This window comes from Amborella trichopoda, chromosome 6 (assembly GCF_054954075.1).
Source record: "Amborella trichopoda isolate Santa Cruz 75 chromosome 6, AtrichopodaSantaCruz75HAP2 v2.0, whole genome shotgun sequence".
Lineage (NCBI taxonomy): Eukaryota > Viridiplantae > Streptophyta > Magnoliopsida > Amborellales > Amborellaceae > Amborella > Amborella trichopoda.
This window is the reverse complement of record NC_142341.1, coordinates 27,150,255-27,222,343: the sequence shown is the minus strand read 5'-3', so window position 1 is coordinate 27,222,343 and position 72,089 is coordinate 27,150,255. Positions and strand designations below refer to the sequence as shown.

General features: G+C 41.7%; 2 protein-coding genes and 1 long non-coding RNA gene across 3 annotated transcripts; all 3 read right to left on the bottom strand.

Moving 5' to 3' along the window:
- Positions 1–35,809: 35,809 nt before the first annotated feature.
- LOC148781683 (uncharacterized) lies at positions 35,810–37,908 on the bottom strand. Its single transcript, XR_016057681.1, has 2 exons — positions 37,592–37,908; positions 35,810–36,138 (listed from the first exon to the last, which is right to left on the bottom strand). It is a non-coding gene; the product is annotated as an uncharacterized LOC148781683 (long non-coding RNA).
- A 13,548-nt stretch (positions 37,909–51,456) lies between these two features.
- Positions 51,457–52,807, bottom strand: RGP5 (Alpha-1,4-glucan-protein synthase family protein). Its single transcript, XM_006850230.4, has one exon. The coding sequence runs from the start codon at positions 52,805–52,807 to the stop codon at positions 51,734–51,736; it is 1,074 nt and encodes a 357-aa protein (XP_006850293.1). The 3' UTR covers positions 51,457–51,733.
- Positions 51,457–62,146, bottom strand: LOC18440079 (UDP-arabinopyranose mutase). Its single transcript, XM_011627244.3, has 3 exons — positions 62,002–62,146; positions 53,286–53,418; positions 51,457–53,071 (listed from the first exon to the last, which is right to left on the bottom strand). The coding sequence occupies exons 1-3, from the start codon at positions 62,110–62,112 to the stop codon at positions 53,049–53,051; spliced, it is 267 nt and encodes an 88-aa protein (XP_011625546.1). The 5' UTR covers positions 62,113–62,146; the 3' UTR covers positions 51,457–53,048.
- Between the last annotated feature and the right edge of the window lie 9,943 nt (positions 62,147–72,089).

Here is a 72,089-nt window from a genome sequence, read left to right as displayed (position 1 = left end):
CCTACCCTTGCTCTCGAGCAAGGTTCTGAGAGAGCGATCTCAAATCCCTGGTTCACCAGAAACGCGAGATACATGCCTCCATATCATCCAGATCCGGAGGGCAAGATTGAGGCACCTAACCACTAGTGTCTTTCTCAACTGCCTCCAGTGCATCCTTCTTATGTTGGTTCCTTTGAGTTTTCTGTCAAGAACCTCGAAGTCTGGACATTTCAAGATTGTACCTGCAGGAGACATAGAAGAGGAAGAGGAAGAAGAAAAAGAGGAAGAAGAAGAGGGGTTAGTAAGTGAGGGGCCTTTAAGGTCATTCCCTTCACTCGACCGATCTAGGCAGCTTTTTACGTCATCATCAGAATTGGACATGTGCAGGGAGTCTTTTAGGTCTTTCCCTTGCTTAGACCATTGGGGGGTGCTTTTAATGTCATCACCCTTATTGGACGTGCCCTTAGTAGGAGATGACCCAAGGATGACCTCATGGTGAGGAGAGGGACAAAGAATGATCGCACTGAGGATGAAATCTTGTAAGGTTGGCAAGCGAGGAAGAGGCCTGAGAAATTCTTGCTCGACCGGGGGCTGAGGAACCATGTTCTTTCGACGAGCAGCTCTTGGGGCCCATCTCCACTTTGGTACCTTTGGAGATGCTTGGTCTGTTTCGCTAGGTTTGTGAACACAATTGCCTCTCATTTTATAGACTTAAGTCTACTTCGTCTGTGATAAACTCTCCATGGTTGGGAAGTTGAGGTTTCAGCAAGATCTAAATCATCATTACCCAGGTCTTGTGTCGGGAGGCCCTCTCGCACCGGTGCACCAGTGACTTGGGGATCTTTCTCTTAACGTTACAAGCTGCACTCGCTCAAGTCATGGCCCCATATCTGATGGTACAGGAACCAATGGTTCTCAGTTCCCTGAGCAAGGAGTCAGGACTGCCTTGTCGACTTTAGTATGACGAGACCTTCTTGAAGCATCATGACAAATAAGCACAAAGGAGATCGGCTTCCTCATGGACTGTCACTATGTGGGAAGCTTCTGCTGCCCCGAATGCTTTCTTAAGCTCTTTGAGTTTTATATGACCCTTCTAGATCAAAGCCTCGATGATGTCTTTAAGTGTGTAGCATTCCTCTTTGGGGTGGTTGATCCTTCGATGGTAAGCACAATATCTTGTGTCTGTGTCAAGTCCAGCTTGATCAGGAAATTTGGCCTTAGACAGCTCGATCATGTTTTGCTCTAGTAATAATCGGAGTAGTGCATGAACCCATTCTTTTTCAAAAGGGTAAACCTTATTCTTATGCTTGGCTCAATAATCATCTCGATTAAGGTTCGCAGGTGGGAGTACCCTGTTATACGATTCTTGCTGCTTGCCTACCTAAGGTGCTGTCTTTATTGTGTTTACCCCTTTGGAGAGGTCCAAAGTCTGAGAAGTAGCTTTCTTTGAATCACTAAAGGTGACAGCTGCACTGTTCACCCCGTTTTGTGGATTGCTCCGGGCGTTGGTTCAAGAGTTGTCATTGCCCCAGTTATTCCCCGAGCTTGAAGATTGTTGTCATGACCCACTATGGTGACGTTACAAGCTCTCTATGTGCACAAACTTAGAGATGAGCTCTGATATGGAGGTCGGACTTGAGGCCTTGACATGTAAGGCGATCTCAAGTTGCATGTTTCGCACACAGGTTTGGACTGCTTCCTTCTCTGGCATGGGATTAGGATGGCAAGCAGCCAAATCCCTCCACCTTGCTATGAATTGATCGATGGGGTCATCTGGTTCCTGGGTCAAGGTGATAAGCTTTATGGTTTGGACTTCTCTCTCGACCTCATAGAAGCATTGGTGGAACAACTTCTCCATTTCCTCCCAAGTATGTACTGAATTTGGGGGAAGCTGGGCATACCACTGAAAGGCCTGGCCATCAAGGGTTTCAAGGAACTGACAAAGGAGGAGTCTCCCATCCGTCGTTGTCTCGCAATATGCCGCTTGGAAGTGTGCGATATGTTGGTGCGGGGATGTCGTTCCATCGAACAGGGGAAACTTCCCTTTCTTACAGTATGAGGGAAACGACACCTGATCAATGTAAGAGGAGTATGAATTTTGGTATAACATTACACCCTGTATTCCCGGGATCTGCATATTCTTTAAGTTGTGGGTTGTCATAGCATCGATGTCTTCCTGTGAGAGAGGGTGAGGGACAAAATTGTCCTGTGAGGCAGAAGGAGGAGGCGGCCTTAGAGCCACATCATCCAAATGGTGGGAATTGGCCTCATGGTTAGTCGCGTGTCGTGCAGTTTCCATGCGATCAATCTTCTCCATCATTGCTTGCACCATCTGTTCAAACCTATCCATTCGTGCTTCCTGTGAGTCTCTAGGTTCATTTACAACTATGACACTGACCATTTCTCCAGGGAGGTCTGACTTAGGTGCAGTTGAGGGCTTCCTAGCTTGGCAGGTTACATGCGGCAGATCAGTCAGCAAGGGCTCAGGATGCTCCGACTGGACTCGAATCTTGTATGCCGAGCATATATGGACCGGTTCTCGACAGTCTTGAGACTGTGGTTGCTGAGTGGCTAAGTCATCTTCCACGACACTGACCACGGTGCAGGTTTCTTGCACCTATTCTTCAAGCCTTGTAGTCTGAAGATGGTAGAAGGGATTCTGATGTAGAGAGTCATCAGAACTGGGTTCCCCGACTGTATTGGTTGCTTCCCTAAGCAGGATTTGCTGACCCTTGTTGCGCTTGGCCTTGAGGCTTTGATGGACCTCATGTCAGAACTACGATCGGGACTGCAGCAAGTCGGCCCTTCTTGCACAATAGACAGCCATCTCCATTAGGTGAAGCAAAGGGTGTGAGCCAGGAATTGGGGTTAAACTTGGCTGGGGAGGACGAAGGACTTGATCTCCCATGAGGTCTCTGCCCTGAGCTCTCTTATGGGCTCTAAAGGCATGACCGAGTTGACGAGGTTGGCTCAAGATGGTACTCTTGGGGAAAGTCTTCGCGTACTAAGGCTTGAGGTGCTTGGTAGTTTGGGAAGGCGGTGTGTGTGCACCCCTTGAAGAATGATTATGGGTGACTTGGGGGTCAGCGTGGGCTCAAACAAGTTGTCCGGCCTAAGGAGACCGAGGACCACGAATAGGAGTCTGTAAGGAAACAGGTGGAAGCCTACCCCTTACAAGGTGCGCTAGTGTGTGTTGAGTGGGAGAACGAGAGGGTCGTTTCCCATGTACTCAAGTTAGCACAGCGACGGCTTTGCCCCGAGTGGTGGGATGCACATGAAAAACGTGTACAAGATCTGACCGAAGAAGGCCTGATGTTGAAAACTAACTCAAGGTAACATAAAGGTTGCCTCGAGGTGTGGCTCGAGTGGATGACCCACAAGCCTTAGCGTGTGTGTGAGAGGTGAAGGCCCCATGGTCTCCTCCTCTATGTGTTGAGCCTCTAAGCATAGAGACCTGAGGTGGTGAAGAAATGTGGGGGGTAGCCTTGCGGCGACCCACAGGAGCAGTGACGACTTCCTTGCTTTTTCTAGAAAGGGACTGAGCAGCCTTTCGGCATACCTTGGAATTACAACAGGCAAGTGACTTGCCCGTGATAGGGTGCGTGCTGTGAATGGTAGCAGATGTGCTACCAATGGAAGGTGCTTTGGTGGAGGTTCTACCAGGGCAAGGAAATGAGGAGTTAGGGACCTTGAAGTCCTTTCTCACACCTATCCAGGTTAAGACCTGGGAGCTAAACACTGGGTCTTTTCTCAAGAGGAAACTTGGTGACGAAGTTCGAAGAACTTGTTCCTGGGGTAAGCTTGCGAATGAGGGGATGAGAAAATCCTCGATCTGGATGAATGGGTTAAGGAATCTATAAGCTATGTAAATGTAATGCAAAAAACAAAAGGAGAGACTAGCCAAACAAGGACGATCTGACAAAGGGGTTTCCCAGTGGAGTCGCCAAGCTAGTTAGGTGCCTCGATCACGCCCTTTGGGTTGAGATGAACTGGCGGCATGTGTCTCGAGTTTCAGGAGAACTCAGGACTTGAGATAGCTCTCTTGAAAACCTTGTTAGGAAACAAGGGTAGGTATATCAAACGATGAGAGAGGAATTTAAGGTGGGTTCAGGACTTACTCCGGCTGGCTTGTGTGGGCGCCCTCTTAGATCACGAAGAAAGCCCCCCAGTCCTTCAACTAGTTTGAAATCGCCTCCCTTGTCATGTACTATTATGTCTCTGCAATCACACACACGTGGTTAATATTACAAGACAAGTGGGCTAAGGGACCCCACCTTGTCTTTGGGTGAATGTACACAAGCGTGCACATCCAAGAGAAGAAAGGGAGAAAAAGAAGAAAGAGATTGGGGTGAGAGGAAGAAAAGGAAGAGATAGAATAGAAGAAAGGGGTAAGAAGAATTTGACCAAGCGGCTAAACTGACACAGTGGCTAGACCAGTAGGTGATTAACCTGGCATGGCAGCAAGACATGCACGGTAACTCAGACCGACACCATGGCATTACTACTAGACAACAAAATTAATACTGACCAACCTGCCAAGATGGCTAATCTGTCATGGCAGTAAGACGGGCACGATAACTCAAATCAGCACAACGACATTACTCTTAGACGATAGGACTACCATGATAGTGCCAATCTTAACCTCCCTTGGTCAAACGAGAGAGTAAGAAGAAAGAAGAGAGAAAAGAAGATGAAGAAGAGAAGAGTAGAGTAGAAGAAAGGAGAAGAGACAAGTAGATGAGAAAAAGATGAAGAATAAAGAAGAAGAGAGAGAGGAAAGAGAGAGAGAGAGTGGCAGGAAAAAGAAAGAAAATAAGATAGGAAGAAGTGATAGAAAGAAAGAAGAGAGAGAAAGAATAAGGAAGAAGGAAGGAGAGGAAGATAGAGAGAGAAGCAAAACATGGATGTCGATGAGCTTCCACTGTCCATAATAGGAGAGAGAGAAAAGAAAGAAACATGGAAGGTGATGAGCTTCTGCCAACCGTGAAAATGGAGAGAGGAGAGAAAAGATGCATGGACAGTGATGGGCTTCTGCTGTCCATGATGAAGGAGAGAGGAGAGAAGGCACATGGACGGTGATGAGCTTCTGCCATCCATGAGGAAGGAGAGAGGAGAGAGAAGAGCATGGACGGTAATGGGCTTTTGCCATCCATGACATGAGAGAGGTAAGAGAGAGAACATGAACGGCGATGGCTTACGCCGTCCATGACATGAAAGAGATATAACAGAGAGAACATGGATGGTGATGGCTTCCACCGTCCATAACATGAAAGAGAGACAACAGAGAACATGGACGGCGATGGCTTTTGCCGTCCATGACATGAAAGAGAGACAAGAGAGAGAACATGGATGGTGATGGCTTCCGCCATTCATGATATGAATGAGAGAAGGAAAAGGAAAATATGAACGGCGATGAGCTTTCATTATCGATCAGGATTGCTCTGGCACCTATTTTGCTGAAAGATGACTACTTTCTCGTTGGGTTCGGCATGCCGATCTATTTGATACCAACTTCAAATAACGGATCGCATTTTTAAGCTACGATCACGTGACTTGAAATTGGAATGGATCTTGAAAATTTTGGATCGAAAGTGTGGTCGTTCCTTGATAGTTTTCTTTGATTTCTTCGTTGTATTACACTGAGCATGTCGTCACGATCGCGTTGTAACAAACGCAGCTCGATTTCATGCCCGAACGAAGATTTCAGAACTTTTAGGTTTTAACGGGAATCTAGAATTCTGACGGCCGAAATTTGCAGCAACTTTGATGCCTTCGTGTGAAAAATCTGACCGTTCATCACAAACGGGGTTTGGACTAGAGATAGCTCTAGACCTTATGGACGTGATGGAACTAGTCTCGTGCCGATCTTATGCGTGAGCGCCATGATATGGCCACTCAAGTGGGTCATAGTGCTGCTGAATTTTCTACAACTTTTGCCACATATCGCCAAGTTCTCTTTAGCCTTTCTCCCTACTCAGGTATCGTCACGTAGCGTACCACATTTGGAAACACTCGTCTTGACAAGATGAACACGTTCCAAAAGGTTTGAGCATGATCTGACTCAAAATGAGTGAGATACGGGTCATTAAAATTGCTGCTCATGATTGTGAAAATAGTCACCATTAATGGTGACTTAGTGCAGGGAGGCCGCATGGGAATAGTGTGCGGTCCGCCCCTTTTTAATGTTTCACTCATAACTTTGTCCTAACACGTCTGATTAGTCGAAACTTGACCCATAGGGGTTTTCAACCGTGCCGGATCCAATGGCATTGATCCCATAGCTGTTTGGCACATCGAAAATAGAGTTTTAGTTACAGGGTCCGTTTCAGGGTGTTGAAGGTCGATTTTTTCAAAATTGTTTCTTTGTCTGTACTACCTTAGACATGTCGAAATGTGATGAAACTTGAAAGATAGCCTTTTAAAGTCCTTAGGAAGATTTTCACTCGTTCTGGGGCAATTTTGAGACTATTGAAAATTTCACTGTATGTCAGGCTTTATTGACCTTTTATTCCGCATCGCAGACTTAAGGTGCTAAAAAATGCGTTCAAACAATGCCATTTGCATTGCCAATTGGATCATAGCCCCAAATCCTCAACCATGACCATTTAGGACCATAGAACTTGGGCACCATTGACATTGGCGCCAGGATCCTATTGCCCCGGACCATCATTCCTTGTTGTTAGCGTAAATTTTATCTCTTTCCTTCTTTTTCATGCCTCCTCGACACCTTTGATTATGAAGGCCACTTCCCTCAACCTATCTTGCACCCCAAGTAGGGTAATACCTGACTCTAAGCATGCTTGAGTCTGGTTGGGCCTCGATCTCATCTAGTCAAAGACCGTGGACCCGGATATGGGCTCTAGCCCGAGATCGCTCTCTCAGAAACCACAGTGCGTGTAGTGCGCATGTGGGTAGGTACCAACTAGTGAGAGAGAATATAGGGTGTGAGGTGGGACCTACCTCACAGTGGGTTCATGACATGCTCAGGCATGCATTGACGCCCTCTTAGATCACGAAGGAAAGCCCCTTAGCTTGAGGTTGGTTCGGCTATGGCTCCCTTGTTGCGCGCTGCGCCTTATGAACAAACATGCGGAAGATGGCCAAACAAGTGCACCGAAAGACCCTAACTACTGTTTTGGAATTTCATGAATTGTTGAGTAGGGGCAAAAACATCATTTTTCACCTTATTTTTAGATTTTTTTTAAGTCAAAATAATTGTAATTATCATCAATTAGGCTAGATTTTGGGCATCCACCCATGTTCGGGCCCAATTTTATAAATATGTGCTAAACTTAATTGTAAAAGGCTTCCTCTCATTTTCTACATCGATCAATAAAATTTGAGAATTTGCTTTGAGAGTGTGGATGTGTCTTCGAGAGTGAAGAAAAAGGTCGATACCTTTCGGTATGGTAATTTTCTCTCTCTTCCTCTCATCTCTCTCTTTCTCTCTCCTCCTCTCATGTTTCTTTCTCTCTCCTCCTCTCGTCTCTCTTTCTCTCTCCTCCTCTTTCTGTCTCTTCTCTCAAGATGAATGGCAGTGGGTAGTCTCCGTGTGTGTCTTTCATCTTCTTCTTTCTTCTTCTTTCTTCTTTTCCTTTGTTCTCTTTCTTTACTCATCCTCATTTTTTCCTAATCCTTCTTCTCTTTCTTAATCTCTCACTTCTTTCTTTCTTCATGTTCTCTCTCTTCTCGATGCATGCACAATAATGCTTATCGTCGGGTATGATGATGATCTCCTCAGGAACACACACATTGAGCCAGGCCTTAACCCGAGTGGTGAGCCGGCCACAATCTGAGTTTCTTCCTATGTCATGGACAGTGGAAGCCCACCGCTGTCCATGATTTCTCTCTCCTCCTTCCTATGTCATGGACGGCAGAAGCTCATCGCCGTTTATGTTTTTTTTCTTCTCTTCTCTCCTTCATCATGGACGGCAGAAGCTCATCACTGTCCATGCATCTTCTCTCTTTTCCCTCCTTCGTCATAGACAACGGAAGCTCATCGTTGTCCATGTTTCTTTTTATTTCTCTTTCTTCTATCATGGACAATGGAAACCCATTGCCGTCCATGTTTCTTCTCTCTTCTCTTTCCTCTGACATGGATGGTAGAAGCCCATCGCTATCCATGTTTCTTCTCTCTTCCCTTTCGTTTGTCATGGATGGCAGAAGCCCATCGCCGTCCCTGTTTCTTCTCTCTTTTCTTTCCTCTGTCATGGACGGTGGAAGCCCATCGCCGTCCATGTTTGTTCCTCTTCTCTCTCTCCTATCATAGATGGCAAAAGCCCATTGCCTCTATGTTTCTTCCTCTTCTCACTCTCCTGTCATGGATGACAGAAGTCCATCACTGTCTACGTTTCTTCTTTTTCTCTCTCTTATCATGGATGACGGAAGCCCATCGCTGTCCATGTTTCTTCCTCTTCTCTCGCTTTTATCATGGACGGCGGAAGCCCATCGTCATCCATATTTCTTCCTTTTCTCTCTCCCTTATCATGGACGGTGGAAGCCCATCGCCGTACATGTTTCTTCCTCTTCTCATCTTCTGTCATGGATGACGGAAGCCCATCGTCATCCATATTTCTTTCTCTTCTCTCTCTCCTATCATGGACGGCAGAAGTCCATCACGATCCATGTTTCCTCCGTCTTTCTCTCTCTTCCTTCTCCCTTCTTTCTATGTGTTTCTCTCTTCCTTTTCCTTTCTTTCTCTTTCTTTGTCTTCCTTCTCCCTTCTTTCTCTTTCTTTCTCACTCTTCCTTTTGCCTTTTCTCTCTTCTTTTCCCCCTCTCTCTTCTTTCTTTTTGTCTCTTCATCCCCTCTCTTCTTTCTTGTGATCTCTTTTGTTCGTGTTACACAATCTCTTTCGTGAAGGAAGGATTTTGGTTGGTTTTATGAACTCGTCGATGGTTTCTTTTCTGATCTGTGGTGTCTCTATTCTTACTGTGAGCCTAGGGAAGGTCTTATTCAGTGTTCTTGCCACAGGTTTAGTTTCCTTTTTGGTCTTTGCTCTGTGATATTCTTCGGGCTTTCGAGAGATCAACAGAATATGGATTCCAAGAACCGGGGATTTCATTTTCTTCTGTGACCTTGTATTTCGTGCCTTTTCCCGTTTTGTTTTGCTTGCCGCTCGTCGTTTCTGACCTGAACTTCTTTTTGAAGGGTCCTTTTGGTCTTAGTTCCCACGCAGTCAAGTTCTTCGTGAGGTGCAATATGTCCTTCTTAAGATTCTGGCGTCCATGAATTCAATGCGTCTGTCTCCCTTTGCAGGGCAGACTTGGTTTCACGTTCGCGCGTTAGGAGGATGGTGTCATTGAGGATTCGCTTGCATCTGAGGCTTCGGCTACTCTTTTGCTGCGGGGAAGGGGTTGCGAGCTCGTCGAGGAATGATCGAAAATCTCCATGGCCGTCGACTGGTTTGGTGAAGCCGTACGGCGAAAGCGTACCTCTGCCTTACTTCGTGATGGTTCGGGCTTAGCGCTACTGGGTTGACCCGTTTGAGCCATGGCCCACTTCTTTCTGGAAGATGACAATAGCGACTGTTTGGCTTAGCTACCCAGTTCCTATGTTCAAGGTGGTGGCATAAGTCTTTGTCTTTTGGACACTCAGGTGCTTTTCCCTTGGTCGTTCTCATTCGAGGCTTATTCTCGGCTACTACCCCTGTGCTAACGTGTGTTTGCAAGTCGTCTTGACTAGATCGTAGCCGACTCTCTCCTTTATTTGCTTAAGGAACTAAGGTACGTCAAAAATGACGTTTAACAACTTGCTTTGATGGATGTTCCACCTCGATAGGAGCCAGAAGTGCAACATTCGAAACAAGAAGTGATTTTTAATGCCGAAGTTCATCGTTGGAATCCTTACTAAGACGTTTGAGAGGCCCTAAGTTCTTGTCTTCCAAGGAGACCTATGACTTGGATAGACAGTTAAGGGGCCCTTGGCAGGTGCATGAGTCGCTTCACCGAAGCTCGAGGTTATTTGGAGGGGCAGGGTACCTCTTGCAATTCCCATCTTATTGAGTCCAGTTGGGGGCTTTTGTGTGGCCTATTCTGAAAAGTCTGGTCCGGTCGATAGGGAGGGTTTCCAAGGTGGTATATTTTTGTGAGACTTCACCCTGAGTGTTTGACAGGAGGTGTCAATCCGGCTTGGCGATCATGTGTCATTTGGGGGCATCTTGGACCAGTTGGCATGAATTTCCTTTTTGGCTCTTTTATTTTTATTTTAAATTTTTTGAAATGACGTTAAGGTCGGGGATTTTGGAGGAGTGTTTTTGGATTTCTGGTGCTAGGGCCAAACATTTTTTAGGAGTGGCGCTAAGGTCGAAGATTTTTGGAGTGGCACTCGGGCTGAAGTTTTGTGAGGCGGTGCTGGGCAAGAGATTTTTAGAGTGGAGATGGGGCCAAAAGTTTGTGAGGTGGTGCTCGGCCGAAGATTTTTGGAGTGGCACTAGGGCCGAAAGTTTGTGAGGCGGTGCTGGGCCGGAGATTTTTGGAGTGGCATTGAGGCTGAAAGTTTGAGAGGCGGCACTGGGCCAAAGATTTTTGCAGTGGCGCTGGGGCCGAAAGTTTGTGAGGCGGCACTGGGCCAAAGACTTTTGCGATGGCGATGGGGCCGAAAGTTTGTGACGTAGTGCTGGGCCGGAGATTTTTGGAGTGGTGCTCGGGCCAAACGTTTATGAGGCGACTCTGGGCCGAAGAGTTTTTGGAGTGGCGCTGAGGCCAAGAGTTTGTGAGGCAGCGCTGGGCCGGAGACTTTTGGAGTGGAGTTGGGGCTAGAGTTTTTTTTTTTTTTTTTTTTTTGAGGCGTGGCCCTAAGGCCGAAATTTTGTGAGGCGGCGCTGGGCTGAAGGTTTTTTTTTTTTTTTTTGAGGAGTGGTGCTAGAGCTGAAAGTTTGTGAGGTGGCGCTGGGCCAGAGATTTGTGGAGTGGCACTGGGGTCGAAAGTTTGTGAGGTCGTGCTGCGTCAGAAAAATTTTTGAGTGATGTGACTGGTGAATAGTAGGAGCCCTTTCTTGACGACATGCTGCTTTTGACTTGCTTGTTTGCTTCAAGCCCCCTTTTCTATTTTTTCACTTGGAGTAAGAGTGGCGTCATGATAGATGTTTTAACCAACTTCTTTTGTTGAGGTGTTTTTACCCGTGACTTCAAGGTCACATCCACCTTTGATATCCTTCCATTTTTACTCATATCGTCCTTTCATGTTTTCGTCATGCCCGGTTTGTTTTCAAAATTATTTTTACTCATGGCTTAGTGGCCATGCCCATCTGTCATTTTTTTTTTACTCATCATGGCAGTAGAGGCCATGGGAGGAGGGCGAGGATGGAAGGCTTTAGTCTAGTTGCTTGCTTTTGAGGACATACTGCTCGATGGCGACACATGGTCGATGGGGATGATGGGATATGGAAGGATGTGACAGACCTTCCTTTGGTGAGGTAACATTTAGTAGGCGAAGCGGCATGAGCTCTGCCTCGTGATCTGGTGATAATGGTACCTGGAAGGCATGGTGACGAAGACGCTAACCATTCAGGGATTGAAGATTCGTTTGACGACATGTGTTGTTGTAGTTGTACGAGGCGTCTACTGGGAAATGACAGGCTTTTAATGGTGAGCCCACAATCTCTCTATAAAAGGGGGCGTTCAGACAGAGAGGCAACACGGGGAGGTTTGCTTTGCCTGTTTGGATTTGAGCTTGTTTTAATAGCGCTCGATTGGTGGCCCAACCTTTGATCGTGGGCTTGAGCCCTCTAGTGGTTTACGTGCTCTTGGGAGCAGAGAAGGATGTTTATGACTGTGTACCCGATGTTAGGTGTTGTCGAACTTAGATCCAGTCTCACTCATCCAGGGATGGGCCATGAATGTTTTGACTTGGCCGTCCCTTTGGTGGTGAAGATCGACCAAATGAGGAATTCGATCATATTCATTGCGTGGTGCTCGGATAAGCCACCTGTTGTAATGAGAGGGGTATCCTGTTCTGACTTTCTTTTGATGGCGGCCCTTTTTCACCTTCACTTTGTCGCGAGAAGGAACAAGGAGTCTTCTTTGGTTTTTCTAAGACCTTTCTTAGAGAGAACGAGGTTGCTCCTTGGAGATGGCTGCCAGCTTACAAAGGGGCAGCCTCATCGCTCGCACGAGGGAGGTCCTTCTATCTAGGTATTCCAAGTTGTCTTTAGAGTGCAAGTTCCTACCCTTGTGGAGTGATGTTTATTTAATGATATTTTTTAACACTTGTATCCCCTTTGTGAATAAAGAGAAAAGCAATATACGACCTAGGGCCACAGGTACCAAAGTGCCTGTGGACTATGGAAGCCATAGGATAATAAACCCTGATCCATAAGTAAAATTTCCAACAGTCTCAGAATGGGCCAATAAGGTTCAATAATGTTGATAAAAGTCTCTTAATAATACCTACCAAGTTTCATCGCAATCCGACAAGTCTAAGGCAGTGCAGACGCATAACTAGTTTCGAGAAAATCAGCCTCTTTTGGCCTGAAATGGACTTTATAGCTACAGCTCTATCATCGTAGTGTCAAAATACTATGGGACCACCTCCATTTGATCCGAAACTTTTGAAAACCCCTAGGGACCAAGTTTCGGCTTGATTAGACGTTCATGTACCAAGTTATGGCCAAATTTCTCGAAATGGGTAGCTCGCGCGTTATTACCTTACACCCTCAGTGAATCAGTTTCCATTAATGGAAACTGTTTTCATGCGTTTCGGGCTCAACTTTGAAATGTCGTACCACTCTCATCCCAATCCGAATTAAGCTCAAATTTTACAGCCGTCTTCGTCTCGACGACGAAAGCATTTTGATATGTGGCACGACCCATGTCGTGGCTCATGCCGGGAGAAAAACATGAGAGAAGACCATGATTCAAGGCAAGGTTGCAGGTTTTCTAGCAAGAGTGCACCTCGATCAAGCATCGACATCATGACGCTCATACGTCGAATCGACCCGAAATCAGACCCATTACGAGCACAAGGTTCGAGGCTTCATCAAAGCCGAACCTCGCACGTGATGGACGATTAGATTCGACGCACAATGAGTAGGAAGTTCCTGTACTTTCTGACCAATGGAAACCAAATTCCATCAAAAATATCAAAAATAGAAAATGGTTGTTTGGGCACCAAATCAAGCCACGTTCGTCACAAAACGCTCATGACAACTTGCTCATCGATATTCAGTGAAGAAATCATTGAAGAAAATCGATAAATGCGTGTAGTCTTTAAAAAAAGATCTCACATTCCTCGTGATTTTTTCACTTCGTGATTGTGGCCCAAAGACCCGATTCGTGGCTCGAAAGTGGTATCAAAACGACCGTCTTCCAGAGCCGATCAAGAAATGAATCATCTTTCAGCTAAACGGAGATCAAAAAGGCCTCGAACCAACCTAGGAAGATTGCAAGAGTTCTTGGGCACAACAGGGACTCAATTGGAATTTCGTGGATTGTAGGTGCAGGGGTAAAATCGTCATTTTGCCCTATTTTCTTAAAATTTCTTTAATTCACTTAATTGTTAATTTTTAGCATTTAGGTCAAATTTTGAGTTTACACCCACCTTTAGGCCTCACTTCTATATAAACAAACACACACATCAAGTAAAAGGACCCAAGTTTCATCAATAAAAATTCTACTTCTTGCTTGAGATTTTAGTCACGTCTTAGAGGGAGAGAGAGTAGAGAGAATAATTTTGGTGGTACCCTCGGACGTAAGATAAACTTTCTTTCTCTTCCTTCTCTCTCTTCTTTCATTCTCCTATTTCTCTCTTCTTTCTCTCTTCTCTCTCTCTCTCTTATTTCTCTCTTCTGTCTCTCTCTTTTCTCTTTCTTTCTTCTTTCCTTTTCTTTCTTTCTTCTTTCCTTTTATTTCTTCTCTCTTTCCTTTTCTCTTCTTTTTCTTTCATTTTCTTTATTTCTTCTTTCTTTTCCTTTCTCTTCTCTTTCTTTTTCTCTCTATTTCTTTCTCGTCTCATGTTCCTCTCAGTCTACTGCACGCGGCAGTGCATACTGCCAAGCATGATGATCTCTTCACTCCCAGTTTGTTGTTCACGGCAGTGCAAATGCCGAGCATGTTTTTCTTCTCTCTCTCAGTCTGTTGCACGCGGTAGTGCCTACTGTCGAGTATGACGATATCTTCTCTCCCCGTTCGTTGCGCACAACAATGCAAATGCTGGGCGTGATTTTCTTCTCTCTCAGTCTGTTTCTCATGGCAGTGCATACTGCCGAGCTTGACGTTAGCGTCCCTCTCTATTTGTTGTGCATGGCAGTGCAAAAGCTGAGTGTGACACTCTCTTTCTTGTCTGTTACATGCTGCAGTGCGTAATACTAAGCGTGAAGGCCCTTTTCTTTCTCAGTCTGTCAGTTCGTTACGCACTGCAGTGCATACTGCCGAGCGTGATGTTCATTCACTCTCTGTCCTTTGTGCGCGTAGTGCATACTACCAAGCGTGATGTTCACTTCTTCCTCTGTCTGTTGCACACAGCAGTGCATACTGTCGAGCGTGATTTTCTCTCTCTAAGTGTTGCGCATGGCAGTGAACACTGTCAAGCTTGATCTTTCTTCCTTCCCACTTTTTGCCCTGCACAAAACCACACACTGAGGGACACGATTTCCTTTCTCTCTCATCTCCTTTTGCACGTTTGACCAGAGGGCTAGTTGAGCCATGCACTACCGTGCCAGTCCTGACGTCAAGCAGTTTAGCCGTTATGTCAGACTAGTTATTGTGCCTGTCTAGCAGCCATGTTAGCCGAGTCACCATGCCAGGACAGTCACCATGCCAATCTTGTCGTTGAGTAGTTTAGTCATTGTGCCGGTCTAGTTACCGTACCCATCTAACGACAGCGCAAGACCAGCCATTGTGTCAGATTAGTCGCCACGCCCGTCTTGTCCTCGAGTAGTTTAGCCATTGTGTCGGTCCAGTTATCTGCCCCTCTAGCTGCCACACCAGACCAGTCGTCGTGCTAGTCTTGTCACTACGCCCGTCTAGCCGATGGGTCAAACGACTTCATTAAAAGGTTCAATGAGAGCCAAGTTGACCTTCATCATTTCTCTCATTCTTCTTATCTCCATAAAATCTCTCTTCTTTGCCCTTGAAGAGTTGGTTGAAATCCAAACCAACCTGCGTCCCACTTTTCTCTGAAGGACTAGTTGAAAGACATGATAGCCTTCGAACCCTTCTTCATTTTCTCTATCATTCCTCTATCTCACCCCTTTCTTTCCTTACTATAGGATCTTATCGAAAGTCCCTCGTCAAGAAGACGTCATAAGGCTGTCAAATTGACATGGACTCTCTTATGATATTTCTTTCACTTCTCCTCGAGTACACATGCACGGATGTGTTCACCCTATGACAAGGTGGGGTCCTCAGACACACTTTTATGTACTCTAATGTGTGTGTTTTTTACTGGTAAGAAGAAAATAGGTCAAGGGAGGCAATTCCGAACAGGCCACAGGTCAGGGGGGCATTCTTCGTGATCTAAGAGGGCACCCACGTGAGTTAGCTCGAGCACGTAATGGACCCATGCGAGGTGAGTCCTACTTTGAGACCCTAATTCCTCTCTCATCGGTTAGTATTGGTTCTCGAGAGAGCAATCTCATGTTCTAGGTCCATTTCAGACCCGAAACCATGCCACCAGGTCAACCCGACCCCGAGAGCAAGAACGAGGCACCTAATCAGCTTGGCGACCCCACTGGGGACACGCTAGCCCATCGTTGGATCGTTCTTATTTGGCCTTTCTTTTATTCTGTTTTCCTGCTTGTTAACACAAACATGTATTCTAGGTTATTTTACCCGTTCATCCGAGTTGGGGATTTTATGATCCCCACACTCATGAATTTTTTTCAAGAACAGGTTCCTCGAACCTCATTCCCAACGTTCCTCTTGAGCAAGGACCCAATATCATGCTCCCAAGTTCTTGCCTGGATTTGTGTGAGAAGGGACTCAAAGTTCCTCACTCCCCATCTTCTAGCATTGGTGGACCCTCCATCAAAGCACCTTGCATGGGTGGTAGACTAGCCACCGCACACCGCATGCACCCTGCAACCGGCAAGTCACTTGCCAATTCCACTGCTCGGGGCAGCCAAAAGGCAGTCCCTTCCCTTCTTGTGCATAGCAACCCAGCTGTCGATGCTTCTATGGGTCGCCAAAAGGCCACCCCCCATGTTCTACCACATCGAACCCCTATAACAAGAGGCTCGACACACAAAGGAGGAGGCCCTAAGGCCACCACCTCTCACACACACATTAAAGCTCGGGGTCCATCAACTCAAGCAACACTTCGGGGCAACCCTCACTGTCCAGGTTCGAGTATTCTCAGACCAGACCCCTGTATACCTTATGCATACATATCGCACTACTCGGGGCAGTCCTCTGATTGCGCTTAGCCGAGTACAAGAGAAATGACCCCCTCGTCGTCCCTCTCTGCACATGCTTACACACTCAGTGAGGGGTGGCCACAAGGCCAATCCCTCACAAACACACGCTTGCGGTACTCAGTCTCCTAAGGCTGAACCCACTGCTCGAGCCTGGGTTGACCCTCAGGTTGCCTGAAACCCTTCTTCAAAGGACGCCCATGCGCTGCCACCATAGACTGAATCGAGCTCCCAACCAAGAGGTCACTGGCAGCTGTCTCTTCCCTCGTTCATCTCTTCTCCACCAGTCGAACCACTCAGGACTTGATACCCTTTCCAAAGAGTACCCTCCTGCAGTACCCTATTCCGACAGACCCGACCATTGGAGCTCATAAGAGAGCACGGGGCAAGACTATCCTGGGAGATGAGGTCTTCCATCCCCCGTCTCTCCCCAATCCAATACAGAAGCCAGAACTGGCCCCTATCTCTGGCCCACATCCTTTACCACACCTAATGGAGACGGCCTTGTCATGCTCAATGATAGAACACCATTCCCAATCTCAGTTCTGAAAGGGCATACGAATAGCGCCAAGGCTTGCTGACCTCATAGAAGAAAATCCCTTCCACCTCCTACTACCTGAAGCAGAACCTGAGGAAGAAGGATCAGAACCATGTATGGTTATCAACGTCATAGAAGATGACCAAACCGTGCAGCCCCCACGTTCCTAACACCATCGCGAACCGATTTTGACCTGATCAGTGTATAAGGCTTGAGCTCAGTTGGGACATGTCAAACCCCTGCTGATCGACTTACCACAGCCAGTTTGGAAGGCACGCAAGATGCTGACCATGCAAAAGATTGATCTCCCTGAGGAGAGGGTCAGTATAATGGTCATCAACGACCCTAATGATGACCAGGAGGATCGAATGAACTGGTTTGAAGACATGATGCATAGAATGATGGACAAGATAGAGCTCGTGGAAGGTACTCAACCCCCTAGGAACTCATCCCACTAGGGTACCAATTCTCCTCATCCAGCCGAGATGGTCCTGAGGTAACCACCTCCTTCACACGACCATTCCTCCCACTGTCAGATCTCTCAAGATGACATTGACGCTATGGTCACCCACAGTTTGCAAGGAAGGCAGATTCGGACATGCAAGGCCCAACCCTCTATCAGAAGCCCAATCCTTCCTATATTGAACAGCTCTAGTTTCCCCTTAATTACCAAAAGGGAAAACTCCCACTTTTCAATGACACGAGCTCCCCTCATTAGCACATCACCCACTTCTATTCAGGATGTCAAGAAACGGCAGTTGATGGGAGGCTTCTTCTCTGTCAGCTTGTCGAGACTCTTGACAGACTGACATTCAAGTGGTATAATCATCTCCCCCCAAACTCAGTCTAGACCTGGGAAGAAATGGAGCCCTTGTTCTACAAGCGCTTCTATGAGGTCGAAAGGGACGCTCAGGCTATCCAGCTTCTCACAATGACCCAGGACCCAGATGAACCCTTTGATCAGTTCATTGCAAGGTGGAGAAATCTAGTTGCACACCAAGCTAATTCCATGCCTGAAATCGATGCAGTCCAAAGCTGCGTACGCAATATGCAGTCAGAGATTTCGTTACATGTTGAGGCTTCGAATCCAACTTCCATATCGGATCTGAACTCTAAATCAGTCTGTATAAAGAGCCTCTTCAAGCACCATGGTGGGCCCCAGGTGTAGTAGTCGCATGGGGGAAACAACCGTAACTCGAGGAATGCTAGATTTAATGCCCGGGGTAATCAGCAGAAAGGGATGGTCAGTGCTACCGTCACTGTATCGGACCCCAAGAAAGCCTCCCCTCAAACTCTGGACTTCTCCAAAGGGGTGAACCCAACAAATGCTCAAGCTACATCTCAAGCGGGTCTGCAGCAACCCCAGACTTACAATAGGGTGCCTCCACCTCTGAACCTCTCTGGGAAAGTTTACTGGGCAGCGAAGAGGACCAAAGTTTATAGGTTCAATAAGGAGTGGGTCCCATCCCTACTCTGGATGCTGCTAGAACAACAGATGATCGTCTTACTAGAGTCAAAGAAGCCAGAAGAAGCTGGTCTCGTCACCAACATCAACTACTACGATTACCACAGGATATTGGGATACCCTATCCAAGACTGCTTTACCCACAAAGATCATATTGAAGCTTTGATCCAAAAGGGGCAGATAGAACTTGAGAGTCTCAAGAAGGCATTCGACATGGCTGAAGCAGCTCACGTGATGATAGTACAAGAAGAAGGCGAACAAGAATATCATCTGGAGAACCTGCCACCAGATCTTCTCCAAGCGTTGCACTGCATGATGCACCAAATTGGGGTCTCACACCAAAGCAACCCAGATACCTCCTTCGAGGGGCCAGAAAACTGTGGTGCTCGTATCACCAGATACGAGGTCATAGTCTAGATGAGTGCTTCACCTTTCAAGCCATAATGAAGGAGAAAGTATAAGAGAGGCACTTCACTGCCGCTATCCCAGATGATCATGCCAGACTGCTATCACCAGAGGTCATTCAAACATAGACCTCCTCTGGGAATGCACAGCTTGAGCCTTTTGATTCAGACAAACCTTCAACTTCCCAACCATGGCAAGTCTATCGAGGACGAAATAGAAACATGTCCACAAGAAAGGAAGCGGTTCACCAAGCGAAGCCAGCTCCCAAGCTGTGTGAGCCCGATCAGCCTATCCCTCTGCATGAAAAAGGTAAAAGGAGACAAGCACCAAGGGCCGTTTATCAAAAGAAGAAAACCCCTCAGCCCCAGACCATGACAGAGTTTCTTAAGCCCCTTCCTCCATTACCAATTATGTGGAATTTCTTCCCCAAGTCAAGCGCTCACTGATTAAGACTCGCAGTCTAGTCGAGCACAAATTTGTGAGCCTTCCTCTCCTTAGGTTCCCAAAACATCTATTAAGGGTGGTGATGACATTAAAAGCACCCCCCAATGGTCCAAGCAGGGTGAAGACCTAAAATATCCCCTGCACACGTCCAATTCCGGCGATGACGCTAAAAGCTACTCGGATCAGTCCCATATGAGTGATGACCTTAAAATCTCTCTCCCTCCTCCTGTTCCTAACTTTTCTAACTCCTCATCCTCTTCTGCTAACACATCTTCTGCAAGTACAACACGTGAATGCCTAGATTTTGAAGCTCTTGATGAATGGCTAAAAAGTTTTAACACTAGCAGATGACATCGGAGGCAGTTGAAAAAGATATTGGCCCAAGCAGCTGGCTTCTTGACAGATGTTGATGCTTTAGCATCCAGAGCCAATGCAAAGCCTCCTCCCACCATCGAGAAGCTTCCTAAGCAACGTAAGAATCCCAAGCCCAAGAGACCCCAATTGCCTCCTAAGCCCGAGTTCGAGCAGCGACTAAAAGAGTCGAGAGGACAGAGCTCCCATTCTCACAAAGCCTCCCACACGGTGCAGATCTTTGGAGCAGCAACCAACGCTAACCTAAGCGGTCTAAGGTCAGGCAAGAAGTTGCAGTTGCTCGTCCAAAAGCCTCGACAACCCAGACTCCTGAAGTATTCTGGTCCACCACTTCTCCCATTCCCTTATATTCAAATCAATCTACCACCACTGGTTTTGTACACCAATCCACTTCCAAGCCCTCAATCTCCATCTAGCCAGTCCATACATGGCTTGGTTCCACCATTTGGCCAGTTGGCACCAAATCTGGTGGCACAACCGTCACCATCCCAAATCTCACAACCTCTTCAAACCAACACCCGGTTGCACATCAAGGTCAACCGGTAGCCCAAAACAATCCTCCACTACCTAAACTTGCCTCTCAAACTTCCATACCACCCAGACCTGTGGCGGGTCGAGAAGATAAAAAATTGACGTTGACAAAGACAAGCATGATGTGGCGGTTGTCTCTGTGATCGTTGAGACACAGAACCCTCCCATCACATTTTTTGAGCCCTGCTCTTCCCAGTTGACCCAGGTGCCTCACAATTCTCCTTGTACACTCCCTCTCCTTGAAACTGACCTCTCCTCGATCAAGCAAGAAGCTGATGTGGTTATTATGTATCATATCATCAAATCCTAATTCAAGGAGGGGATGTCAAGAGCATGGGTACCCGCATTTAAGGTTAAATAAGAACCCTCAGGATCACTAACTGAGGAGGAGGTAGAAATCCAAGAAGCCCCCGAAGAATGGGAGGAAGGTGGGCAAGCCACGACCGATGATCTCGAGGAGATAAAACTGGGAGATGAAGCTGATCACAGGCCAACTTTCATTTCGGCCAACATGTCACCGAAAGAGAAATAAAGTTATGCTGCTTTCCTGCATGCAAACCAAGATGTCTTTGCCTGACATTACCACGAGATGCCATGTCTCGATGTGCAACGACTTGGCATCGATCCATCTTTCAAGCCCATAAAACAGAAGTCAAGAAGATTTTAGCCCGACTTCGAATGCAGATCAATGCCGAAGTAAATAAACTCAAGGAAGCAGGCTTTATTCGGGAAGTCAAATACCTGAAATGGCTCACTAATGTTGTTCTAGTGAAAAAGAAGAATGGGCAAATCAGGGTTTGCATTGACTTCCGTGACTTGAACGTTGCTTGTCCAAAAGATGACTTTCCGTTGCCATTCACAGAAATTCTTATCAACTCTACAGCCCATTGCCAAATCTTCTCTTTCATGGATGGATACACAAGGTATAATGAGATAAGGATGGCGCAAGAGGACGAGGAGGCCACTGCCTTCCTGACTCCTAAAGAGGTCTTCTGTTACACGATGATGCCATTTGGATTAAAAAATGCTGGAGCCACGTATTAGCCAGTAATGACCCTTATTTTTAAAGATATGTTGCACAAGGAAGTGAAATGTTATGTCGATGACTTGGTGGTAAAATCTAAGAGCAAGGAAGTTCACATGCGTGACCTTGAACGAGTGTTCGAGCGGTTTTTCCAACACCAACTCAAGATGAACCCCTTGCAGTGCGCCTTCGGTGTACGTTTAGGAAAATTCTTGATTTTCGTTGTCAGGTATCGAGGGTTAGAAATCGAACCTGTCAAGATCAAGGCAATCAGAGAAATGCCACTACCAGCAACACTTCGAGAGCTCCAATCTCTACAAGGCTAGCTTGCCTATATTCAAAGATTCATCTCCAATCACTCGGGTCGTACTAAGCCTCTTACACACCTGTTGAAGAAAGATTCTCCTTTCATATGGGATGGGGGATGTCAGGCAGCTCTGAAAGACATCAAAGAATATTTGCTAAGCCCTCCGATACTCTCTATGCCAGTGTTGGGGAGGCCTCTCATTTTGTATATGACCGCTCTCGACGAGTCGCTTGGTGCACTCTTAGCACAAAACAATGAGGTGGGGAAAGAAACTGCTTTGTACTACCTCAGTCGCAGCATGCAAGGAGCTGAGAAGAACTACCCACCAATCGAGAAGATGTGCCTGGATTTGATCTTCGCGGTCAAGAAGTTCGCCATTATTTGCTTGGCCATGAAGTCCAACTCATCTCAAGAGTTGATCGCATCAAGTTCTTCATGATGCGCCCCTGCCTGTCAAGGCGTTTGGCAAAATGGTCATTGTTACTGATGGAATTCAACATCACGTATGTACCACATAAAGCAATCAAAGGCCAAGCCTTAGCTGATTTCCTAGCCGCATACCCCCTACCAGTAGAATCCCCCGTGTCAAGTGATCTCCCTGAAGAAAAGGTGTTTTGTGTCGAGCAACCTTATGATTGGAAGATGTATTTTGATGGGGCCTTCCAATCTGAACAAGGTGGTGCTGGCGTGGTGTTTTTGAATCCTCAAGATGGCATTATCCCCTTATCCTTCTCTCTCACAGAGACAGACTCGCGCAATGAGACCGAATATCAAGTGCTCATAATTGGGCTTGAGATTGCCCTAGACATGAACTTGGAGGGGCTTGCCATTTTTTGTGATTCTGAGTTAGCAATACGACAACTTAAAGGAATATACGATGTGAGAAAGAATAGCCTCAAGCCCTATCATGACACTGCTAAAATTTGATGGCAAATCTCGAAGATCTTTCCACCATCTAAGTCTCACCAAAGGAACCCATTCCCATATGGGTAGCAGAATGGAGACACATCCAGCAGGTCAAAGAATTAGATGGGGACGATGAGAGGATTCTCTTCCCAGAATGTCCTCCTTATCTGTTCAGGGCACTCCTTGCTGCTAAGGATGCTCTCGAAGTGGCAGATCGGGCTAAGAAACAAGAGGAAGAAACCTTTGATCTGATATGCACCGAGATTGAGCAGGTTGAGGATTGGAGGGAACCCATAATCCACTTCATTAAACATGATCGGCAATTGGACGATCGTATTGAGTGCAACAACGTATGAAGAATGTCCACTAAATACACTCTTCTTGAAAGCGACGCTCTCTTCCGATGTTCCTTTGATGGAATCCTTCTCATATGTGTCGGCTCAAAGGGGACAGAACGCGAACTATAAGAAGTGCATGATGGGATCTGCGGACTCCACCAGTTAGGACCCAAACTCTACGAGCAGATACGTAAGCTGGGGTACTACTGGCCATCAATGGTCGCAGACTCGATGGCATACGCTAAGAGATGCCCAGTGTGTCAAATGTACTCGAATCTCATTCACCAGCCACCGAAACCTCTGCATCCTATGGTAATGTTATGGCATTTCTCACATTGGGGCATGGATCAGCATTGGGCCACACCTTCATCTTGGCCGCCACGGATTACTTCTCCAAATGGGCCGAGGCAATTCCCCTCAAGCCCCTGGACAGCAGTTGCCAACTTTGTACGACATCACATCATTTACCGATTCGGTGTGCCAGACCGTATCACATCAGAAAATGGCCCTTAATTCAGAAGCTAGCATATAGATAGCTTGGTTAACCAATTTTGTTGCTGGTGGAAGTACTCCACTATATAACTCCCTCAGGCAAATGGATTGACCAAAGCTTTCAACAAGACTCTTTGCAGTGTTCTGAGGAAGTCAGTGTCAAGCACAAAGAAAAATTGGCACGAGAAGGTTCCCGAGTCCTTGTGGGCTTATCATACCACCACCCAAAGTGCTACTGACTCTACTCCCTATTCATTGGTCTATGGGATTGAAGCGATGCTACCCCTCGTGATTCAACTTCCTTCGCTGCGTATTGTCGTATATCAGAAGATGACCGAAGATGAACAAGTTAAGCTTCACTACCAAGAGCTAGACTCTCTAGATGAGAAGAGACTCGGGGCCCAACAGAGCCTCGAACTCCATCGAGGGAGGATGAAGAGGGTTTTTGACAAGTCAGTCAAAGTCCATTCATTCACTCATGGTGATTTAATCCTAGTAGTAAAATGACCAATCGTTATGCATGAGAGACGCAAGGGGAAGTTCAAGCCACTTTCGTGATCAAGAAAGCCTCGCCGAATAGAGGTTATGTACTGGCTAATCCTGACGGGAAGGAAGCAATGCCTCCTATCAACGGACGCTACCTGAAGAAGTACTACCCGTGACTTATAAAACACACCATCTCTACGGTCTAGGAGGCGTGACCTTAAAAATGCCTCCTTGAAAAAGGAGGGCATAGTAGAAACCAAAAAGGGCACCATGCCCAAAAATGTCCAAAAGAAATGAGGGGCATGGTAGTGTCATCCGCTATCATGAGTAAAAAACGTCAAAAGACAGACATGGTGAAAACTTGAAAGGGCATCATGGGTAAAAAAGTCAACAGAAGCAAGAATACAAAAAAAAAAGAAAGAGAGGAGACCAGGTCTATGATGGAAAGAAACTGGCCTATGATGAAGAGCATTCCCTGATCACAGTATATAGCCCTCCACAGGACAATCGAGAGTTCACAATTATGCTTGAGGACTTGACTTCCAACATACTTTATGATCCAGATTGGACCTCCCTTGACCGACCTGGCTCCCATAAAAAGGCTAACCTTGGGCAGGTTTTTTTTTCTTTAGACCTCTGCATTCTGCAAGGCCTTTAAGCCGTCGAACGTGTTTCTTAAACATGCACCACCATGCACATAGCCCCCTAGCACATGCATCATTGCACATGCAACCCGCCTTGTGTACCCATCACTGTGCGCCGACACTACCTTTCACATCTTCACTGTCGTGTGTGCTCACTATTGTGCGCGTGCTTCCTGTCGTGTGTACACCATCGAGCGTGCACGTATGATGCCTCAAATTTTGTGCACGATGCCTCCTTGATGGGCTACCCTTTGCTTTTCGTGCACTACAATTGCATGCACAACAACTCACTGCATGGGTATACAAGGCCCTTCAATTGCCCCGTGACCCCTTGACTGCCCGATGACCCTTCGGCTCCCCTATGAGCTACCTAGTCAGAAAACCACCAACGTATGTCTACCCACCAGAAAACCACTAGCAGTACCAGAAGGACCTCTGCAACTCACCAGAAACCCCCAGGCTTCCCATGAGACTCACGCTGTTGCCGAAAAATCCTTGCGATTCCCATGAAAACCGCCAAAGTTGATGCAAACTTCCCGCCTTCACTGCACTCAATGTCAGCGGCCACCGGAAAACCCTGCTGCTTGCCGAGAAAACACTTGAGCCCTCTAATTCTCTCCCTGCCACTGCTGCCGACAGGCCCTGGCACGAAAAAAGGCCCTGCCGCCCTTTTCTCCCTTCCCGGCAAACACTCTTCTCACTACTCTACCTTCCCTTTCCCCTTTCCGGTGCATTTCTCTCACCGAAAAACGCTCACTGCTGGACCTTCTTCCTTTTTCTTATGTGTTCCTATCGCCAAAAAATATCCATTGCCGAGTCCTTTTTTCTCTACTCACCGGAGTTCACTCTCTCTCGATGCCAAAACCTTCGGTTGTTTTTCATCAAGGTAAAAAGGTATAAAGAGGTTTAAACCCCTTTTATACCCAGGGGTTCCCAAAACTGCCCCTCGCAAAGAAAAAATGACACCCAAGTCTGAAAGTCCAAATGATGATGGGATAGACTGGGTCGGGCTTGATCTGAGCATGAACCCAAACTAAGACGTATTGCCAAGTGCACTCTCTACTGTCGTGTGCCTCTCACTGCTGTGCATGTTTGCACACAGTGCACTCTCCTCTGTCACGCTCCTCTTGTTGCCATGCGCGTTTTGATGTCGAGCACTTCTCACTGTCGTGCACATTCACATGTCGCGCACTCTCCACTATTGCACGCTTCTCACTGCCATGCGCATACGCATGCCATGCACTCTCCACTGTTGTGCGCTTCTCATTGCCGTGCACATTTGCATGCCACGCACTCTCCATTGCTGTGTGCTTCTCACTGCTGTGCACTTTTTGATGCCGCGCACTTTTCACCGCCACACCCCTCTTATTGCTAAGTGCACCTCTTGCTATCGAGCACTATCGCTGCCATGCGTACTTCATTGTAGTATGCACCTGAACGATCTCTGCTAATGCAGCCGCCAAGCAGACCGTCTATGTCCTGCCGTGCGCAACCTTCTGTCGCTGCACCCATGCCTCACTTTCATGTATGCATTCCCTAACCGGCCAGTTCCTGTGAGCACCAACAGGTTCGGCCCTCATTACCTTTCCATCACCAGCAGAGAACCACCTTTGGTTCTTAATTCCCCAGTGAGTCCATTTTCGCCTACCATCCCTCACTGGGCCACTTTCACCACCTAAACCCACTGCCCATAAATAGACTCGGCCATTTTATCCTTAGTGAGTCTGACCACCATCCACAAGCCCACTCCCCATGGATCCTCATCCACTTCACATCTCCCAGTGAGTCCACCCCTCATTGGCGACCCACATACATGGCAACTCATACACTGTCCAGCTGTATGACCTTAAACTATAGTTCACATCCTGGCCGCATGACGCTAAACTACTTTGTCCAACGGTCCAGTTGTATGACCATAAACTATAGTGCACGTCCTTCTCGCATGACGCTAAAGTGCTTTCTGCAATGGTCCAGCTGTATGACTTTAAAGTATAGTACACGTTCTGACCACATGATGCTAAACTTCTTTGTGCAACCATCCAACTGCACAACCTTAAACTATAGTGCACGTTCTGGCTGCATGACGCTAAAATGCTTTGTGCAACGGTCCAATTGTATTACCCTAAACTATAGTGCACTCCTGGCCGCATGACATTAAAATGCTTTGCAGAATGGTCAAGTTTCATGACCCTAAACTGCAGCACACATCCTGGCCACATGATGATAAACTGCTTTGCACAATGGTCTAGTTGCATGACCTTAAACTATAACATTCATTCTGAGCTCATGACACTAAATGGCTTTGCCCAGGTCCTGGTGGCATGACCTTAATATTCCTTCACACACGTATGCCCCCGCATTGCACACATACCTTTTTCATGACGGCCTCTACACACCATCTTCATTTACCCATGCTCACGAAATGCTGATCCATTCCATCATCCATACTCACCATCAGTTAGTGGGTCACCCATTATCCACCTTCCATTCAAACACCATCCATCATCCATAGATAGTCTTGTGCCATCTTCACCAAATGAGTCAATCCACCACCATACTCATTCCATGGCCTCCACAGACCATCATTCACTACCACAAAGGTCCAGCTATATGACCTTAAACTATAGTACACGTTTTGACCACATGATGTCAAACTGCTTTGCCCTAGTCCTAGAGGCAGGACCTTAAACACGCCCCCACAAAAAAACAGGCACGGTGTAAACCTGAAAAGGCATGAGTAAAAATGACGGATGGGCATGGTCACGAAGCTATGAGTAAAAGCGTTCCGTAAATAAAAACCAAGCATGGTGAAAACCCGAAATGGGCACGGTGAGCAAAAAATAAGAAACAAAAGGCAGACATGGCCACCAGGCCATGGGAAAAAGAGCCTAATAGAAAGGAAGTTGGTGAAACCGTCTTTACAACACCACTTCCCCCAGTCCAAGTGAAAACCCACAAAGGGCACTCGGACCAATAAAAGCAGGTTGATGCAGCATTCATCTTCACAGGCAGCTTCAGTTAGCATTTCAAGAAAAAAATTCTCGAAAGCAGAAACCCTGTTATCGGGACCCAAAAACAGGATCATTCACGAGGTAAAAAATTGTCAAACCAGGTCAATACCTGCCCACAGCAACCAGGGTAGAGCCTTTTCAACGCCACCTCGACAAAACCCCTCCCTGACCGAACTAGACAATCAGGCAAGCTAACAAAAAACCCCAGACTAGACTCGACAAGATTGGACCCCAGAGGTACCCTACTTGTCGAAGCAAACATGACATAGCAGCAAACAATGCCACCAAGATGTCCAATAGGGTGTAGCCTTTAAAATCATCCCTCACATGCAAGAAACTGTCATACCAGGTGCCCTACAGACCTGGTGTGGCTGCCAACAATAATGCCGCCAAGATGTCCAACAGGGTGTAGACTTTAAAATCATCCCTCACAGGTAAGAACTGTCATATCAGATATCCTACAAACCTGGTTTGGCTGCCAACAATGCCACCAAGATGTCCAATAGGGTGTAGACTTTAAAATCATCCCTCATAAGCAAAAAACTGTCATACCAGACATCCTGCAAAACCTGGTGTGGCTTCCAACAATGCCACCAAAACATCCAACAGGGGTAGACGTTAAAATCATCCCTCAATGTCTCTTCTCCCCCTAAAAAGCCTCTATGTCTTAGCACCTTGGTCACCCCTACGAGAAGCAGCTTCGCACAACTACCCCTTCGGCGGACATGTTGATCCAGTGATCAAGAATTTTCTTTTTTTTTTAAGGCCGAAGGACCAATTTTGATTCTGAATGTTACCCTTCTCACTTCTCTCGAAGGATAGCATTCGACGGGGCAAGTTGTTTAGTGGTATTTTTTAATATTTGTATCCCCATTGTGAATAAAGAGAAAAGCAATATGTGACCTAGAGCCACAGGTACCAAAGTTCCTGTGGACTTTGGAAGTCGTAGGATAATAAGCCCTGATCTAAAAGTGAAATTTCCAACAGTCTCATAATGACCCAAGACAGTCCAAGAATGTTGATAAAGATCTCCTAAAAACACCTGTCAAGTTTCGTCATAATCCAACAAGTTTAAGACAGTGCAGACGCAGAAATAGATTCGAGAAAATCAGCCTCTATCACCCTGAAATGGACCTTATAACTACAACCCTATCATCGGAGTGTCAGAAGATCGTGGGACCACCACCATTGGATCTGGAACTTTCGAAAACCCCTAGGGAGCAAGTTCTGACTTGATCAGACGTTTCTGAACTAAGTTGTGACCAAATTTCCTAAAATGGGTAGGTCACACGCTATTACCGTGCACCCTCAATGAACCAGTTTCCATTAACGGAAACTGTGTTCATGGGTTTTGGGGCCAAATTTGAAAGGTTGTATCTCGTTCATCCCAAGCTGGATCAAGCTCAAATTTTACATGTGTGTTCGTCTCGTCGACCCGAGCATTTTGATATGTGGCACAACCCATGTCGCGACTCGAGCCTGGAGAAAAACAAGAGAGAAGATCACAATTCAAGGCAAGGTTGCAGGTTTTCTAGCAAGAGCCCACCTCGATCGAGCGGCCACATCATGATGGTCGCATGTTGGATCGACCCGAAATCAGACCCATTACGAGCACAAGGTTCGAGGCTTCATCATAGGCGAACCTTGCACGTGATGGATGGTTAGATTCGACGCACGATGAGTACAAAGTTACTGCACATTCCAGCCACCGAAAACCAAATTCCGGCCCAAAGATCAAAAATGGAAAATGGTCGTTCGGGCACCAAATCAAGCCACGTTCATTGTCAAATGCTCACAACGACTTGCTCGTAGATATTCAGTGAAGAAATCATCGAAGAACATCGAGAAATACGCATAGTCTTTAAACAAACATTGCACGTTCCTCGTGATTTTTGCACTTCATGATCGTGGCCCAAAGACCCGATCCGTGGCTCGAAAGTGGTATCAAAACGACCATGTTCCCAAGCCGATCAAGAAAGATTCATCTTTCAGCCGAACAGAGACTTGAAAGACTCCGAACCAACTCGAGAACATCGCAAGAGTTCTTGGGCACAATAGGGACTCAATTGGAATTTCATGGATTGTTGGTGCATGGGCAAAATCATCATTTCCCTATTTCCTTATAATTTCTTTAATTTACTTAATTGTTAAGTTTTAACAATTAGGTCAACTTTTAAGTGTACACCCACCTTTGGGCCCCACTACTATATAAACAAGTACACAGCTCATGTAAAAAGACTTAAGTTTCATCAATAAAAAATATACTTTTTGCTTGAGATTTTGGTCAAGTCTTAGAGGGAGAGAGAGAAGAGAGAAGAATTTTGGTGGTACCGTCAGGCGTAAGGTAAATTTTCCTCTCTTCCTTCTCTCTCTTCTTTCTTTCTCCTCTTTCTCTCTTCTTCCTCACTCTTCTTTCTATCTTTTCTTTCTCTCTCTAATCTCTCCTCTCTCTTCTTTCTCTCTCTTTCTTCTTTCCTTTTCTCTCTTTCTTCTTTCCTTTTCTTTCTTCTCTCTTTCCTTTTCTCTCCTTCTTCTTTCCTTTTCTTTCTTTCTTCTTTCTTTTCCTTTCTCTTCTCTTTCTTTTTCTCTCTATTTCTTTCTCATCTCATGTTCCTCTCAGTCTGCTGCATGTGGGCAGGCCGAGCGTGAAGATCTCTTCTCTCCCTGTTCATTGCGCACGACAATGAAAATGCCAGGCGTGTTTTTTTTCTCTCTCTCAGTTTGTTGCGCGCCGCAGTGCATACTACCAAGCATGACGATCTCTTCTCTCCCTGTTCACTGCACACGGAAAATGTCGGGCGTGATTTTCTTCTCTCTCAGTCTGTCATGCACGGCAGAGCATACTGTCAAGCGTGATGTTCTCTTCCCTCTCTATTCATTGCGCATGGCAGTTCAAATGCCGAGCGCTGTAAAGAACCAATTTTAAATATGGAAAATTCTATGGTTTCCCGGGCCCTTAGGACCACATTGTCCCAATAAACCCAAATCCATAGTCCACACATTCTACCCTATGACCCAGAACCTTGCAGATACCCTATTTTGACCCAAAATCATGCCAACGCCCTGTTTTACCAAAACAATCATTAAAAACGGTAGAAAATCCTTTTTTTGAGAGCTTCATGAAAGGCTGAGGAACACGCCTAAAATTTTCCTTGGGGTTCCGATTTCTTTCCCTTTTTGAAGATTTTTTCCATATTTGTTTGGGCGACACTAGGCGTGTCACCCAGGAGACACCATTGGTGTCGCCTAGATCCGGATCCCCAAAAAGGGTATTTTTGGCTGGAGGATCCGTTGGTTATGGAAAGATACCCTTCCCAATAGATCCTTGCCCTTTATAAACCCTTTTTCGTGGCCATTCAAAAAGAGAACTTCGTGCTTCAAGAGAGAAACAGATTGAAACCTTAATCTGAAAACCCTAACCCTAAGCCTGGAAATCCTTAGATCTCTAGGGTACAACAACCCTAATCGTGAGAAAACCTGACCATTTTCAGTCATCTTTAGGGCACAACATTTTCAATCAGAGATTGTCTAGTCAACATCTGAATCAGAGAGGGAAAGAGGACACTAGTTTTGATATGGGTGAGCGCTAGAAGGCTCGAGAGTCCCAAACCATCCGGCTTGATTTGGTATTGTTCTCTTACCCTTTCCTTCTTCTTCTTCTTAATGTTTTATTTAATTTTGATATGTTTATTGTTTTGAACGCGTGTTTTAATATTTTGGATCATGATGGCTCTACCACAGATCTGAGAGTGGATATGCTCGTTTCTTAGCAGATCTGGCCTCAGATCTGAATTTGATTTGTCCTATTTTGTCTATCACTATTTTTATCAGTTTAAAGTGTCAAGATCCGAGAGATCTTTGTTGGAAGATTTGTTCGATTTTCATCGTAAACAGTTTGGCGCCCACTGTGGGGCATTTCGAGCTTGATCCAAGCACCAAAACACGAGTTTTAGGTCAATGATTTCAGTCACAAAAAGTCCCAAAAATCGACTGTGACCCAGGGTTTCGGTGCTGCGAAACCCTGTTTGTTTTGGGCGACACCAGCAATGTCGCCCGGGCGACACCACCAGTGCCACCCAGGTCCAGGGCGACACACCCCCTGTCGCCAAAATATAGAAGTCTCGGAAATTTCTGAGACTTTTCAGTTTTGTTCCAAAGACTCTCTTGTGGTTGCTCAAAATATTTCATATCAAAATAAACTTTTTAAAAATACAAAAACAATATTTTCCTTAATATAGGTATGTTCTATTTGCACTTTTCTGTTTTACTTTATTTTAATTTATTTCATCTAAAATATTATTTTCCCTGTTTCTGTAATTTTACTATAACCTTATTTCATCAAAATTCATAAACTAAAAATTGAAAAAAAATTAAAAATATTTTGTTTTGGGGCGACACACCCATATCACCCAGTTTCAAAGGTCCCAAAAAAATTATGGGAACCCACATGCCTCTTCCAGAGACTATTGGCTTCTAGTTCACCAATTTTTGGCTTAAAATAAATTTTTTAAAAATAAAAAATAGATTTTTTTTTCTCCAAATAAGTCTATTCTATTCTTGGCTTTTTTTTTTATTTTAGTTTGTTAATTTTGATTGAAATCATGTTTTCCCTGCTTTCACCATGCTTAGTTTAACTATGTCTCATCAAAGTTAAAACGATAAAAAAATAAAAATAAATAAAAATAAAATACATTGAGGGTTGCTTGCACCCTCCCTGAACCGTGTCCCATTCGAGTCACCCTTGACTCGGCCGCACTCAACTTAGCATGGACTGTGCCTAGTCTCACTGTTTTGATTATACTTTCTTACGGGTTTCTTGCCCATTTATTTATACTACGCTTCGAGCAAGCTTCACCTCAAAGCGTGCATCGCTAGGCACGATTACTGCCTAGCGCTCGCTTTATTTCTTCATTACAATGTGTGCTTGACAATTATTTTAGATTGTGTGCTTCTTTACACACTCTAGCACACACCGGACTGGGAATGCCTGGGAAACCAAAAAAAAATTATTTTGAAAACCCCCAAAATTCGCGTTAACGATGTGAGGGGAACCTAGCTTTGAGAGTCGAGGCGGTTGGGATTCACGTAACTTTAACTGTGAGCCCCCCTCCGTAATCCCGTGCCTCAAAGCAACTCCGTGTATAGTAGGACCTGGTGCAAATCCTATAATAGGAGGCCATGATGTATGTGAGGACCTATATCTGCCTAGCCAGATTTCAATAGTTAGGAACCCACTCTCAAGCCAAGCCTACCTATAACCTAAGTCAAAAGTTTTTGTGTGTTGTGCTTGCTTATTTATGTTGGTTAATCTTAGATCTCAGTCCGAACGTGCTTTTGGTCCGAGCTGAACCCTCTTGGTCTAAGTCCAGGCTTATACCCAGCTTAGCCTAGGTCCGAACCAGGTTTTTCCAGATCCGAACTTAGGCCCTGTCTCGGTCCGAGCCAAAGGCTCATTCCCAGCTCATCTTTGATCTAGTCTAGGTCCATACCTGGTCTGATCAGCAAAACTCTCTAGGTCCAAGTTCAGGCTTATACCCAGCTTAGCCCAGGTCTGAACCAGGTTTTGCCTTGGTTCGAACTTAGGCCCCTCTCAGTCCAAGCCGAAGGCTCGTTCTTAGTTCATCTTTAATTCAGTCCGGATCCATACCTGGTCTAATCATCATAACTCTCTGGGTCCAAGCCCAGTCTTGTACCTAGCTTAGCTCAGGTCCGATTCAGGTTCAAACCCAGGTCCGAACCTAGGGCCCCCCTTTTGGTCCCAGCCAAGGGCTCGTGCCTAAACCAGCCTTTATTCAGTCTGGGTCCACACCCAGTCTGATCTTCAATATTCTCTTCGTACAAGCCCAGGCTTGAACCCAGCTCTGTCCAGGTCTGAACTAAGCTCACACCCAAGTCTGAACCAAAACCCACTCTTGGTCCAAGCCGAGACTCTTACCCATCTAGTTTAGATATCAGTCTAGGTTCTAACATAGGTCTAAGCATAAAGTTGCCTCTTGTGCTAAGCTAAGCTTACCCTAGTTCAGGGTTTGAACCAACACTCATTGAGTCTAGATTCTAATCTAGTCTTAGCCTAGGTCTCAGTTAAGGTTTCGCCCCTAGGGTCAGGCTAGGTCTGCCCTAAGTCGTCGAGTCTAGCTCTTACCTAAGTCTAGATTCTAGAACCCCACCGAAAGCAATCACCATGTCTGTCACTCAAGATGACTATGATGATTGCTCCACGGCCGACTGTAAGCCTAACCTGCCCAAACCTAGAAGCCAGTATGCCGCGATCCCTTGGGATTATCGACAAAACTCAGGTCAATCTATTATCCAACACCCAGGTCTTTAATTAGGGGCAGCATCCCAAAGGTAATCCTAATCCTGAAATCGGTGTTGCCTACAAAGTTGGCTCCGCTCGAAAAACTTTGAATAGTCAGGGGGTCGGACCGGGCGTCATCCTACAAGGGCTTTTAAGCATCCAAAGTAGAAGCCGAGGGAGGGAAGAAGTTCAGGCCGTATCAAACCCCAATTCTCACAACTCGAACCGAGATAACCCCGAGGCACAATGATCTCAAACCAAGACCCACCTAGGTCTAAGGGATCTAACGCAGCCTCTAGCCACCATAGTACATCTCATGATGTCCTGAACACTGTACGAAGTAGAGGTGTCAATCTAGACCGACCCTTAAGTGAGATGGAAGTCCAAGTTGCCCTTAAAAGTCTTGTTGACCTAGGTTACACCTTCATGCCCCAGTTAAGGGTCAATCCCAAAGGGTATAGGCCAACCCCTAGCACAACCAAGTCATCTGATTCTTCAATCGGTCCCTCTAGTTCATCCGGTCCAACAAACCGTACAATTTTCGCAACCGGTGGCAATACCTATGGGCCCCTCAGGCACAAATGTTTCAAACTGCCCCAGTGACTGCGGCTCATCAATCTCAGGCCCATGCAGACCAACATGTACCCCAAGTCTCGATTCACCAGTCTACGCTTGGGAATCCACCTACCGGTGGGCCTACTGTCATGCCAAATACCCAACACAAAGGCTTCATAAAAGCAATGCAAGATATGCTTACAAGAATGGGAATGCATGAAATTTTACCCCGAAGGCCTATGTTCATGAGACCCTTGGAGGCATTGAAGACCTTCCCCTGGGATTTATCATCCTAGAATTTAGAAACAAGTTCAATGGGAAGAGCAATCCAGATACTCACGTCAACGCGTAGCTCCTTTTCGTTCGAGCTTTATGAGATAGACCTAACCAGCTGAAGGCCATATTTTCGATAACATTAACCAACTAGGCCTTGAACTGACATCAGAGAACAATGTCCACTCAATCACATGTCACTCCAAATGAAATGTTCAACCTATTCATCTCTCACTACTGCGGGTCAACACTTAAGGAGTTACCGTTCGGAGACGTAATAATTTTAAGGAGGGCACTTGGAATGAGTGAGATACAGGCCCCGAAAGTCACTGCCTGTGATTGTAAAAACATCTACTTTTAATGGTGTTTTGGTGTTGGGTGGCCACACTGGAATAATGTGTGACCTACCCTCTTTTGGTATTTTGCCCATAACTTTGTCTTTAAGTGCCTGATTAAGCTGAAACTTGACCCATACGGGTTTTCGACCGTGCCAGATATAATGGCGATGATCCCACAGCTGTTTGACACACCAAAAATATAATTCTAGTTACGGGGTCCATTTCAAGGTGCTAGAGGCCAATTTTTTTGAAATTGTTTCTTTGTGTTCACTGCCTTAGACATGTCTGATCACGATGAAACTTGGCAGGTGGCCTTTTGGAGTGTTGATGAAGATCTTGACTAGTTCTAAGGTCACTCTAAGACTGTCGAAATTTCCACTATTTTGTAGGTTTTATTGACTTGCTTCCTCTTTATTCCGCATCAGGGACCATGTTGCTAGAAAATGTGTTCAAACAGTGACAACTTTGTACTTATAATTTTGGAGTTGTACATAATAACTATTGTCGTAGCGATTTTGTTGAGAAGTTATTATAAGATTGAATGTGGATGTGAGAAGTTATTGTAAGCTTGAATGTGGATGCAGTATTGATGTTGTACATCAAATGTAACATCAAGGAGCTATGTTGAGGACTATCTATAATACTGTTTTGGCATATCAACAACTTCATCATGAAATTCATTCATGATTCACCTCTTATGGGCTCCATTTACATACCATTTTTTGTGAAAGTCAAATGTGCAAAAACCCTCCAAATTCTTGTTCCCAATTCACGTTAAAAGGAAACAACTTGTTCCAAACTCATATGATATAGTTCTCTGTGATTGTGTTTGTGTGTGAGAAAAAGAGAGAGAGAGAGAGTATATAGTTCTCTATGATTGTGTTTATGTGAGAGAGAGAAAGAGAGAGCGGGAGAGAAAATTTACAACAAAATTAGTTAATTTTTCCATCAAGTCATTCTAGATAATCCCATTTTCACATCAAATTCATAAACATGGACATTCACCTGGCATGTAACTTGAGAGAGAGAAAGAGAGAGGTTCAAACCATAACTTACCCATCAAATAAGAAAACCTTTATTCATGTCCAAGTTGTTTCCTTTCGGAAAAAAAAATTCCATGTATGACATTGATACCAAAAACAAAATGATTGTCTCATATCTTTTGAATGACATAGGACTACATAGACATAAGAAAGAAAACTGCTCCTATCTTCCCCTTCCTTCTATTCAACCAAAGTCTGTGAATTACTTGCTACTCTCTTTTTTGGTAGAAGTTCTTCATCCATCAATTATGCTACAAATGTGGGTTGAGAATCCAATTCTATGCCAACTTCATCGTTTGCTTGCTCCTAGCAGACACCACATCTTAACAATGTATGATCTTATCAAAGAAAAGAAAATACAAAACTATCATTAGCAAATATTAGAGGGAGAGCAAGCAACAAATGCTTGTGCAACTATAAAACCCAAGTAATAAAAAGTATAACATTGGCGATTTTTATGATACTTTTTTTACATTGATTTTGTGCATCAAGATCAAGGGAAAAAATGTATATCAAGCTACAACAAGTAATGTTCAGTGTATATGCACTAAATTGGAATAAATCCTCTGCTCTGTCTAATGCATGTGTTCTAAATCAATTTACATTCAATTGTTTCATCGTGTATTCTCCCATTATTTCAAAGACGTAAAACCCTTATAATGTAGTTTACGTATGGACATCAATCTCTTCTAAATTTATTTTGCAGCCCCATGGACTTTATAAGATATGGAAATTGCAGCTACCTATCCACTATATACATAGAAAATCTTAAATAAAAACATAATATACAAGACTACTTTGACAATAGGAATGCAATATATGACAATCACAAGGATATTTTTAACAATTTTTTTGATAATGTAGGGCCTTTCCACCACTAATCAACATAAAAACCCATTCAGTGACAATCTTGAGGTGGCTACTCATTTGTACCTCTATTAGGAATTTTATTTGCAAATGTGTTGGATCTCAACAAGGTTTACAAAACAAGTCAATATAATAGCTATAATGAACCAAATACTAAATTGACTGATTCTAATTGAACCTATATTTTTTTGGGATATTTTTTAAAGGGAAAAGTTTATATAAGGTAGCAACCTTAAAATATAGAACTATGGATGCACTTTAAAAATCCATTGGTTATTGTTTGAATGTTGAAAACCCGTCTAATCAATTATCTCGACATTGAGATGTATGACTATGAAAAAAAAATGGATTCTAAGTCCTAGAAATGGTGCATCTTACAACACATTATCTAGACCGTCTATTTTCAAGATTTTCATATGTTAATAGATCTACTTGATTTTAATCATTTTTGGAGTTCAAAATTTTATAATTAGATTTGAAAATAGATTTTGAGATAATCTTAAAAATATTTTACATCAAAATTATATGTTATGATAAAATTTGATGGTACGCCTTGAATGGATTGTTTAAGATTGCAACCTTATAGAAACCACACGCTTTTTAAAATTATATATGAACTGAGATAATTTCATTTTATATCAGTCACTTGGGCTTTTAGTATTGGAGTTGCTTAAACAAACACAAATATAGTGAAAAATCAAAATGAAGATAGAATACCACACCAAAAAATCAATAAGGAAAAAACCCCAAGATTAAAGTAAAAAAAAAAAAAAGTCATCAAGTCCATGTTTTAGTGGGCCTGTAAATTCATATTTAAGACGAACAATAGGCCCTAGAGAGAGGGAAGAGAGAGAAATAGAGAAAGGGATTATTAGCATGCTAATTCTTCACCAAAAGTGAATATATATCGTAAGTAATCCATACCTTATTCAAAATCAAGATCTTGAGAGTAGCTTTGAACTTGAATCTAATATTGGGTTCTCAAAGAGGCAATCCTCCATTCAGTCTTCAACCAAAAAATTGGTGTTTCCCTAATAGAGGTCTTGAGGGAGAGGGAGGGCAAGGCGTGAGAGAATGGTAAGGTGAGAGAGAATAGAGTACTTTCCGGTATTTTATAGGCAATAGAGATAGTATGGGAGAGGGCAAGGCATAACGGTTAGAGACGCACAGAACGGTTAGAGACGCACAGAGGATGGGGAAGGTAAAGAGGGAGGGAGGGAGAGAGAGAAAGAGGAGAAACGTGTAAGAGAGAGGGGATGGGCCAAAATTCAAAATTCCTTCATTTTATTATTTGCTTTTTAAATTTTTGAAAATGCCCTTTTATATAGGCTTTGAGTTCTTTTAATACGAGGGTAATGGGGGGTAAAAAAGAAGTTCATAAGAGACTCTAACTTGAACACTTGAACCTATGTTTTTTAGTGGGTTGTTAACTCTAGAAAATCCATATATATATATATATAGAGAGAGAAGAAAGAGATGCCTCTCCTTTGGCCTTAATACCTTGTGTGGTATAGCATGATCTTAATGCCCAGTATGGAGCATGCAGTGATCCATTTTTCAATGACAAGGTCAAGGATTCTTTCTACCACTTCTTGATTACTTTGCTGATCCATTTGTGTGTGGTATAGCATGCTCTGAATGCTCAGTATGGAGCATGCAGTGATCCATTTTTCGATGACAAGGTCAAGGATTCTTTCTACCACTTCTTGATTACTTTGCTGATCCATTTCATTGATTACTAGATGCTTATTTCATGCTATTATACCTTGAATTCATGTCTAGTCGATCATACCTTGCCTTGGCATCATTTGAATTTGTTATTTTTGCCCATTTTTGCTAAATTTTATTGCACTTTCTTTCGAAAAATTATCAGGTATTTTAGCTCCTTTTGGATCCCAAAAGGCCAGCTTTGAGTTGTTATTATGCCAAAGTTTTTCTTCCACATTAGCGACCACATCCTACAGACTTGCTCATATTAATCACAACGCACTACACTCTCTCTATTCTATTGTTTTTTACACTGAGAACCATCTTCTTTTGAGTATTTTTCAATATTGGTTACCTCATTGCATATTGTTTCCTAAATTCTAGACTTAGTTTGGCCATTACCTTGTGTTATTGGAGTATGACAATCATATGGGTTGAAACTACATTCTTAATTCACTTACATTGATCCATGTAAAAGCTTCCCTTCACTTGAGTCCTATGAGCAAAGTTTGGTGTCATTCACATATTAGGAGATTGGCATAATAGTGTATTAAAGCGTATATACTTTGTTTTATTTTATAGCCTAATGTTTAAGGGTTGAATTTGTTATGTAATATTGGGTACTTATTGTTTGTTTGGCCGATCTCCATGTTATGTGATTGAGTCGAACTAATGCTGGATCAAGTTAGGGTATTGTAAAAATCTTTTAGAACTTGCATATGCATAAAATTTTGAGCTATACAACCCTATACGTTGCTGTAAATTAAAGTTAAGAGTTGGTTTTTTGTCTTAAAGAGGCAAAATTTAAAAGTTGTGTTATCTTGAGCACGGCGTCTGACACACCACATATATAGGATGACATAACTCAAAATTTAATACATGAATAAAGCCCAAAACACAACAAACCTTAACTTGGTCTATTTCTTGCTCCACTCAACACAAAAGATTGGCCAAAATAATATTACATAACCAATTAGTCATGAAATCTGTCCATTAATATTAAGAGTTAGAATATGTCAAATTACATACTCATAAAAATATTAATATGCCAATTTCCAAATACAAAAGCATAATTGTGCACAAGGTCTCAAGATTATGGAAAGCCCCACATGGATCATAATTTTACCGGTTAGGGACTTAGTTTCAACCCATATGATTGCCCTACTCTAGTAGCATGAGAAATATGGTCCAATCTAATGTGGATGATGGGAAACAATGAAATAGGATAGCAAGCTCTAACTTATGTTAAAGGTACTCAAAATAAATTCAAGCAAGGTTCTATGGAGTAAACTTGAGAGTGGTGCATGGTCCACAAGAATGCCTATGTTGTGAAAATTGAGCAAAATAGTGGGAGATGAAATTTTGGCATTAGGACATCTTATCAAATGAAGATTTGGATCTCACAAGGAGCTCAAAACATGGCTGATTTTGGTTTAGAGAATATAAAAATTCAACTAGACAAAGTATAGTGGAGTTGGTTTTAGGTAAGGGCGGTTATTTCGGATAGAACTTCATCAACCATCTGTTAATTGCCCTTACTTTACTTAAAGATGAATGAGGAAAGTGAGCACACATGTCCTCAAGTGGATTATAGTATTCCATCCTTACCCCTTAGTTTGTTAACGAAAAAGAAAGGAACGGTTTGGCATAATTCCTTTGATATTAAGAGATTTTTTATTTTGCCCTTTCAAGTGTTGTTAAAAGCCAGAAAGGTATTATTTCAATTTTACCCTTCCCTTTGGGCATGAGCATTTTATGTGAGCCCAATATGGGGTCCTCCTCCAAAGATGCGTGATGGATACCCTCGTTAAGTTATTTTGACATAGTCTTTAGAAGCATACTAAGAAAATTGGTAGATGTAAAAAATACCCAAACATACATGTCTTTATCTATTGAGATATCTTGTTAAGCATATGTAATTGATCGGGGCCTGATTTTTTCCTCGCAAGGACGGCAAGATAAAATCCTCTCTCAAACAACCACAGAGGATCCGCCCACGCTGCATGTTTGGGAGTGTGTCTCCTATGTGCAAATAAGAACCAACAAAGAGAGAGATTTTACGACACGGATGCGTTTAGGCACCTACCTCATCATTTGGGGGTTCAGGGACACACCTGGGCAGTTCGCCCTCTTAGAATAGTCACGAAGCCCTCCAGTTTTCTGCCAGCACGGTTTGGACCTTCCTCAGGCTTTAACACATCACTCCGTTCTCTTATGCTGAATACTGCAATGTGGATTCGTCGGTACTTCTCTATAAAGGTTCACTCAAATGAGGGGTTGGCTGGCAAGAGATAGAATGAGGGGAGAAATAGTGACAAGAATCCCCCTATCCGCACAAACGCTATGTGCTCAGGCGATCAGAGCAGCTAAAGAGTTAGAGCCCTCTTGACTGTCGACTCAAGAAGACTCCACCCGAGTGAGTGAGGGAGAGAACGTACGTGTTCCTCGCGGCTCAACTCAACTATACGAAGCGAAAGTTAGAGCGACGGTCTAAGGGTTGGAACTCTCGGGCTAACTCTGAAGGGTACTGAGTCCAGTGTATGTCGGATAGAGGGATGTTGTGCAGAGCCTCAGGTTTGTTGCGTTTATGCTCGAATCGCAAAGGGGAAGGTCGCAAAGGGAGATGGGACCACAGGTTCCTGACTCTGAGTCCTTCAGCACGACGAAAATGAGAGAAAGAAAGGGAAAGAGACGAGATCGCGTGTTTGTCGTGGGTCTAGATTGCTGCGCAGGCCAAGCATCGAGTGGAAGAAAGAATGGGAGAAAGAGGAGAGAGAGTGAGCTTGAGGCGTTGCCTAGCTTAAGAGGAGAGAGAGAATGGGATCGTGCACTCAGGATGGTTCAAGGGTATTTTCTATCTCGAAAGGTTTTTCTCTCCTCACCGTTGGACCCAAGGGTTAGAAGCAATAGACGAGTAGACACAAGCTCAATGCATCTATTTCGTTAATGAATGATCCAGCTCTTTTACAATTGACCTAAGCATGTTTATATAAAGAACCCACCAAATAGGGGTGGATGCTCAAAACTAAGTCCAATTATAATTAAAAGAAATTACAATAAAATCTAGAATTTATGAATAATGACCAAAATGGCCCTTAAACCTTTTGTACTAATGATGAAACCATCCCTCTCTGAGGGGCCTTTCGCCATTGCCAGATCTTGAAAGATTTTTCGGATGTTTGTGATGGTGGTTCAGACGATCCATCATCATAGTCTTGATGCTTGCTTGATTCTGAGGAGTTTGATGTCTTTTAATCGTCTTGAGACGGACTTTTCCCAAGAGGTAGAAATCCGGCTAAATCGTAACCTTTGTTCGTCAATGCAATACGATCCATGGTACTCGGAGTCTTTATTTTGATTGCAATTTAAAGGGGAGACTACAATGGTCGTTCTTCACCAAGTTTTGTCCATTTTGATTCTTGGTTGAAGTATTTCTGAATTTGGGAGATCGCCAGAAAAAGGGATTCCAGCAACTGGGTGATCTTACTTTCTTCAACCATGGAATTTGTGATTATCCGACCTTAGATTATATCAACTTGTAGCCCTTCATGATACGGTCTCTCTTCGCAATGATCTAATGTACGGATTTCGAGTTATTGCTTCACGAAGTTCGAGATGAATTTTCTTCAAAAACTCTGATTTCTATGGTTTCAGGCTCATTTTCTTTCTAGAAAAGCTTTGGTTCTGTGTCACGTCATGACGCGTGCCATATGTCAAAATGACCGGGTCATCGAGACCTAACTTGTGTTTGAATTTAAGCTTGATCCGATTCCAAACGAGTGATATGTAGGCGTTTGCATATCATCCCAAGATGTGACGAACGAAGCCTTCATGATCGGGTACTGGATCGGTGAGGCCATACTGCAATAGTGTAAAACCTATCCGTTTGTGGTAATTTGGGTCCAAAATATTTCAGGGAGGTCCAATTAAGCCCAAATTTTGTCTCTGAGGGTTTTCAACGTTCTGGATGCTATGGCAATGGTCTGATATTGTTTTGAAGCCCTTAGCATAGGGATATAGTTATCAGATCTTTTGTTGGCATGATAGTACTCTTTTCAAGGTTGCCTAGTTTCAGGTTTATTTTGCAGTGTTCCCTTGGTCTAGTAGTGTCTTGGTTACCGGCATGACCAGATCGTCACTGGCTTTCTCCTTATTTGCAACAAGGATGTAAGTACATCAAAAATCACGTATAACAATAATAAGTGATGGTATTTTGGTAATTTAATTACTTGTATTATGGCCCAAAAATCTCCTACTTTTTCAGGATTCCGTACCTATACCAAAGGTACTTCAAGAGTTTTTAGAAAAGGGTGTAGTTTGTATAGAGCTGAGGCTCTAAACAATCACAATAAAGTGCACCTTCAAATAGTGTCAAAAAATGTAGTTTAAATACTAAAAATCTTTGTGATAGCCTTAAAATACATTTCATCTTTAATTTTAAATTTTAAAGCTTTAAAAAAAGAGTAGATCGAGCAGACGTATGAAAACTTGAAAATCTTGAAAATTGATGGTCCAAAAATGCATTACAAAATGCACTATTTTCAAAATTTGAAATCCATTTTTTCTCATGTCCATGCATCTTGATGTTGAGATGATCAATTTGAGGATATTTAGGCATGAAAACAACCTCTTCTAGTGAAATTTTGAGGTGGGCTTCAATTTGACTATTTAAAGCCTCAACTCTATATAAATTGTTTCCTTTAGAAAAACATCATATGAGGTACCTGAGTGAAATAGTCATATTAACTTAACCATTTTGTTGATATAACGGTTGATTTGATTACTTTTATGATTGTTTGTGTTTGATTTTATTTGGCAAATTGTTTCATGCGGGCTGGACCACATGGCTACATATGTCATCGAAAACATGTAAAGCATCCATCTTAAAGATGGATGCAAGTAGGTGTTCCATTTAAAAACAATGGAAACTAATAGTTCAAATATTTTCTTACTAAAATTATTATTTCTAGTTTTTAAAAGTTACTTATTTTTTCGTATTCATGATGTCGATGTTAGGGATTATATGTCCTTAAAAATTAAGTTAAAACATCTATCTCAAAAATAGATTTATTAATAGGCCCGCATTTCTACGGGCATGGCCGTAATTATTTTATTTTTTTAAAATATATAATTATTGTTATAAAGGCATAACAAAATTGATGAAGTAGTCAAATCAATCAATTTATAAACAAAATAATTGACTTTAAAAGCGCAGTTCAGTACTTTAAAAGCGCAGTTCAGTAGAGGCACCTTAACTATTTTGTTATAAATACCCATTATTCCCCTTTTAGGATTTTGTGTCCTTAACAATCCCCAATAATTTGGCGTCTAGCTTACTAGAGACAAATAACCAAAATGACATTACTTTTTTCATATTCCTAATCCAAAGTAAGTGATTTTAGTAAAGAAACCACATGTTGCGGGTTTGGAATCGAATGATGAAATTAACCTCGCTTGTTACAAGTTCTTCGGACTATAATAGTTCTGATGAAAAGCCACTCACTTTTGACCAGTGTTTGAAAAGTTGCGACCGATTCGACACGGAATCGGCACCCTCGTGTCGGTTCCAGCAAAACACAGAAAATCGTCCGTGTCTAGAGAGAACCAGGTGATCCAACAGATTTTGACGTCACGGACCGGTTTCTGACGTCACAAACACGACAGAGTCGGGCGAGTCGGACATACGCATGTGCCGTGCACGCACACGCGTGAGCACGCATAAGCTTGAAGCACCAACTTTTCACAGTTGCGATGTTTGTAAATATTCGTAACTAATTTATAGTAGCTAATTTTTCTCAAAGCGTTCGATGTGAGTTATTGAGCTAGTAGTCTTGAGAAAGTAAGATTATATATATATATATATATATATATATATATATATATATATATATATATATATATATATATATATATATATATTACACAAAACAAGATAAGTAGTGTAACGTGGTTAAGTCGGTATGACTTTTGTTTCACTCAAAGGTTATGAGTTCAGATTCTCCGAGCAACATTCCATTTTTTGTCCAAAAAAAAAAAAAAAAGTTTTTTAAAAAAAAAAAGGTTTTTTTTTAAAAAAGAAGAAGCTATAGAAATATAAAAAATTTATCTTCAAAAAAAATAAAAATTATGATAAAAAAAGAAAAAGAAGTTATAGAAATATAAAAAAAGTTATCTTGACAAAAAATAAAAATTATGATAAAAAATTTATATTGAAACAAATAAAAGTTATGAAAATAAAATAAAAATTACTTTTAAAAATAATAATTTTTGTCAATAAAATAAAAGTTATCCTGACAAAAAATAAAAGTCATTTTGATAAAAAAAAAAGTTAAATTTACAAAAAATAAAATTTATGACAAAAAAATAAAAGTTACATTGACAAAAAATAAAAATTATAACAAAAAAGTAAAAGTCATCTTGACAAACAAATAATTTTTTGTCAAAAAAGTAAAAGTTACCCTGACAAAAGATTTTGGTGGTCATTTTTTGTGGTCATATTTGACAAAAGTTACCTTGACAAAAAATAAAATATTTTGGTGGTCATTTTTTTATCGATTTAATCCATTCTTTATTGCAGTCCATATATGATTATATACTTCATCCATGATAATTCTATGATTTTTCTTTTGTGTGATGTAAATTTAATTGTTAACATAAGTTCATACAGGAAAAGAACATCTTAATATTCACATATTGATGAAAAAAATAAAAATTAATAATGTGGTACTCACATTTCTTATTGGATTCCTGAAAAAGAACATTTATAATGAATTTTAATAATTTTTTTGGATTTTTTTTAAGTATGATCCAACCGATTCGGCCGATTCCCGATTCGAATTGCCGATTCACCGATCCGAATGGGTTTTTTGGGTGCTCGATCAAGGTACCAATCCGTTTTTTAAACCATTGCTTTAACAGTTATACAATTCCAACAGATGATCCAAAATTGGGTCAATCACTTTATTAGAAGCGGATGGAGTGGTTGTACCAGCCAAAAGTCATCTACATATGATTGTAACACCTGCTAATGTACCTCATAGTCGAGATGTGCCTTGCTTTGAATCAATATGCACACTATCTTTTCTAAGATAAAAATTAGATCGATCCATCATGGGGAATCGAACCTCTGTTAGTTCTTAAAGAACTTTTTTCGTGTGAGACTAGTGTTTTGTTTAATGAATTCTCCTTTTCCTAATTTCAATTCTAAAGCAAATGCAGGTATTTTAATAAGGGATTGTATACAATGAGATCATTTACCTTTAATACAAGAATGTCACAATTGCTTATAACCATCTGATGTGAAATCTGATAATTTAGATGTGTCACGAAGTTAAAAAAAAATTCATTTGAAAATTGAGCTTAGTCAATAGAATAAATGCAGCCACCTAATTTTACATCCAATGATCAAGATTATTTGTGACCACCTTATATCAATGATAAATGGTCTCATTGTATACTTTTCCTTTTAATAATTTGGATCCTGTTTACAAGCCAAACTACCAATAGAACGCTACATGTTCAAGATTAGTTGAATAGGGGCATTTTTAACAAAACAATAGAGGAGATATTTGGTTGAAATGTTCTCCTTAAGGTAAGGTGCATTTTTTGTAGGACCATAAGTTTCAACATTGGAAACTCTCATTGTGGTATGCAAATCTATTTTTTCCCCTAACTATAGAATATGAAGCTAAAAAATAATGCAGATATGACAAATATATGAATAATTGAAATAGATAGTGTAGACTACATGTTAGAGTATTGATTATCTTTAGGGAATAAAATCCTTTTTTAGTTTTATCCACAGTTTTTTTGGTCAACATGATTATTTGCATGTTTTTGGGTGCTAGAATTGCATTTCCTACCAGATTTAATGTGTTGCTTTATAAAGCAATGATCAAGAAAAATAATTTCTTATTGAAGTTACCACTTTGTTGATAAATAGATTGATTTTGACCACTTTAGTGATTTTTTTTAGGCGGATTAACTATTAAAATGATATTTTCTTTTTCATAAAATAACAGATAGTGATTTTTTTTAGGTGGATTAACTTTTAAAATGATATTTCCTTTTTTATAAAATAACAGTTAAAATGGTCAAACTACCACACACCTAAAAAAAAAACAAGTAAGAAAGATTGATGAGTTGGTTAAATCAAACAACTTATTAAAACAAGGAAAAAGTTTATATAAGGTATCAACCTTATACTGTAGAAATAAGGTGCATATCAAAAATCCATCGGAAAATGTTGTTTTGTAATTAGAAAATTCTCTAATTGATCATCTTCACCTTGATCTACATAGATATAAAAGAAAAAATGAATTTCAAGTCTTAAAAATAGCGCATCTTGTAACACATCCAAACCATCCATTTTCAAGATTTTCGAGTGCTCATAGATCACCTAGAGGTACACATTTTCGAAGCTTTCAATTTTATTATAGGGTGAAAAATAGACTTTTAGACCATGATAAGAGTTTCGGCACCGAAAATACATCTTTTCATGAGATTTTGAGGTGCACCTTATCGCGATTGTTCAAAGTAGATACCTTATATATGTGAGAAACTGTATTTCTGTATATTTGGGCCTTATGCCCCCATGGAAGATATATTTCAGAGCTTATGGAAGATGTGAACAAAAGCCTCAATTTATAGGGTTACACAGGTGTGTAATATATGCAATGAACAACCTTCCTAATATGGATATACATAAAATGAAGAAAAATATTCTACTAAAACATAAGTGCAGGTTTATATAATTTCCACACTCCCACTCAAATTCAAGATGTGTTAAGAGACCAACTTGAGTTTGGACTATTGAAGGCAGGCCTTAGAAACAAAGCAAGAATAGAAGAAGCTTGAGCAGTTGTAAATTAGTGATCCTCAGAAATCGACACCTCGAACAGAGCAGTCTCCTATAACAACAAATCAACACGCCTCCGGAATAGATAGGATCAAATAGCAAAAAAGAAAAACTCGATCGTCACACAGGATGGAGTAACAAAGAACTCCATCATCCAATAGGATTGAGTAATGAAAAACTCAATCATTGAATATAATCGAGTAACGGAAAACTTAATCATCAATTAAGATCGAGAAATTCAATCATCAAACAGGAGGAACTTGGAAAAGCCAACTGAAATCAAAGGCTGATCAACAAGCACAATTGGACCTTAAATTCAAAATTGAGAGCAATAAGATCCAAAACATATCAGAGAGTCAAAATACGACTTGGTAGAGAGACAGATCAGATTGCCGAAACATGACTCAGTGGTTGTTTTGCATATGGCTTTTAGAGACCATTTTCTTAGGTGGATTTAGAGGCGGGTTTCAGATCCAGCTCACCAAGGGTCCGGTATCAAAGGGGAGCATGGCAGCAATGGGCAATGAAAGATGGCATACAGATCACAGAGATCAGCTTTTTTCCATTATAAACAAAATGGTATAACAATGATTGATACCAATAATAAAAGCTTAGGTGGTATAAGTAAATAGTATGGTCCTTCAAAGTTTAAATAAATAAAAGAAACCCTTTTCACAAAAAAGTCTACTTTCGCAAATGCAAAAAAAGGAAACCACTTAAACGATGCAACAAAGGCAGAAGCGGCACGAGAGAAAAATGAAAGTTGACAGAAGAGAGAGAGTGGATGCAGTAAGAAGAGAAAATTGGTCTGAAGGGAGAGTGGTTGGTTTTTCATAGGGGCATTTCAAAGGTGGATGGTTTGTTAGATCTGGCGTAGTTTCATAGGCAGGTTTTTCATAGGGGCATTTCAAATGCAGATTTCATCAAGCACTTTTGACAAATTTGTTTGTTTTGAGACAGAGGGTTGGTTGTAATAGTTTGACTTCAGATTTATATATTTTCATTTTTTTTTTTCTTATCGAAAGGTTTCAGAGCAATTTTGATGGATGGATTTGGATGGTAGGGAGAGTGGCTGATTTTAGAGATGGTGTTTGAAAAAAAGGCCTAACAGAAGATAACCCAAATCAGAATAGAGCAAAAGAACAAAACGAGAAGAGAGAAAAACATCTCATAAGTGCAAGACCAAAGTAATACAATGGACCATTAACCGTACCTACTCTTGTGAGACGTAATTTCGTGAAAAAGAGGTGTTGCAGGCTTTCCAAACGTCAAATAAACAGCAAAAACCACCACTGCCCGACGAAACGTAGCTAGGATAAATGTAGCGAGAGAAAGAAAAGGACAGAGAAAGAGGGGCTTATAGATCTGAAGGTATGCAGCCGAAGCTACCAAAGTTGCAGACAAAAACCAGTAGATGAAAGATTCGTCGATTTCTTCAGATCAAAATGCCTAAAGCCAAAGATGCAAGGCCTAGATTTCGAGCCAGGGGTTTTGCAGGCAGTCAGATGCAGAGATTTATGTGAGGGAGATTCAATGGCTAGGATTTCAGTTGCAAAGAGATTCAAGGAGATCAAGAGGGCATCAAAGAATGAGCCCTCTGCCTGCTTGGTATTCTTGCATACTTCTTCATGATATCACAGTTTTTTTTGTTTTTTTTTTCTTTTTTCTTGAGAAATTGGCCAAAGCAACGAAGTGCACAATCCATGAAAATCGGCAAGCACAGGGAGGACACAATTCACATAAGGCCCAACCACTGATCACAGAAAAACGGAGAAACTCCCAATGGATCACGGAAGAAAAAGCCTCAAAAGAAAGTACCAGAACTAAAACTCAGGGAAGGAGTGGGTGGAAGACCCGTACTCTGATGATCTCTGGGAGTTGAAATCAACGAGCAAATTAACCCTACTATGTTGATTACAGCCGATGATGTCGGTGAACTTCTTGTTGTTGTTTGCATGCGCATGGATGATCGACGAAAGGAAGAAGAATAACATGACCACCAGAATCTGATATCAACAATCTGAGGTCTCAGAAATGGGCTTGTCCACAGAGAGAGAGAGAAAGAGGAAGGGGATGTGCAAAAATATAAGGTGCTAAGGAATGGCAGAGTTTGACGGTTCACAATTACATCATGGGTGTTTGTGTTTTGAGTTAGATAGTGTTATTGAAGAACTATGGAATCAAGAATGGAAGAGTATGCGGTGTTGCAGAGGATTGGAAGAGGAGCATTTGGAGATGCAATAGTGGTCAACACAAGACAGAGAGAAAGAAGTATATTTTGAAGAAGCTTAGGTTGGCCAGGCAAACAGAGAGATGCAAACGAGAGAGGAAACCCTAGAAATATGAGACGGTAGGGAGAGAGATCCAAAAAACAAAACGAAGACAGTAGATAAAGAGTCTGCAAAAAACGATGATTTGTTTGAGTGAAGAACAGACTCGTCTTGCCTGCGAATATAGGCGACAATCCTTGGGATCCAGACGAGGAATGGACACGATGAAAATTCAATCTGACTCTAATACTATGTGAGATACTGTATTTGTGTACATGTGAACAAGAGCTTCAATTTAAAAGCTGACAAAACTATGTATTTTTTTGTACCAAAGAAAATAACATAGGCAATGAATCACATATCCACGTAAAAATGTATTGAACCACCTTCCTAATATAGATGCACGTAAAAATATATATATATATTGAATCAAAAAGTAAATGCAATGAACCAACTTTTTAATATGGATACACGTAAAAGAAGAAAAATATTGAATCAAAAAATAAATGCATGTTTCTATAATTTTTACAATACAAACTTCACCCTTAAAACATGTTGGTTTTCGAAATCTCTTTTCACCATCCAGCTCAACTATTTGCAAACAGAATTAGCCCCTATTATTCAATTTTGAACAAGTTGATGTATGTAAGTAATTTGGCTCATAACACCACATCATCATCATAACACAAGCGGAGCCAAAATACCAAAATGCCTTTTGCTTGTTCCAAATTCCTAATATGTGATTTTTTTTCCTCACAATCCTTAGTCTAAATCTTAAACAAGCTTACTTTACTGTGATTACCTAAATACCTCTCCTTGTTTAGGTTACCCGGGCAAATTTTATTTTTCAACAAAATAGTTGAGGAACTCAATGCAATGAGCTTCGAAAGCAAAATTGTTTGATAAATTGGTTCAGTTGACGACCTTATCAAACTTTTTTGTGGTTGTTAGACTATTTTAATGATATTTTCTCTATTATTAATTGAGCAATTGAACAAGGTTTAGGAAATGAATTAGTTAAGCATGTATACATACTTATGAGTGTATTATTTTTTATGGCTACCACAAGTAGAAACAACAATAATAGTTCAAATGCATATATGTCAAACTACAACTATTTCTGGGTGAGATAAACCATCTACCTTGTCAGTCCAACAGTGAATGAACTATGATTTAAGAATTTAATATATTGAACAACTATAAATCTCATTAATGGATTGTTCAATGATCGGTTAAACCTAGTTTATTTCTAGAATCTCAAATTCCAGGTTCAGCCAAATAAGAGATAACTCAATTCCCAGACATCTAGACAAGTTATCAAACTTGGGATATGTCAGTTCCTGGTCTCTTGAAACCCAGTTTTTATGACCCAAGCCTTTTAATTTTTTCTTTTCTTTTTTTTGAGAATGTTAACCTTTATGACCCAAGTTTTCTAGATCTATGTTATCTAATGAAGTAAAAATTGAACCGGCAACTTCACCAGCAATGCTAAAAGAACACCATTGGAATAACAACGTAGGAGAGAAGAGGAGCTGATCTCGGATGTAGACCAGGCAATTGATGGATCGGCATTAGGCTGGTGCCTCCAATAAGACCATGTAGTACCCAGTTATCCTTGATTATCACACGACTATGTTTATGTAATAAATCAGTGGTAGGATTCAATGTGATGCCATAATTGTCAACAGGTTAAGCAATCAAGCTCAGGGTTGATATCTAAGCATAATCGTTTGTCTATTTCCTACATGCATGCATATATAAATAGTTGCCTGAATCCTTCGGTCCACGACGAATTCCTAAAAATGATCTTTTCCCCATTTAATGTCCACAAAAATGCATTGATGTACTTTCAACTAAGAGAAGCCCCCAACCATGCCATTGTGAACAGCAGATATTTGAGGGACCCGTTTATATTCATGCAGGAGTTGAATAGAGAAACTGGTATAAGTTCAAGAGAAGCGCAAGTATAGATGTTCTATTTGAACTGTACAAGGGATACACTTTCTTCTCTATTGTTTTAGAAAAGTGGTTTGCTCTATTATTAAACATAAAATAACACCATAATTGAATTCAACACATCAGTATTGTAATTTATAAAGAACGATCCGTTCCCGTTCGTCTTATCCCCAGGGAACAACTCGGTTGAGAACGACTCTCCAAAATCAAATTTCGTTGCCAAAGCATAACAGAGTGTGGCCAGCAAGAAGAAACAGAGTAGAGAGAGACCCCAACTCAAGGCTGTGAACTGCCACTCTGCAGAACTGACTTCCAAGCCCTGACCCAATCCTCCATAGCAACTGCAGCATGCACAAAGGCAGCATCAACACCTCCAAGCCCCACCTTCACATTCTTCGCAATCTCCAAAATGCAATCCTCAGCAGTAACAGCAGTCCTTGGCAGCGTCAGTGACTGAAAGAAGGGAAGAACCTCTTCCATCCACTTCACCCCCTTCCACTCTTTCTTCAACGCCTCCAAGGCCTCACTGCCCCCTCCCTTTCGTCTCACCACATATGGCAACCCGCTCTTTGCTCCATACCCTAAGTGATCACAAATTGCCTTTGCACACAAACCTGCCCAAATGTCCTCCAATGTCTCATACCTTGTCTTACCCTGCATCAGAAGCCCAGAGAACATGGCCACCCCAATCAAGCTCTTATCAAAAGCCAAATTGACCCCACTCACTGGGAAGAAAGCACCCCTTGGGACCGTCATTACAGCATTGACACACCTTGAGTTGGTCAACCCGGCCTTGACGAGCGCCGTTGGTGCATCATAGTCCGGCAGGCCCACCCAGAGGCCACATGACAAAGCAGTTGAGGCCCCACTCCTCAAGCTGAAGGGGTAGCCTCTCACAAAATCAGTCCCTGGCCTGTAAGGGTCATAAAGGGTGTTAAAATAGTAGGGAGTGGAAGGGGAAGTCAGGTTTTGGAGATGTTGCTTTATGGGATCAACTAAATGGCCCTTCTCATCAATCATGGGAACACAGTCAGGGTCAATGGCTACAATGTAGCGACGGGTGGAGACAAGGTAGCCGAAGTAGCGAGCAGAGAGTCCCGAGAAGTGGAGAGAGGAGAGGAGATCATGGCCTAAAAGGGTTTCCATGTGGCTCTTGGTGTAGACATCGGAGTTGAAACCGGGGGGAATATTTAGGTCTTGTTGTTTGTGATCGAGGATAGGGTCCTTGACAATGATGAGATGGTATGGGGTGAGGACAGGCCGCCATTCTTCAAGGAAGGGGCCAAGGTTTGGGTTTAATGCTGTTATCACGACATCCACTTCGTCTTGATTCATTGAGTTATCGGACATTGCTACCTCTCCTCTTGGTACAAATGGTTGGTTGTAATGTAATTGTAGGAATAGGAAGGATTTTGGCAAACTCCTAGAGTACTAGTGGCCTGTTGGCAGTCTCAGTATAAATTAGAGGGAAATAGGAGACGTGAGAGAGAGAGAGAGAGCGAGAGACTCAGCCATCCATTCGTCCCTCTGACTGCCTGGTTTGATATCTGCTAGTCCTTGTGGTTTGTGGATCTTGGGGTTGTTGGGTTAGTCACAGCTGCCGCTCCTTGCAACCTGTGTAAAAATACATGAAATGGAATAGAAGAAAGATAATAAAAAATGTGTAATAAATAAGAAATAAACAATTGAGTCACTAAATAATAAAACCTTAGCTGTTGTCATCTCATGCCCACTTGACCAAGACAACAAATTAAAGGAAGCATATGATTCAACGATGGAATAACAAATAGGCAAGGATGGCAATAAATTTGGAACGAATGCAACTTACGGGTCGGAAGGATTGGGTTGAATAAGTTTCGTGGGATCTGAAGGGAATCTATCAGTGCAATGATGGACTCACTTCCTGCGTTCATAAAGACACTGAGCACCTTCTCATTTAACTTTCCAGCCTCTATTGTCTTCTGTCATTCCCATTCCACAGAACAATTCATCAGAGTAATTCAATAATCTGAAAATGATAATCCCTACAGTACAAAAATTTGTTTAAAGCATGTGGTAACAAGGAACCATTCTTGCTTGCCCCAACACTTCATTACCCAATGCAATTACAAAGTAGAGGTTGCAATTACAAGACTATGTACACTAGACAATGTCAATGTAACTAATACATGCAAACCAATTACATAGAACATGACCATAACAACAATACATGGACGTAATTACAATCTCACAAGCACAAAATCAAACACAAAGCAACTTGAGAAACATGAGAAACCAACTAAAGCAATTTGCCCAATGATTACCTCAATGGGGTTTACACACCCCATGCCGGATTACATCAACCTATAGCGCACGGATCAAGGCCCTTTCTCGACTAAGTGGGAAGCTCCAAGATGACACCCTGACCAAGCATCCAATAGTGTGTAATGGGCTGTAGGAAATGAGGTACAAGTCAGCTGCAACTCGTTGGTTTGGGCGTACCTCTAATTGGGAGGGAGAGATGGTAAACAAAATTAACTTAATCAACTATGATAATTGAGTACATTGCTAGGCACATAGTAAACATAGTAATGAACTCCAAGGGGAGCCAAATAGTGGCTAATCTAATGGAAAAATGAGGGCTGAGATCAATCCATGAAAATGGTGTGGAGACTACAAAAATTCGGGCTATGTTCAACCCTTGGTGAGATTGGCTTAATGAGACTAGTAAGTAGGCTAGCATATGGGCCAGAACATGGCTAATCAAGACTCAATGTGAGTTCCAAACAATGGGCCATGGAGAGTTAAGGAGAGAGTGGCGTGGAGGCCAAGGGAGCATGAACTTTGGTATTGCTAGTACCATGAAAAATGGGCTCCCATGGCCCCTATTTATATAATAGAGTTAGGGCAACGGTCAAGTCTAGTATTCTACATAGTAATCTGTATTCTTAATGGAGGAGCAATGAGTCATTTATCATTGTGATCCATGGTGTGAACAGAGGCTCTATTCAAGCCATTCATTCCTCTGGGCAGCTATCATGATCAAGGGTTTGATCTACACCTTACTCATGAGCTATTTGTAACCTTAATTCTCCTTTAATTTCAATTGTCATTTCTTTTGGGAAAAACTAGCCATTTCATTTATGAAAAACTAACTCTCATATTCACTTAAATTTGATTTCAACTTCTAAATAAGTAATGGAGAGTCACTCACGAAAAATTCATTAAAGGAGAATTCATGATTTTGCAAGGCAACCTACCCCATAATCCTCAAACCATGTTCTCAAACCGACCCAATAGAATGCATGAGGCTCATGCTTGCTCCATCAAAGTCGGCCAATAGGCAGCAGGATTACAGAAACATAACGTGGATTTCAATTGCTCCTAAAAGGATATATTTATACTTTTTGGGGCACATACACCAAAACTCAAGGGGGTGATACTCCTCTCTCTAGCACATAGGCACTTCCTTTCCCATAAAGTAGACTCCCAAAGTATGGTTATGATGGGCAAATGCCGTGTAGGTGGGTATTTCAAGGATTGGCCCTTGCCATGGCAAGCCTCCAACCTACAAACAAAAGTATCTTACTCCTAGCCCACTATCATTGAGCATCTGTCCGATCTCGACAGGGGATGACCCTACAAATCCTTCTAGGTTGTTGGTTTGGGCTAAGAGCCTCATGCCCAAGGTCGAAGGCCGAAGGGTTTTGACTCTTTTTTTTTTTTTTGATAAAGTATTGAAGGGTTTTGACTCTTTTCTTACCAGGCCTAAACTACTCAACCCAGGTGAGTCACATGGGTGCAAGTAGGTACTTTTATGGGGAAGATTACTTGCCTCACCTTAAATGGGCCTAAGACATATCCTAGTTCCTTGAAGGACCACACTCCCACTAGAGCCGAAATATCTCACTAATAATGGGTCTGAGGTCATAAACTCCAACAACCTTGTGACTAGGAAACAAATTCTAGGAGCAAGAAAATTAAAGCCAATGTACCTGGGCCAGGACAAGGCCCATGGCCGTAATGGCTTCCCAATGGCCATCTTCAACCAGTTAAGGGATACCCGGTGACCAGACGCGCTCGCCTTTTTCAACAAATTTCACACAAGGAAAGGATCCACAAGGACATGGACGCCACTTTTGTGATGCTCATCCCAAAAGTCAAGGGGTCGAAGACCTCAAATACTTTCAATTGATCAGCCTATTAAACCTCTTAAAATGATGGGCTCAGGCATAAGTGCTTAAATGAGCTATTTCACCAAATAAAGTGGACTTTGTTAGAGATAGACAGATCCTAGATGGGGCCTTGTGGCCCACAATTTATCCATTAGAGACACGTAGGAAAAACTCCCAGTGATAGCTATTAAACTTGACTAGGAAAAGGCTTATGATCATGCGGGCTGGTTCTTACTTGATGACGAACTCCAAAAAATGGGTTTCGGAGATAAGTGGAGGCTCTGAATTAAGGGGTTTATGTCAGCCCCTCACTTCTCTATTCTTGTTAATGGGGGCATGGGTCACTTCCCATCTTCCAAAGGGATGAGGTAAGGGGACCCATTTTCACACTTTCTAATTGTCATTATGGCCAAGGTTTTCAACAGATAATTAGATAGATTGCCTCAAAGGCTTCTTGTCCTGCAATCTCTCACTTACAAATACGCATATGACACCCTTGTCTTCTGTGATGCCTACGAGTAGAAATCAACACTTTGTGTGCTCTTTTAAGGTGTTTTGAAGTTTCAAAGGGGATGAAACTAAGAATGCCCAAATCCAAAGTCATGGGGATCGCCACTGATAATTAAACCATAGTTGTTGGAAACACTTGGCCTAAATCGTTTAGGAACCGGAATAGCAGAATCACCGTCGGCTCGAAGATTCCTATCTTAAGAATCGTTGTTCGTACAATAGGAATCGCGGGGAACGATAATCCTAGTTTTTGAGAATAGTGTTTCAACCGAAATAGATAGTTTCATCCACATATGGAATCAAGATTCTCATTCCCCTGGAATCGACACTCCAGAAGTCAAGATTAATTAATATTTGGAATCGAGTTTCCAACAACTATGAAATCGATTTTCTGACATATGTAGAACATAGATATGTTGTTGTTACAAATCGTGATTCTAAAATATTTGAAATTTTCTTATGTACATGGATCAGAGATCCATGCCAATTTGATATCAAGATTTACAATAATATGGACTATGGAATGCATTTGACAACCCGTACCAGGAATCGAGATTTCATTTTTATGAGAAGGAAGCTCCAAGCACATCTTGAGCCTTATCAACTTTAGAATCTATATTGGATGTCTCTTATTAGAAGGTTTCTCAAATTTTAAAGTGATTGTGTTCACTATTGAACTTACGATCATTATATATAAAAGAAAGGTATTTCTAAATTGTGATTTTGACTTTATTATTATAGAGACAAAATAGGATTATGTCTACACCATGGTTTTACTTTTAATTGTATGTGATGTATTTACCAGTTATATTTAAAATTTAAAATAAAAGCTGTCTAGGGTGGCACAAGTAAAATAATGAAAACCTGCAACCACTAGAAGCATTAGAAGGAAGATTTCTACTCCAATTTTTAGGAATTGCACAACCATCATAGACATTGGACATTATGTAATTTGAAATGGTTTTTTTTTTCTTTTTTACTTGGAATTTATATATTTTTTAATCCAGATTTAATCCTCATTGGAATCCAGATTCGATATATTTGGGAACGTCTACCCACAATTAATGGGTTCAAGTTTCGAAAGATGTGTTGGATCGAGATTCCGAAATTAAGGAATCGAGTTTCCTTGGTTCCGATAAATATTTTCGAAAGATGTGTTGAATCGAGATTCCGAAATTAAAGAATTGAGTTTTCTTAGTTCCGAAAATGGTTTCTAAAGAAGTGTAGAATTGAGATTCCAAAATTAAGGAATCGAGTTTCCTTGGTTTCGAAAAACGGTTTTCGTGGAGATTCCTTAATGGAGACGAGGAATAGGGTTTCGGAACTGGAATCGTGAGGTCGGTGGAGAGATTCCAGTAACTATGAATTAAACTACCACAGCCTTGGTCAATCGCTTTCTAAGTTCAACTCATTGTTGGCAAAGTATCTGGTCTGCCACTGTGCATTGGGAACCTTAGGAAGCACCTTCAGGATACATTAGTGGAAAGATTTTATTGCAATCTTACATCATGAAAATTTAAGCTTCTCTATTTGGGGGTCACACTCTAATCAAGGAAACCCCAACCACCGCGCCTATATATCAAAAGTCACTATTTTAGATGCCAATTTTGGTTGCCTCACACCTTTAACAACTTATAAGAAACTTTTTGTGGTCAAGGGCAAAGGGGCCCCACAAATTCTACTTTGCAAAGGAGAAAGTCTGTCAGCCCAAACCATATGGAGGACCTGAGATCGCCGCCTCAAGCAATCGAATATTGACAGGTAGGGAAATAGTAGTGACATTTGGCCACCCAATAGGAGCACCTATCGTAGGTAGTCGTAGGCACAAATATAGCACCAATAATTCTAGATGACTGCAAAGGGGATCCGCTAATACCAATCCTCAAGAGTGTGGAGATCACTTGTAGCCAACTACAATCAATTCTGCTTGAGAGCATGCTTTAAGCGAAGAAGTGGTGATTGTGTAAGCTACTGGTTGGATCTTTAGTGAATCTGCCTTGACGAGATCAGCTCCACTCCCTGTTAATTTTGGCCACGAATCAGGAGGCCATATCGCACAATCATTTGACTTGTCGGAAGGCACTAGAGTATGGAACCCGAAGAACACCTATGCAAGACCAAGAACTCCTTGACAAGCAACCTAACTTCCCAGTGGGGCCAATTATAAGTTGATTTGGGCCCCGTAATCAGACCATCGCTGGTGGAGGCAAAAGTTCGTACTAAAACAAGGAAACAAAGTTCATTTGTTGACGATATTCACGAGTATCTTTACGATTCAATATTCAATCTAACCATACTAAGATTCTCCTTAATATCCACATACATGTGACATGACTGGAACAACAGGTATCTTGTTCACCAATGCCTCCAACTGACTAATCCATGATTGAAAACATATGTGGGATTTTGTATAATTACTCCACAAATGCAACTACTCGATGTCGACTCTCACTAATTGTAGAACTTTCAATAAGTTGCAGAAGATCTAGCTTAATCCCTGGATGGTTAAAAAATGTTTGATATTGGATTTCAATATTGAAAAGCTTCTCTACTGGGGGATCGAGTGATAGAGATGTGAGAATCAAGTGATCTCCGTCACAATTAATGGGAGGCACCTTCCCTTAGGGACGGTCCAGCTCAAGGAACACCGTTTCGCACCCTAGGAGCTAATCCTCCTTAGGAGCTCTAGCTCCTGATTATATGGATCTCACTTCCATTTAGTATGGGATCTCAATCCATATCCTTTGAGTCACTGGAATATGATCATATGATTTTCATTGTGTGATAATTGATTGAAATCAAATTAAGACAAATTGTCAATTACAATGATGATCATATTCACTAATTCAAGAGCATGTACACACGGTGCTCATACGAGAAATATACACCCAGAATTTAAGCCCAGTCTGATTTGTAAAGAAAAAAGAAAGAAATAAAAAAGATAAAAGATAAAATTAAAATAGTCACATACACTCTTTAACAATTTGATCAAGATCAAACAATGAAGAAAGGGGGAGCGGGGAGCGAATGCTCCAAAAAAAAATGCTCCAGGGCATCAACTTCAAATTTAAAAGGATTCCTTTGACTTTTTTAATCATGTATGAATTTTGGTAGCACCTTTTCAAAAAGTTTCAAACAAGTTATAGATGATGGAACTTTGAGAATTCTTAGGGGCATTTTGTGGTTAATACCCTCAAATCCAATTTCATTCTCTTGCACGATGTGGGAATGCCACTTAGTGCCCCCCATCTCCACAATTGTCTTTACAGTAGCCTCTTTCTACAATGCCCTCAGCTTTCCAAACCAATGCACCGCAAATACCTAAGAACCAGTTATAATTAGTTAGGTTTGGCACATCCCTATGCACATTAAAGCAGAGGCCTTTAACTGGATAGGTGCCTCACACAAAATCAATGTTCAAGAAGGCGGATGCAGCCACCTAGGTGGCAGGCCAAGGGTCCTAGCCGCTTATGCACCTAGGCGGCTGCCCAGACACTTGGGTGACTTGGCGGCTTGCATAGGGGAGAGGAACAGATCCTTGCGGATTGTTGGATACCCCCGCCCCCCCCACCCCACCCGGGCCCCTGTTTTTTATTATATAATTTTATTGTATATGGAAAATAAATAGGATTAACAATTCAAGGAAAAGTAAAACCAGCATGATCAAAGAAAAAAAGTTCTAGGTAAAACCTACGTGTCAAAATTGCAATAATTTAATACATAAAACCAATAAAAATTTACTCATGCAATTATTTCATAAGGCAAGTATTAAACTAACTCATGAAAAAAAATTATGGGAATAAAATTTATGAATCATACAAGTAAACTCATGCATATTAAAAAAAAACAAATTATTCATTTGGTTTGGGGCATTGAACTTTTTCCATTGAATTGCTTTTCCAAACTACATATCAAATGGGGAGAAAAATCCAAATAGTTGATAACAAGTCATATACATATCATAAAGTATCAAAAAGAAAATACAAAAAGTAAACAATAGCATCATAATAAATTTTACACACAAAAAATATATAACCCTAATTAAAATTATTGAAATATACCAACCTTAAATGGAACCGACATCAACCCCATTCAAAAAAATTTGGTTCCCAAATCTCTTTTACAACCACTATAAGCCTCAAAAAGATTAGGGATCAATATCCTTCGATTTTGTGAGAATTTGAGGAGGTTGCAAAAAAGAAATTGATCTCTTGACAAATTTAAAAAAAAAAATTTGAGGGTTTTTCTCTCTCTAAACCTCACTAGAATGGTTTTCGGGGAGAAAGAATGGCCCCCTATACCCCCCTTTTAAGGAGGGAAAATGTTAAAAATACCCATTGGCCAAGGGGCATTTTCCGCCCTCGGCCTCAAGTTTTCAAGATGTCACCCAGGCGCCCGCCTTTCAGGCTGCCTTGGTGGGGGCCATAGGACACCCACCTATAGGACCTACCGCCTAGCCCACGCATAGGCGGTTTGAGAAAATAGCCACCTAGGCAGTTGGGTAGCCGAATTTTTGTACATTGAACAAAACCTTGACTCTCAAACACATCCAGAAAGGGGGTATTCCTCTAGCAAACTAGTGCACAATGTGCTGGAAGAGAATAATGACTGCCTGGTGATTCACTACAATCTGATTGCCGGTTCTACTTATAGAGCACTTTAATTGGGTTTGGATGATACCAAAATCCATCAAAATTTTAACCCTACACTGGTTATCCTGTCTGTGCCCTGTTTCCTGTAATGGAGACTGACCTTCCTAGCCCATAACTGGTCTCGAACGACAGAACAAAACCAAAAGACTTTCTAATACTTCCACTCAAGTATTTTATTATCAACTGACCAGAAGACATGATCATCTCTTTGGCCCTTTGCCAAAAAGAGTTAAAGAATTATGCGGCAACAGACTTGATCAACCAATGGAAGCATGTTATTTGGGACGCCTAAAGCCGTATCTAGATCATCCTTGTGGCTGCCAAATGCCCATGGAAATCAAGTAAAATATTAATCTGTTCTAAAGGAAACTCCTTACCGGCAGGCACATATGGCATAACCACCAAAGACCCAGATCCTACCTTCCAAACTTTCCGCAATTGTTGTGCCACATAGACTCAAACACATGCCCTAACCAGTTGGTCTCCAAATGTTCGAACCGCTCATCAAGGGAGATACCAAAATGTCAAAGAGTGGACCAACAAATCCTCATCCTGTTCGTGCAGGCTCAAACACCCATTCAAACAAATGCACAACCTACGATCAGCTTGAAGGTATCTTTTAAATTCACTTAAAGGTAAGCAGACACCATATCCAGTTCCTTACTAGTGAAGGCGTGGTTTGGCATTACATTTCCATTGCATGATTATCAGCCCTATCAACCTCAAACCAGTAGCATAACCACTTCCCCATTTTTTTTGTATACACTGTGCTTCATGTTTGCGCTCATAAAACACACAAATTTTTCATCATACACTCAACTGGACAATGTATGATTAGATCAACAAAAAAGTTACTCATACAAAAACCAGAGAAAAATCAACACTTTTCTATAATCAGCACGTCAAATAACAGCCAATCACACAGGCAACAACATAGACAATTAATATCTTCAAATAACATTTAGAATTGAATACACAGAGAAGATGAAGATTATTGAGGGACTAAGTAAGTCTAATCTGCAAAGTCACACAACGATTTTTTTTTTTTTTCGTCTAAGGAAAATTAGCCACGAACTATTTATCTCAGAAAAGGTAGAAATCTAAAATACATACCAATATCCATCAGACTATCAGAAAACAGGACAGGGATTGATCCCCCGATTTCTGAAATACAAAAGAATGAGATTGAAAGAAGGAAACAGAAAAGACAGAGAGATAGAAAGCTGACCAAGAAGAGCTGGAGAAGTAGAGGATCGGGAATGGAGGAGAGATCGTGGATGTGATAGATATGGAGGACTGCGTTATCGATGGTGAGAGAGCGGAGAGAGGGGGGTCTCATCTGACTCCACCTACCAATCGTTATTCTTATTATTAATATTGCAGGGACACCCCCCGCAACATTATAACAGGAAAAAAAACAACTGTTGTTTGCCCATGGGCGGACTTGCGAACATAATTCGCCCAGGGCTTAGATTTGATCAAGGTCGAATGGACCGTCACATATTTACTTTTTTTTTTTTTTTTTTGCAAAAAGATATTTTACTCCGTTGGTAAAACTCCACTCAAAATTATTTTTATGAATTCAAATTTTGAGAATATAACCTCTTCAACCTGTAATCAATGAATAAAATTTCTAATTGTACCTTTTTTATTTTAAAAAAATAATGTTTCGAGATTGAATAAAGACCATCCAATTTTCAACCAGTGAGAATAAAGTGTTAGAAAACTCAATTTTTTTTTATTTCTTGTAGTAATTATCTAATATTTCTTAAGTGGTTCTGAAAAGTTCAGATCAGGACCGTCTAATAATTCTTAAGTGATTCTCAAACTTTCGCATAGTAAAAATCCTCCCACTCAAGTCTTCTTATCAAGGGAGTAAAAGTAAACTATGCCCTAGTGACCATGGTATACGTGTTCTTACTTTTTATTTTTAATTGTTTTTTAATACATAAACCGGGTGGATGCACCAAATAAAATGTTTAAAATATTCAAATACAAATATTATAAAAATATCTTGGAAACTTTCAAGGTTATCTTTATCATTTTTTCATTCGAAATATTTCTTCTTTTATTTCTATGGGGTTTTTCTAAGTAGGGATGCCCTAATTTTCATGTAAAAATATTTTTTCAAATAATTTAGAAAAGCATATATGAATTGTCCAAGATCCGATTTAGTCTAGGCCTTTGAGCATACAAGATGAGGCACGGAGTGGGTGTGCCTCTATCTTTTCCAAAAAAACAACTATTAGGTGTAGCAACCGAGTCTCTTAGGTGCAACATTTTAAAATTGGGAAAGTATACAATGAGACCATTTATAAGGTAGTCACAATTAATATCAACCATTGGATGTGAAATTTGGTGGCTGTATTTATTTCATTGACCAAGCTTAAAGTTCAAAAGAAATTTTTTTCAACTTTTTAACGCAACCAAGCTATCAGATTTCACATCGAATGATTGTAAGTAATTGTAACCTCCTTGTACCAATGGTAAAGGGTCTTATTGTATACAATCCCTTTAAAATTTTACAAATCAAGCAGGGGTACACCTAGTGTTATACATTTTTAATTAAAAGTACAATGACATCTCACTCATACATCTCTCTTTAAAATCGAATTACAGTAACATTAGAGTATCATAAATATCTCTTTACATTCCCATAACCATCTCCATATTGGAGTTTGGTTGGGTGAAATGAGGGCAGAAAATGGTATGATTTCCAAAAATGAAAGCTCGAACTCTTCATGTTTTCGAGAATGCAGGAGCGTCATCTCAAGACGATATTTGTCCCTTTTCAATATAATATTTGACGTGCATAAGAATGATAATTCATCATCCTGATAAAGAAAACATAGAGGTCTTTTACAATGTTCCTAAACTCTATACGCCCAAGTTTGGAACCCGCCCATGAGACACTAGAGTCTTGATACTTTAAAGAGAGAAAGAGACAAAATCGAGTAGAGAGAGAGAAAGTTAGCCCGTTTTTCTCACTAGAATGGTATGTTCACTAGAATGGTATAGAATGGTATCTTATTGAGAGGCTAAAAGTTGTTACGAATGTGTAGCTTGTATCAGTAGGAGGGCCATTGTTATAGAGCACCAAGTATAGATATGTGGGCCATTGTTATAGAGCACCAAGTATGGATAGGAGAGCCTTTGTTATAGAGCACCAAGAAGCTGCCTATTCAGTGTTGTGGTAGTGGTGGTTATATGCACAACCAACATCTACAAGTTACATGCACTTTAACTCTCTTGATGATAGTTGTTCTAGATTCATTTTGCCTCCATCTCATCAACGATTCGATAACCGTTTGATGTCTCCTATACAAATCAACGGTTAGATGACTGTTGATCCTCCATACAACCTAGGCTCACAAAAAGTGCAAAGTGTACCATCAAGCTCCCATGCCCTCACATACACATGTGAGTGTATGTGCATCACACGTTTCATGTGCTCCACACATGTACCTTTTCTTTCTTTTATACTTAACATATATTTCATAGGAATACGTGCTCTTAAATACTGCTCAACAAACTCTCTCTTCTTCAATATGGGACTCAAATCCACATCCTTCTATCTACAAAAGCAATTTAGAAAATAACAATAAAACCAAAGTTATTGTTTTGAAATACATTTGACCACTTTTCAAGCAAAAAATACTAACAATGCATTCACTTACATGACTTGAGTTTGCAATTTAGACATGACAATGTACATACAATTGTACTTGATTTACATAGAGCTTCAACAAACACTTTTACATTAGATTTTGACAATATTGACATATGTGTGTTTCGGACACTCGCCACACAAAGCCAAATTATCGTACAATTTGTCCATAAGTAACTTTTCAGATTTATTACACCCCACACTAGAATTTCAAACCAATAGCACTATGATCTAGGCTCTATTACTTCCTAGTAATGGCAAGCATAAAGATGCTCGATATGAGCCAAATCACATCATATATGAGAGCGATTTTCAGTAGTAAAATGGAGAAAAAATACTAGGTTTGAGGTGCCAAAATCAAGGCAATTTAGTTGTAAAACATAGGAGTATGAAAGGGGTTCATTAGAGCATAGTCATAGCTTGAAACTAAGGCACAAAGAAAGACTCTACATTAGCATACGAAAGCTCAAATGTGGTGTTGAAACACGAAAGTGTAGATAAGAGAGGTTGATCTAGTGAGGAACCCAGGGTATTTAAAGATCTAGGCCTTGTGAAGGCCATCGACCTTCTCTCTCTAGGCGTGACTAGTGGTCATGACTTGTACTTTCTCTTTTTAACTCTCTCCTTTATATAGGCGTGCTACACGTCCTATCATACTCTCTCACTAAGTCGTGCCACTCTCTCTTGCATGGCATCCTCCATCAATAATGGAATGAAGTCTCTCTCATGGAGGGGGGAAAAGGCTCCTATTTAAAGGCCCTGATGAGTGTTAAATTTTGAGATGAACATTTAGAGTCATAGATGCAGGAATCCTGAGTTATCCCTTGACCAAATTCGAATCCAATTTCCCTTCACATTTTGAATTAAAAAATCCCACCTATTGAAATTAAACTTTAAATAAATTTTGATCAAATTTCAAGCAATTGTCATATATTAAATTGTCTATGATCTAAAACATATTTTGTGAAAGAGATAATATAGAGAGGGGTGCCTCATTCTTGATTCATTTCTTCTCTATCTAAGTCTTAAATTAAGATATTAGGAGTTTCTTATACGATGATTTTCTGGGAGTTTTAGAAGGGGGGTATTTATAGGTTGAGGTAGGGTTATAGTTGAAAATAAATCAATTCGATCCAAGGGTCCATATTTAGTCAAGAACTCTTGGAAATAGTTGAAAATAAATCAATTCAATCCAAGGGTCCATATTTAGTCAAGAACTCTTGGACTTTCAGATTTTCTTATAATATTCAGATAAATCGGACTTATTTATACTTATCAACCCAAATTGGGCAAGGGAACCACCGCCCTGAGTCCATCGGGTCGCGCGAGGCGCGGTCCCTTGTGCAGCCCAATGCTCACTGCCTCGCACACGTCATGCACGACACGGATCGCCTCGTGCGGCCCGACGCTCCGTGCATCGTCCAGCCCACGTGGGGGTATTTTGATCATTTTCCCCGTTGGCCCTCCCGAGACTCCAACTTTCAATCAGTATGTCCAATTTGAGTGTATGTCCAATTTGAGTGATTCGTGGACCTTTAGAAAGCTATCGGGGCCTACTATAGCTTGTGATAGGTTTTGGATGTTTTTGAGGCAGTTAAATTGGATTTTAAGTTTACTAGGGTCTACTAAAATTTGTGTAGTCCGGTTTATGTGAAATAGCCAAATTTTCAAAAGGGGTCTCTACAACAGGGTAAAAGTTGCCCGATTTTTTGATGAATTCACCGCGTAGTATATTACTTGACCGAGTAGTTTAAAAATCAGCCAAGTAGTTCATCGTAGCGGAGGCTCCTTAAGGGCGAACCTTGAAATGAGGACTACTTGGGCTCGGACAGTGCCCATGCCTTAGTTACTCAGCCGAGCTGCAAAAAGTCGGCCAACTTTTCTACCATTGGTTATTACATGTTAGGGTTCTTGTATAGGTACGTGTGTGAAGTTATGCAAAAATGTTTATACATTCTAAAATTTTCAGTTTAAGAAATTGTTTTGTTATTTTGAATTAGATGCTTGATAGTTGTAGTTTTTTATTTTTATTTTATTTTGTAGTTTTTATTTTTCAACATTATATTATTTAATTTTATCTATTAACATAATTATGTTTATTTTATTCATTTGATGTCTTATCATTTTATGAAATGATACTTTTTTTTCAAATTTCTCTTTCTTTTTATGCAAGGAGATAATTAATGGGGTTCTTATTTATTTTTTCTATTATTGTTGAAAAGTGGAAGAGTCGTACTATCTCAAAACAAATTGCACTTGGTAGCTCACGATTAAGAACTCTTGGGTTATGTTTGACAAAACTAAATTTTAAAATTCAGGTTTTCTAAAATTTGAATAAAAGCATTGCTAGATTTTCCATATATTAAGATTATCTATTATCTATATTCTATTTTTTTATGCATGTTTGACCGCTCATATATATTTGAAAGAGAAACAATGATAGGGGTTTTTAGAATGGGTCGTGAAAAAGCTTGACATCTGCCATTCAAGCTCAGAGCTCAAGCTTCAACAAAGATAGAAGAACAACAGATGAACATAAGATATAACCCTAATGTTTACAAAAAGAGAGGTTGGGTTGCTTTATCTTGCGATTCACCATGATTTATTTGACGATCCACCATGAGAGAGAGATTAAGATTGAGAAGGCATCCACTATGAGAGAGAGAAAGAGAGAATAAGATTGAGAGAGAGAAAGGGAGGGAGGTGACGATCCACCCTGAGAGAGAGAGATTGAAAGAGAGAAAGGGAGAGGGGGTGTCTTCGTTGAGAGAAGAGAAAAATAGGAAGGAGGGGAACAAAAGAGGGAGATGAGTGGATGAAAGAGAGAGACATAATAATTTTAAGTGTAGAGTGAGATAAAGTAGTGATATGTGAACGGTAAATACAAATCGTAGTTGTAAATCTATCAAAGATTACTGGCCTTGATAACCACCCATCACTAATTTTCTAAGACATGGGAGACCCCCAAAGGATCGTGCCGAGCGCAATAGTGTGTGTCGAATGCTACGAAATATACCCTCCTTGAAGGAGATGCTCTCTTCAGATGGTCATTTGACGATATTCTTCTTAGATGTGTGGACGTGCAAGAAGCAAATAAGGTCTTGGAAGAAGTACACTCAGGCATCTGTGGATTGCATCAGTCTGGCCCTAAGCTCTATGAACGGATATGCAGATTGGGGTACTATTGACATTTGATGATTGCTGACTCCTTAAACTATGCTAAGAAGTGCCAGGTGTGCCAAATACACTAGAGCCTTGTTCATCAGCATCTAGAGCCCTTACACCTACAGTGCCATCATGGCCCTTCTCACAATGGGGTATGGACATTGTAGGGCCTATTGACCCTCCTTCGGCAATGGGTCATGTCTTAATTCTAGCTGCAATAAATTACTTCTCCAAGTGGGCTAAAGCGGTCCTCCTTAAGCAAGTTCCTGGGACCAGAGTGGCTAATTTCGTCCTATATCATATCATATACCCGTTTGGAGTGCCTGACCAGATTATATCTGATAAGAGCTCTCAGTTCAGAAGTTGAATCTAGATGAACTGGTGGCACGTACCTCGGTGTTTGAGATCGCTCTCTTAAAACCTTGCTTAAGAGTAAGGGCAGCTATACCAATTGATGAGAGAGGAATTTTAGGTGGGTTCGGAACTTACTCAGGCTAGCTAGCATGAGCATCCTCTTCTATCATGAAGAAATCCCCCCAGCGGCTTTAGTTGGCTCGGAATCGCCTCCCTTGACCTGCAATTCTCTTGTTTTCTGTACAATACTTCTATTGTTAATTTGTAAGACAAGTGGGTCAAGGAGACCCACCCTTGTCTTAGGTCAACGTACGTTCATGTGAGAGTATGATGAAACGTAAAGTTTTAGATAAAGATAGAAGAGAGAAGAAAAACTCGATGGAGAGGCGAAGCTAGCATGACATCTGGATATATATCTACTCGGAGTGGTAGCAAGACAAGCATGGTCCTCAGGACCAACACAATGACAATACTACTCAAAACCGAGACCGAGATGGTGGTGCTAAGCTAGATCTACCCTCAGTCAAGTTAGAAGAGAAAAGGATGAAGAGAAGAGAGAGAGACAGCAGAGGGAAGAGGATTCCATATGGCAATGGGCATCGCCGTTGGCAGCACGACGAGGCGACATGTCCCTAGCGAACAGTGATAGCTCCTAACGAGGCACACAGTGATAACTTCCCATAGGTCTCGCAGTGATTACTTCTTATAGGGCGCACGGCGATGGGCGCAGGGAAGAAGCCAGCGCGCTACGACGAGTATTGCCTCAACCCTTTACAGACAGCAATAGGTATTGCCGTCAGCAACGGTCAAGCGACAGGGTGAAGATCTTGCGGGCAGCGATAGGCTTCGTTACCCGCGTCCTGCATTGAGGTGCTTAGGATACATCTGAAGACGGCGATGAGTAGCTCCGTCTGTATGCCTTGCGAAAGAGATAAAATAGAGGGAGAACGAGACACGCGCATAGAACTGTCATCGCCATGAGCGACCTGTGAGGCTACCAGAGAGGCATGCACAGCACTGCCACTGCCGTGCGTGGCCTCTGAGGAGATCTCAGATGGAGAAGACGAAGAAGAAAGAGAAGAAGAGAGAAAAGAAAAGACAAATAAGAGAGAAGGTTTACCTCAAACCTAGGGGTACCGGTCAAAAGTTTCTCTCACCTCACTCTCTCAAGCGTGACACAACAGTGGGAAGAAAGAGAAATTATATTCAGTAAAAACTCTCTCTTTTGCATGGAGATGGATCCTGTGTGTGTGTCTTCTTTTTTTTTCTACATACAATGCTGGTACGTATATATAGAATTTGCTCCAAACATGGGTGGATGATCAAAAGTAACTTTAATTGCTGAAAATTAAGATTAAATTGAATTTAAAAAAAATTAGAAACATTTGAGTAGATCTTGAAACTTTGGATCGATAGTGTACTCGTTCCTTGATGTTTTTTGGTGATTTCTTTGCTAAACTACACTGAGCATGCCGTTATGATCACAGGGCAACAAACGCAGCTCGATTCCATACCCGAATGAAGATTTCGTAACTTTGGAAGTTTTACGGGAATCTGGGATTTCGACGACAGAATTTGTAGTCGCCTAGTATGCAGAATCTGACTGTTCATCAGGTACGGGGTTCGGGTTAGTGATAGCCCGAGAACTTACACCCGAAATGGAATTGGTCTCACGTCGATCGAGCTCACGAGCGACGTAATCCGATCACTTGAGCGTGACACGACGCTGCTGAATTTCTTACACTTTCTTCATGGATCAACAACTTCTCTGTAGGCTTTCTTCGCGCTCAGTTGTCGTCACGAGGCGTGCCACATATCGAATTACTCGTCTTGACTAGACAAACATGCTCACCAAATTTGAGCACGAGTGAGATATGAGCGTCAAAATTCATTGGTCGTGACTGTCCCTTCCATGGTGTAGAGTTGCAGGGTGGCCACACGGGAATAGCATGCGGCTCCTCCTCTTTCAATCTTTTTCCTATAACTTCTTCCTGGAGTGTCCATTCGAACTGAAATTTGACCCCCAAGGGTTTTCAAGGATTAGTTGTAAATATCAAGGATTAGTTGTAAATATCAAGGATAATTTCTAAATATCGAGGATTATCAAGGATTAGTTGTAAATATCAAGGATAAGTTCTAAATATCAAGGATTAGTTGTAAATATCAAGGATTAGTTGTAAATATCAAGGATTAGTTTTAAATATCAAGGATAACTCAAAATCGAATGGTAAATACATCGAAATCGTCACGATAAATACACCTCATCCTTTTAGAGTCAAGAATAACACTCTGGTGCCCCCTCGATCAGATTGGAAGGCCCCATCAAAATACATCTCCCATGCATGAGCAAGTTCGGCACATAAAACTTCTTCATTGGGAGGGCACGTGATAAAGGAGATTTTGCTGATACAGGGTGTGCTGCGAGAAAATCAGCCAAATCTTTGCCCTTGATGGCCTTTTGTGTATGTGATGTCAAATTCCATCAACAATAATGCCCACTTGGCAAGACGTTCTATAAGCATGGGCATGTCATGATAAACTTTACTAGATCTGCTTTTGATATAAGTCTTATTTCATGACCAAGCAAGTAGTGGCAGAGCTTTTGTACTGTGAAGATTAGGGCCAGACACATCTTCTCAATAGGGGGATAATTCTTCTGGGCCCCTTGTATCCTGCAGCTGAGATAGTACAGTGCAATTTCTTTCCCTTCATTATTGTTCTACACCAACAATGCCCCGAGCGATTCATCGAGAGTGGTCACGTACAGGATGAGGGGTTTTCCTAACATTGTTGTTGAGAGCACTGGAGGATTGAGTAAATAATTCTTGATGTCATCAAGGGCTGCCTGACATGCTTCATCCCAAATGAATGGGGTATCTTTCTTTAACAGGTGCGTAATGGGTTTACAGCGACTTGAGAAGTTTGAGATGAACCTGCGGATATAAGCTAGCTGTCCTTGTAGAGATCGCAGTTATTGCAATGTAGTTGGTGGCGACATTTCCTGAATCACCTTGATCTTGACTGGCTCAACTTCCAATCATCGGTGTCTAACAATGAACCCTAAGAACTTTCCTGAATGCATGCCAAAAGCGCACTTCAGTGGGTTCATTTTGAGCTGATGCATGCGTAATTGCTCGAACACCTTTTCAAGTTCTCTCATCTGAGAGTCTTTCTCTTCAGATTTTACCACCAAGTCATCTACATAACATTCCACCTCTTTGTGCATCATGTTTTTTAAGATGGTCGTCATTGCTCTCTGATATGAGTCGCCAGCATTCTTCAGTCCAAAAGGCATCATTGTGTAGCAGAAGACCCCTTTTGGAGTCAAGAAACCAGTGGCTTCCTCATCTTCTGGTGCCATACGTATTTTATTATACCCCGAGTATTCATCCTTGAAGGAGAAGAATTGGCAGCAAACCGTAGAATTAATGAGCATCTTCGTGAATGGCAACGGGAAGTCATCCTTGAGGCAGGCGGTATTCAGGTCACGGAAGTCGATGCAGACCCTAATTTGACCATTCTTCTTCTTGACTGGAACAACATTTGCCAGCCATTTTGGGTACTTGACTTCACGAATGAAGCCGACTTGCCTGAGTTTAGTCACTTCAGCATCTTTCTGCATTTCGAGGTCAAGTTTGAACCTCCTTGATTTCTGCTTGACGGGCTTGACAAAGGTATCGATGCCGAGACGGTGAACTGCAACTTGAGGATCCAAACCAAGCATCTCATGGTAATGCTAGGCAAAGAAATCTCAGTTTGCTTGTAAGAAGGCAGTAAAGTTCTCCTTCTCTACTGAAAACATATTTGCAGAGATGAAAGTGGGTCTGGGTCAGCTTCATCCCCTAGATTTATCTCCTCGAGTTCATCGGTTGTGGCGTGACCGCCTTCTTCCCATTCTTCTAGGGCCTCCTGTAACTCCTCACCATTGGGTTCAGAGGTCTTTTCATTAACCTCAAGTGCATAAACCCATGATCCTGACATCTCTGCTTCCAAAAGGGCTCCAGGGTTGATCATGATCTCTGCACCTTTCTCGAACCGAGGGACAAAGGGGTCAACCTCAAACATGGAAAGCATATCAGGCTGCAGGTATTCGATTTACACGGAGGTATGGGTGTCTGCAATGTTTGCCC

Bases quoted from the DNA above. Each gene is read 5' to 3' on its own strand.
- RGP5 (XM_006850230.4), bottom strand. From the start codon at position 52,807: ATGTCCGATAACTCAATGAATCAAGACGAAGTGGATGTCGTGATAACA.
- LOC18440079 (XM_011627244.3), bottom strand. From the start codon at position 62,112: ATGAGACCCCCCTCTCTCCGCTCTCTCACCATCGATAACGCAGTCCTC. The intron at 53,419-62,001 runs GTCAGCTTTCTA...TGGGAATGACAG, and splicing joins TACTTCTCCAGCTCTTCTTG to AAGACAATAGAGGCTGGAAA. The intron at 53,072-53,285 runs GTAAGTTGCATT...ATTTTTACACAG, and splicing joins CAACCCAATCCTTCCGACCC to GTTGCAAGGAGCGGCAGCTG.